At 41.8% G+C, this 72,089-nt stretch overlaps 1 long non-coding RNA gene across 1 annotated transcript; it reads right to left on the bottom strand.

Moving 5' to 3' along the window:
• Positions 1-45,974: 45,974 nt before the first annotated feature.
• Positions 45,975-64,360, bottom strand: LOC131396671 (uncharacterized). The gene is made up of 3 exons (XR_009216609.1): positions 63,979-64,360; positions 46,976-47,042; positions 45,975-46,088 (listed from the first exon to the last, which is right to left on the bottom strand). It is a non-coding gene; the product is annotated as an uncharacterized LOC131396671 (long non-coding RNA).
• Between the last annotated feature and the right edge of the window lie 7,729 nt (positions 64,361-72,089).

The raw sequence follows: 72,089 nt of genomic DNA, 5'->3' as shown, positions 1-72,089 counted from the left end.
TTCAAGGCTAAGATCGTCTGTAATAAAATGATCTGGGGCATCATAGGATTTCTTTATCTAAACTCTTCAAATAGCTCAGCTGAAAATAGCTGCAAAATTCGATGACATAGAAAGCCCTGTTTTCTCCCTTCACTTAAAGTTAAATGGAATCCACCTCTCTAAGCTGGTTACAAATTTTGTTTTCTTTCGTCTTCTACATTTTTTTTTTGTCCCAAGAGAAACATTCGCTCGCTTTTTTAGCTACCTTGTAGAGTCACGCTGGAAAGTGAGATGAATCATCAAGTTTCCACTGCAGCTATAGGGAACCTGAGCCGGGCAACTGGACGCTTGTGTATAGAGGACTGTAACACCCATTTCACCGAGATGGCGCTCACTTATTTTCCATAGCATTTTAAAACTGGGCCTGGCACCACTATTCACCCTATTTATAGTTTAACATGCAACATAATATTTACTCCAGGCTCCAATAGGAATGCTTCTTATAAATGTCAGTGGATTATTTACTATGGTAAACTAATTAGTTCCATAAATGCTTCCCTTTTCAGGGTGGGTGAGGAAGAGACTGTTAATGCTTCCTAGATTAACCTAGTATTGTTGTCGCTTGATGTTCTTTTACATTTAAGATAGTTATTACAAGAGTACCCAGATTTGCCTGTATAGTACATCTGTGGCTTAAGTGATGTGAAACTTTTTCATTCTAACTCACATGGTGAAATACAACCACAGAAAGTGAATGCCGTATATCCTGAATTGAGAGAGAATCATTGCACCTTGAACATGAAAAAAAAAGTCAACATTCCGTGATCATGTTTTTGATTGGCAGTTTTAATTTACACTGCTTTGATGACAATTGCAGCAAATATGCAAAATGGTTATAAATGAAAGAAGCATTGAAGGTCAATGATTCCTAAGGAATTATCACAGTGGTTGAAGGCAGTTTTCTTCTTGGACTTCTCTGGAATTCAGATCAATGGTGAGAGTAAATAGCAAATGAGATCTACGTTAGGAGAATTGTCATGTTCGGGCATGTTTCATCTTGGGGAGAGGGAGGACGTGTTTTTCCCAGTCCTGATCACAAAGAGATTATCAATACAAAAAAATTTAATGGAGCTTAAAATATAGTGAGAGAGAAATATTTCTCAAAAAAGAAAACAGCAATGCGTGAGTTTTTAATACTTTTCATCTCTGTGTCTTTTTTTTCCATAAAAAGGAGATTTTAAGGGAGGAATGCATTCCTGACCAAGGACGTAGCATAAAATTAAATCCTGTATATGAACAAGACACTATCACAGATCAGAAATAGTCATACTCAATGTCTGTGTTTATTTAAAAATTATACCAGTGACTATTGGATTTTCTCTCTACCAGGCATAACTCTAAGTGTGTCCCATGAATTGTCATTTGATCCTCACAGCAACTCCGGGAGATAAGTACTGTTATTTCTCCATTGTAAAGATCAAGAAATTTAGGCACAGAAAAGTTAAATGACTCACCCACAGTGAAGCTGGAATATGGTAAGAAAAATGTTCTCAAACTGTGCTTCGGGGACGCCTGGAGGTACCTCTGATCCTTTGAGGGGGGGTCCATGAGGTCAAAACTATTTTGTAATAATGCTAAACTATTATTTGCCTTTTTTACTCTCATTCTCTCACAGGTATACAACGAAGTTTTCCAGACACCACATGACGTGGGACATTGCAACAGATTGGATGCAGAAGCAGATATGAGAATCCAGCTGGCTTCTATTAAGCCAGACATCCAAGAGATATGCAGAAATGCAACAATGCCTCTCTTCTCAGTTAAGTTTTGTTTTTGTTTTGAAAAATACACTTATTTTCACAACTGAACAACAAAAAAACTAAACAACCCAATCAAAATATGGGCAGAGGATATGAACAGATACTTTCCCAGGGAAGATATACAGATGGCCAATAGGCACATGAAAAGATGTTCAACATCGCTAATCATCTGGGAAATGCAAATCAAAACTACACTAAGATATCACCTTACACCTGTTAGAATGGCTATAATCACCAAGACAAAAAACAACAAATGTTGGAGAGGTTGTGGAGAAACGGGAACCCTCATTCACTGCTGGTGGGAATGCAAACTGGGGAAGCCTCTATGGAAAACAGTATGGAGATTCCTCAAAAAATTAAAAATAGAAGTACCTTATGATCCAGCTGTCCCACTTCTGGGTATTTATCCAAAGAACTTGAAATCAACAATCCAAAGAGGCTTATGCACCTCTATGTTCATTGCAGCATTATTCACTACAGCCAAGAAGTGGAAGCAACCTAAGTGTCCCTGAACTGATGATTGGATCAAGAAGATGCAGTATATATACACAATGGAATACTACTCAGCCATAAAAAAAGACAAAATTGTCCCATTTGCAACAACATGGATGGACCTGGAGGCTATTATGTTAAGCAAAATAAGCCAGAGAGAAAAAGACAAACACCGTGTGATTTCACTCATATGTGGAACATAAACCAACACACGGACAGAAAGAACTATTTGGTGGTTACCAAGGGCAAGGGGGTTGTGGGGGGGCACAAGGGGTGAAGGGAGGCATTTATATTGTGACAGACAAATAATAATGTACAACTAAAATTTCACAATGTTATAAACTATTAAGACATCAATAAAAATACACTTTTCATAAAATTATGTTGCTTATGTTAATATATAATGAGTTTATTCTTATTTTTAAATGAATTAATAAATATGTTTAAATTTTCTCAGATTTAATTCATAATGTAGTAAATACCTATAGATGTAACCCATATGAGCAAAAGCTCTTTGATGTCCTCATAATTTTTGAGTGTGAAAGAGTCCTGAGATCAAAAAGCTTGAGAATGACGGGAGTATGGTCTTTCACATCCCATAAAATGAACATCAACAAATCACGTATATTGATGACAAAAGAGCTTGTGATAACATAGAAGGACCTATATGTTGTCAAAAATCTTGATGAAAAAAATAAGCAAACAAAAATCGGTTTAAGGCCCAAAAGTTTTCAACACCTGAATATTTTGATACCTGACTCTGTAGCTGAGATTTAAAATTTTAATCTAAATGCATCCTTTGGCTTTTAAAAGAACCACTGCTTAGTGTTCCCTTTGCCTAGAATGTCCCCAGATGGCCACCGGCCTCACTAGTTCACTTCATTCATGTCTCTGCTTAGATGACCTGGCCATCCTATTTAATCAGCAACCTTCCCCACCCCCACCACCACTCTCCACCCCTTGACGTGCCTTATTTTTCTTTACAACAGTTGCCACATCTAACACATACGTGTTTTTATTTCTGTGCCCTCCACTACCACATGAATTGTAAGCTGGATAAAGGCAGGAATGTTTATCGTTTTTTCACTATTGCGTCCCCAGCACTCAGAACAATGCCAAACATATGGCAAGTACTGGATGAATAAGTATTTGAATAAAGGAATGAATGTTTTATGTAAAAAACTAATATAATGGAAGAGCAAGAACAAAAATAAAATAGGTATTTTAAGCATAAATTATCCAAACAAATCACCAATACTGAGCAAATGCTTGAGTGCAGAGTCGCTGCAGAGACAATGCTGTACGTTCACTGCATTATTTCCTCTTCCTGGGCACACATTTCTAGCTTCCCTTGCAGTTGGGGCCATGCGAATGAGTTCTGGCCAGTGCTTCTCAAACTCAAATGTCCATATAAGTCACCTGGCAATCTTGTTAAAATATACATATTAACTTAGTAGGTCTGGAGCCTATGATTTTATATATATATATATATATTTGTGTGTGTGTGTGAGGAAGATCGGCCCTGAGCTAACATCTGCCAATCCTCCTCTTTTTGCTGAGGAAGATTGGCCCTGGGCTAACATCCATGCCTCTCTTCCTCCACTTTATGTGAGACGCCGTCACAGCATGGCCTGACAAGCGGTGTGTTGGTGCACGCCCGGGGTCTGAACTGGCGAACCCCAGGCCGCCGCAGCAGAGCGTGCGCACTTAACCACTTGCGCCACCCGGCCAGCACCGTGATTTCATATTTCTAACAAGCTCTCAAGTGCAGATGATGCTTCTAGTCCGTGGACCATACTTTGAAGCTATTTCCAAACCAAACCCTTAAAAAACAGGCCATGTAGAAGCAATAACACCCCAGTAGCAACAAGCATACCTAACACCGAAATCTTGGTTTCTCCAGTAGAAGGAATCAAGGCTCCTTGGAGAAATGGTTGATTCTAGGACTGCAGGAGAAAATATGAGCCTGGAGGAGCTTCTTGTGCCAAAAACAAGGAAGTACTTACTTACGTCAAAGGGATACAGGCACCAACTTAAACAGTCGCAATGGCCAAAGCAGGAACAATTTGAGCCACAAAATAAATAAAGAAGTATTGGATTATAACCCAAAGTATATACTTATATAAATAAATTATTGAATAAATTAATAAATGGTAGAGAAGAGACAAGCCTCCTGTGCAGAATTCCATATAATTTAGGTAGCTATTCTGCCCTCAAGGAGGAAGAACATAACTCCCCAATCCTTAGGTGAGGGCTGCACACAGTGGCTCTTTCCAAAGAGTATAGCATGAAAAGGGAGAAAAAGAGTAACTTTATAGGGGAGACACCTGACAAACACTACATCAACTAAGGGATCAAGGTCAACACCAACAGTGATAAATCATGTTGATATGATGTGATAAAAATAGCACCTTACCTCTGTGGTCTTCCTCCCAAAAAACACATAAGTGCGTCTAACCATAAGAAAAACACCAGACAAATTCCAATAGAGGCTCATTCTACAAAATACCTGACCAGTACTCCTGGAAACCATCAAGGTCATCAAAAAGAAAGTCTAAGAAATTGTTACAGCCAAGAAGAGCCTAAGGATACAAGACAACTAAACGTAATGCGGTATCCTGGATGGGATCTCGGATTTAAAAAAGGACACTAGGTAAAAACCAAGGAAATCTGAATAAAGTATAGACTTCAGTTAATGATAATGTATCAATATTGGTTCATTAACTGTAATAAACATACCGTACTAACGTAAGATGCTGCTAACAGGGGAAACTCGGTGCAGGGTTTATGATAACTCTCTCCACTATCTTCTCAATCTTTCTAGTAAATCTAAAACTGTTCTAAAAATAAAGTCTTTTAATAAAAAATCTCATGTGATCCCCCAGTTCTCCCTTTCCCTTCAGAAACAGACCTGTATGAACCTAAGAGTAAAGGCATCCTTAAATTTTGTGCCCTAGGGACCTTGCTTGCCTCACCCTAGAGCCAGCCTTATTCTGAGGGAATCTTTGAGGATGTCTGATGAAGATCTAATAGCTGTAAAACAGAGGAGGGCCGCTTGACCTGGGTAAGTGTGAAATGAATATTAAGCGTATTAAGCCACTGAGATTTTTAAGTTTTAAAGTTGTTACTATAGCATAGCCCAACCTACCCCAGCTAATATAATAATCTGCATCAGGGGTGGGTAAACCATGACCCACTGGTCAAATTCATTTAGCAGACTATTTTTGTACAGCCTTAGAGCTAAGAATGATTTGTACATTTTTTACTTATTTATTTTTTTGTGAGGAAGATTAGCCCTGAGCTAACGTCTGTTGCCAATTCTCCTCTTTTTGCTGAGGAATATTGGCCCTGGGCTAACATCTATGCCCATCTTCCTCTACTTTATATGTGGGCATCGCCACAGCATGGCTTGACAAGCAGTGCGCAGGTCTGTGCCTGGGATCCGAACCTGTGAACCCTGGGCCGCCAAAGCAGAGCGCACGGACTTAACCACTGCCTCATCAGGTTGGCTCTGATTTGTACACTTTTAATAGAAAGAAGAAGGAGGAGGAGAGGGATAGGGACAGAGATGGGGGGAGGAGGAGGAGAGGGAGGAGCAGGAGGAGGAACAGACACCACAGGCAGCCTGAAAAGCCTGAAATATTTACTATCTAGCCCTTTATTGAAAAACTTTGCCAACCCCCAATCTACATCATATAGACTATTTGGAAAAACAAAGGTTATTTCTACACAAATGAGCTTTTAAAGAAGTTCTAGTTATCACACAGACCCTGCCAAAAGAGCCCCTAAATTCACTGCTGAAGTGGCTCCTTTTGTTTCTGAAATCTATTCAGAAATTAGCTAGACTTTAAAAGGTTTCCAGTGATTACAAATTTGGATGAGCTATACCTCTGTAGGAGAGCAAAATTTGCCACCCCAAAATGTGTTTGACATAAGGATTACTTTAGGCCAATTATTTTCAAGAAACAGAAGCCCCAGGAAGTTTTTCTTTTTACCTCCCTCCCAACCGCCTAAAAGAATTTAGATGAAGGATCTCTTCCAGAAAGGGAGCTATCACCATAGATATCTACAAAGAATATGAACTAAGTGTGATAGGGAGGAACCTAGCAAAGTCTCTTTGTTCGAAGTCCTCTCTGTGTCCCATTGTCTCTGCATAGCATGGCAAACATGTTTTCACCAAACATTTGTTTTTCTCATCTTCCTATAAATTGTTTTCCTCTCATTTGAAGTCCCAGATCCCTACTCCCTTCTCCTTAGCTCTGGATGGCATATGAGCCTCAATTGCCTGACTGACTGTGGGTCCCATTTTTCTTATGGGGCCCCTGTACATACAAAATTAAATTTGATTTTCTCCTGTTAACCTGTCTCACATCCGTTTAATTCTTAGACCGGCTAGAAGAACTTAGAAGGGTAAAGGAAAAGTTTTCCTCCCCTACACCTCCATAGAAGAAATGTCTTGAAAAATGAAACACGTTATTCAACATCCAAAAACACATTTATTAATTGAACTACATATGTTCGATTCTATTCACATTGTAGTCAGAAGATATTTCATTTCCCTTTACTGTAGAAATGGGCCCTTTAAAAAATGATACACCATACTAATTTCAAAAGATGAAATTTCAATCCCTGTAAGTTCAAGAAAAGAGACATTTCATACGTGAATGTGGTTAGTTGTCTGACAAATTTTCCAGTTAAAGGTTATGAAATTGAAGAGAAATGCAACAATTTGACCATGTTTTTATAATTCTTCACTGTGGGATAGTTTTTTTCTGTGAAATAAACTCCCAACAAGTTAAAATCAAACTAAGCATAGAAGAAACTCCTAATCAATGAGGAAAATAAAAGAAGCTACATTAAGAATCTGAGGGAATCTGAGAATTCGTGTTTACATTTTGATTCAGTAAATTATTACAAAGTTACTGGTTGAGGTCTTAGTATGCACCTTACACTCTGCTAAGAGGCTCTCCCTTTAGAAATGTGCACTTGAGTTAAGAGATATACCTACAGGGCCGTGGTGTAGCAGTCAAGTTCGTGCACTCAGCTGCAGCGGCCCGGGGTTCGCTGGTTTGGATCCTGGGCGCGGACCTATGCACTGCTCATCAAGCCACGCTGAGGCAGCATCCCACATACAGCAACTAGAAGGATGTACAACTATGACACACGACTATTTACTGGGGCTTTGGGAAGAACAAAAGGAAAACAAGGAGGAAGATTGGCAACAGATGTTAGCTCAGGGCCAATTTTCCTCAAAAAAAAAGAGAGAGAGAGACACACACAAAGTAAAAAGCAAAGCTTGATGAGTTTACATATGGAAATGTGTGTGTGTGTGTGTGTGTGTGTGTGTGTGTATGAGTGTGTGGGTGCAAGCATACAGTTGTGAACAAAGAGCCCACATTTCAAAGCCGAGTTTGCAAGTGATTTGAGGGAGGTTTAGAGCACCTTTACTCATAAAAAACAATATTGAAAATATGGGTAGATTCTCAGCTGGTCCACAAAAGACAAATTTTATGCTGTTGGCAGAATCTCAGGTGTTGTGGTAGAAATTCTTAATCAATCAGCGGCACAATTTCCTCCAAGAAAGGCCCTGGCAATGCTGAGCCAGGGGCGCTGCTGTGTATTCCAGTTGTTTGTGCTTCTGCCTGGACCAGCCAGAGAGCTCTCTCTCGTCCTGGGCAGCCTTTCAGAACGCCTACATGTGACACACACGAGGCAGATCCAGATTTGTGGGGCATGCACTTAGAAACCCTGGAAGGATCCTCTTTATGAAAAATAGTATAAAATTACTAATATAATCTTAGGTATGAAAACTAAACAAATTGCAAAATTTTAGAAAGCTGATAAATACCACAAACATCAGATGCCTGATCCATTTCTATATTTTTTCCCAAAGTTTTTGGCTACATACACTTCTGTGACTCATATTTTCTATACAAAAAAACAAAATAGAAAGATAATTCATTATTTTCTCTAACGTGGTTGGTCCAATTTTTTTCTTATTATTGATAGTTTAGAAAAGTTGTTTTCATTTCATTTTTTAGGATTGGTTAAATTTAAGAAAAGCTTTATCAAGTTTCTTTCCTATTTGAACTGTGAAATTTCAGGGCATTTCAATTTTCTTATGCAGGAGTTATTCTTATATCATCTTTGATAACACTCATTGACCACTATATGGGACACTTTTTTTGTGTGTGTGAGGAAGATTGACCCTGTCTTAACATCTGTTGCCAATCTTCTTCTTTCTCTTTTTTCTCCCCAAAGCCCCAGTACACAGTTGTGTATCATAGTTGTAGAGTTGTAGCTCTTCTATGTGGGCTGCCGCCTCAGCATGGCTTAATGAGCAGTGAGTAGGTCCACGTCCAGGATCTGAACCAGCGAACCCCAGGCCACCGAAGGGGAACACCGGCACTTAACCACTACGCCACTGGGCCAGCCCCAGTATGTGGGACACTTCTGAAACCAGTAAACAGTTAGCATTACTGATTAGGTAGCTAGTAACTAAAGTGGTTTTTTTTGCAATTACTAATTATAACATTTAATTGTTCACCCACCCATTGTTAACTCTGCTGCTTAGGCAATATATTATCTGCCTCCCACTAGGTTTCTACACATAACATCTCCCTGGCACCTGGGTCACCATGGTAATAGATGTGTTGATCTGTTTTTCAGGAATTAGGATCCCCTTGTCCTGTTCAGGCCTGTTGAGACCACCAACCCATCAACAGGGCCTGGGCAGGTGCCCGATATTTGACCTTTTGAAGTCAAGAGGCTAAAAATTCCACCCTCAGATCATGGGAATGCCGCCATTTTGTGAACACGGCACCCTATGAGAGCCATGCAGCTGGACTACACTTGTGCAGATCGTCAATTACCTCACTTCTCCTCACCTCCAATCATCTGTCTCCACACTTCAGACCACCTTGCCCCCTACCCCATAAATACTCCTGAGTCTCCATTTTCTGGGAGGCGAATCTGAGATTGATTCTCCCACCTCCTCGCTTGGCTGCCTCCTGGTTAAATCCTTTCTCTTTGCAAACTCGTCTTCTCAGTGATTGGCATAATCGGTGCATCAGGCAGAACGAGCCTGGCTCCATAACGCTTCTCGGACTTCACTTCACACGGTGTCAGTCCATGTTTTCTTCCAGCTGCTGCTGTGAGTAACCTGAGCACAGCCATTGTGTATCACTTGCTTTCTGACAGGGGCTTCTCTGCTTCAATGGGGTCTCCTGCAGGAACTTGGTCAACCATCTGCCTCACACCACACCCTGAAATGTTTAAGTAAGTTACAGCCCCCTGGGCAACCCTTGACCAATGGGGATGGGGCTGGGGGCTGGTAGATAAGTCCTCTCCACTCGCATGTCTCAGGCAAACAATTCTCCTTTAAACATATGTCTTCATACATAAACTCCTCAATTTACACGCTACAAGCGTAGGAATTCTGATAAATGATATTTTGAACAATTTCTCCAAAAAGAAGAAGGTATATGGTGCATTTATAATTTTATAGTTGTATTATTAAGTATACGTCTACCAGAATAGAATTTTCGTTTTTGACTAAGCATCTATGAAAACTGAATCTTCTCCTTCTAATTATATGCATCTGATGATGGGAAGAATTTCCCAGAGACTAGCTTCTGGCTCCATATTGAGCTCCAGCTCCACTTCAGGGTTATTTTCCTCTACATCCCACATGCTTCCTGTGTCAGGCTCCATAGTGCACATTCCTAGGTGGGCAGAACCTGTGGCCCTGCAGTTTAAAACCAGGACACCGTGTCAGTTTCACAACACCAGGTAAGTCAGCAGAACAGCTGTAAACAACAGAAATATATCCCACTAAACTATGTGAATCCCAACTCAACTTCCCCTAAGCCAGATCCCCCAAAATGCCCACAGCCCCTCCAGAGCCACTGGACGTGAGGGGAAGTGAGATCCAGAAGTCAGAGTGAAAAAGACAGCAGTCGTAACAAATTGCGGTTAAAATAGCTTAGTTTAGCAAATTTTACAACATATGACCATATAAGTACTCTTAAGGGCTTAAGGGCTCTCCTAGGGCCTGGGAAGGGGCCAGTGCAAAGGAGGGTCCCTGAAACTTAAGCTTGAATAGCTTCATGGCAAATCTACCTCTGGGCATAGATTGCTTCCAAAATCAAACTTTGGAGAGTACAGCATTGGTGCTGGAGCCAAACTGCCCAGGGGTAGAATTCTAGCTCCACAGCTTAGCAGCCACGAGATCTTGGGCAAAGTTCTTAACCTTTGCATTCACTTTGCTCACCTGTGAGATGAAAATCATAAGAGTATCTACCTCATAGTTATGAGGATTCAACGATTGGCGCATTAAGTATTCAATAAATATCAGCTGTTGTCTCTCTTAATGGTCTGGGTGCAAAGGGCAGCAACCTGTCTTTCGTTGTGAAGGAGACACATTGCTGTGTCCCTGCCTGCTGTTTAGTATGGTAAACCATGCTCAGTTTGCATTGGGACAGGGCCTCTTCAACCCCCTCATCTTGCCATTAAAATCAAAGACCCCATTTCAATGACAATATCTCCATAGCAATCCTGGCCTTCAGAGAACAGTCACTTAAGGGCTTTTCAAAGATCCAAAGTTCCCCTCACCAGTGTATTTCTCAAGGTATTGCAAAGGGAGGGTCCTCTCTGCCCTCCTGGGGAGGCTTAATTAGATGGTGGTTGGCAGATTACACATGATAAGATCACTCCAGGATTCCTAGCTCTTTGAATTATTTCTTCTACCGGCTTACAAAGGATTTTTAGCACATCAATTTCATTTGATGTGGGCTGCTATTGAAGCCAGCTTTTTTTTTGTCAACTAATGGAGCTAAAATTTGGAATGATTCACAGCTGCTGAAAGCACTGATTCTAGAATCTCTGGTAAGCCCGGCTTTATCAGTAAATTCATTCTCATTTAAAATTAAGTTTCTTCAGCCTTGGTTGGGAAGCATCCCATCAGAATTCGTTTCCACATATATTCTCCAGGATTTTGGTGATAGAAATTAACAAAGTTCTATAATTCTTTGTTATGGAAGCCTCCCCTTACTGGCTTAACTTTACTATCAGCCTCCCGGGGCATGCTGAGATCTGACTCTGGTTACAGATTTAGAGACAAGGATAGATGGGGTTGAGGGGTTAGAGGGTGGTAAATGGCTAAGACCTAAGAACAATTGGCTTCACATCGCAAGAGAGTTGCAGAGTCTTCAAGTAAAGGTATGTCCCCTTCCCCCACGACCCAGGAAACTGGGCTGCTTTGACTGACAAGGAAGGCTCACTGGGTGTCTGAGAGTCCAGCTACCTCTCTGAGTCCTTCATATCCTCCCACACTTCCTCATTCCAATTCTTCCTGTAACACCGTGTTTTTCAATTTGGTTGTTCACAAGCAGAATTTTTTAAATAGAATAGAATAAAAATATCAGGACACTTTGCTTATGATAAAAGTAAATATTGTATCATGATGCATGTGTTTCAGTTGTATCAAGGAGTATGCGTGTGTGTGCTGGATCATGATATGAAATATATTTCTTATAAGGGTTGTGGTCAAAACTGTTTGAAAGCCATTTGTGTAAGAGACTTGACAAAGCTGTAGTTTTGACTAATGTAATTCAGCCACTTACACAAACTTTGAATTTGGTTTGGGGCTTCCTCAACCATTCAGCTTCAGGTGGTAAGAGAAGTTTTTAGTAAGGTCATAAAAAGTCAAGGGATTGCAATCTCTGCTGAGGATTTACATGTTTGAGCTTATTGTTCTCTTTCTTTAGGTTTTCTAGTGTGGTTAGAAGAAACCATTCCACCCACCACTCTTGAGTTCTCCTCCCTTCATCCTGCTCTGTGTCTGCAGTAATGTGGTCCCCCAAATCTTGCCTTCAATGAGTGCTTTATTACAGGTGACATTGGACAGTTTAACTAGTATTTGCCACTTCTTAATAAGAGTTATCAGAACTCCACGACTAATACTAAAGGAACTTTCACTGTCCTCCCAATTTTAGTTTTTCCCGTCTCTGAGGATCTGTTGCCTCTATCACACTCTTCACTATTAATTTCTGTATCAAAGTTCTTGATTTCAAGCAAAACAAAACAAAACAACTCTGGATAACTTAAGGAGAAAATAAGTATATATTGGAAGATATTGAGTAGTTCCTGGAAGCCTAGAAAACACTGGTAAATGGGCTGAGACCATCAGCTTAAAAATATTTCTCAATAGTCCCTGTATCGTTTTCTCTTTCCATTATGATTCAAATCCTAGGGAAGACATTATATTGGCTGAGCATAGTCACATGACTGCATCTTTACTGGCGGGAACATGAAAGAATTCCTATAGTTTATATTAGGTGAAGGAAGGCACCGCCTAACATGAAGATGCAACCTTTGGCAGATCCTCAAGAATAGAAAGGAGGTCTGGATGTTGGGTATTCAAAAAAAAAAAAAAAAAGGCAAACGTCTGCCAAAACTTTTGCCCCATTCTTTTGCAACTATATGGGTATTGTCCCTCTTTCTCACTAAGCTGGGAGCTACTCCAACAGTTATCTTGCTTTTCCTTCTATGCCCCATACCATGTGGCACAGCCCTGGATTAAAGTAGGTGATCAAGAAAAGTGTTGGGTTGTTATCTGTTTTGTTTTGTTTTGTTTTGAATAAAAGAACTTGTAGAGCTCTTGAGAACCACAGAGCAGAGAGTCAAGCTGAGGGACAAAATCAAGGATAGTTCGATCTCCCTGGAGCCAGCAGCAGGGTCACCCGGAATCCACAAGGGACAAAAAAACACGTAGCTAAGACTAACATCTGCCCCAGGCTGGCTGCACAAAGGAAAAGCGTCCAAGAAGAGGACCCAGAAATTGTGCCAACCAAGCAAATCTATGGTTAAGTCAGTATCAAAATCTAGAAGCTATAAATTCAACGATTTTTTTAAAATTGTAACCTCTTTATTATTTTCTAAATAAAAATTCTTTCTGAATTATTGCATTTTCTCAACTGCACCAAAAGGGATCTAGGCTAGTGTAGCTACCAGGATGAGGCTTCCTGAGAGACAGGGCAAAGCTGAGTTGCTCCATGGAGATCCCATGAAGGGCCAGGAGAACTAGGACAACTGAGAGATCAATGAGGGTTGCTAGAGAAGCCCAGGACAAGTAACCAAGGGACTCCTTTTTCCTTGGGATCACTCACCTAGGTGGGGGAGGAGGAAGAAGAGCCAGAGAGAGAGGCAAAGAAAGTGAAGTCAGTGAGGGGATAGAAAGAGAGGTGGTCAGAGGCGTAATTGGAGGGAGAGATACTAGCACAGCCATCTGCAGGAGAAAGAAATGTGCATTCAGTTGAAGGCCATGTTCTAAATCGTACTGAGAGAAACAGACAAAAAATGTGCAGCCCAGTGAAACAGTAGGGCTAGACAATTCACAACGGGAATGCTTGTCTCCTGAAGGACAGATGTCTGCAAATTCCCTTCATGTGGTTAAACATTTACAGTCCCTTTTAAATATGTCAGAATTAGGCTCACTAATAATTAGAACATTTCCTTTGTTCAACTCCTCTCGGTTCTTGATGTTCCTATGAGGCAGATAATATCAGTATAATTATTTCAGAGAGAGTGATTTAGGATACTAAGACGGCATCCTAGCCAGAGTCACACTGCAAACCCGGAGGGCTTCCAAGTTTAGAACTCAGGCTGCGGCTGCTGCTTCCTGGTTTGTTGATTAAGATACATGAATGATAGCTTTTTATAGATTTTATGATTCCTTCGTAAGCACCAGTCATTTTAAATTCAAAGAACCTTTCTAATTTCGGTAATCAACTGGACGCCTTGGACATTCTTGCTGGAGAATTAGTACCTCTTGGTGGATGGCCTTCATACCAGACTGTTACATCTATTAATAGTCATTCGTGGATCTTTTTCTGGCCAGAAGCAAGTAAATGCTCCAGGTTTTATTTTCAGTATGCAAGAATGGGTGCCTGTTCAGCTGGACACTAAAACATTTTCAATATTTTATGTCTCAGACTTTTACCCAAATAAGACAATTTTGAATATCTCCAGTGACCCACTATTTCTTATCCTTTAGGTTTCATTGCAAACAATTTTATTGAGTCCTAGAAAAGAGGCCCTTAATAATCTAGATTGCTAAAGATATCAGAGTATGGGTTAACATCAAAGATATTTTGACTTGTGGTTTAATTTGCTATTTATTGAGTTCTTCAGAGAAGGTTAAAATTTTCTGGGAATTGGGTCACATCTTGAAGAGGAGTGGCTTAAATCAACGTTTATAGTGTTTCTTTGTGTGTGTGAATTTAATCCTCTGAACCACCAATATTTTGTAGCTAGGTTCCCCTTATGATTATGATACATGTTCAGTGTTATTTTATACCATTGATATTTCCCATGCCTATTTCAACCTAAAATATGCCTCCTCTCCCAATGAGATCACAAACTCCTTAGGGCAGATCCTATAACTTAAACTTCTTTTTATTTCCCTAAAATATCTGGTCCAGTACCTTGCATCAAGCAGGTGATCCACAAATATCTGATCATTGACTAAACCAGCAGAATCTGGAAGTGTGGAGATGACCAAGTAATGGGAGAGGTGAGCAGAGGTCCAGCGCATTGGTCACAAATCATCAGTCACACCAGATAGGGTGACCCTAGCTCCCCACTTGAAGAGAATGACTTGGTCCTCACTGTTTAGGACTTGTCTCCCATCCCATCTAATTCCATCTGAGAGATCTGATTGGCCATTATATTACTTGTGCTACTCACCCCCACCTCCTGCCTCTTCGGTCCCACTCCTAGACTAATAGGGCAGCAAAATTACTTGAAGGAAATACACAAACACAGCTGTCATATATGCAGTAGTCATCACTCTCAGAAAGGGCATGCCGAATCCAAAGGGGCACCCACCATAGAGCCCAGACTGATCCCCAAGTCATGGATGCTCCTCTCTGAATTGCAGCTTGAAAAAGAAAAACCTGAGGGAAACTGGATAGCCATATGCAAAAAAATGAAAGTAGACCCTTACCTTACACCATACACAAAAGTTAACTCCAAATGGATTAAAGACTTGAATGTAAGACCTGAAACTGTGAAACTTCTAGAAGAAAACATAGGCAGCACGCTCTTCGACATCGGTCTTAGCAACATCTTTTCAAACACCACATCTGACCGGGCAAGAGAAACAATAGAAAAAATAAACAAATGGGACTACATCAAACTAAAAAGCTTCTGCACAGCAAAGGAAACCATCAACAAAATGAAAAGACACCCTAACAATTGGGAGAAGATATTTGCAAACCATACTTCTGATAAGGGCTTAATCTCCAAAATATATAAAGAACTCATGCATCTCAACAACAAAAAAACTACCAACCCAATTAAAAAATGGGCAAAAGACCTGAACAGACATTTCTCCAAAGAAGATATACAGATGGCCAACAGACACATGAAAAGATGTTCAAAATCACTATCAGGGAAATGCAAATCAAAACTACAATGAGATATCACCTCACGCCCGTCAGAATGGCTATAATTAACAAGGCAGGAAACAACATGTGTTGGAGAGGATGTGGAGAGAAGGGAACTCTCATACACTGCTGGTGGGAGTGCAAACTGGTGCAGCCACTATGGAAAACAGTATGGAGATTCCTCAAAAAATCAAGGATAGAACTACCATATGATCCAGCTATTCCACTGTTGGGTATTTATCCAAAGAACTTGAAAACACCAATTTGCAAAGGTACATGCACCCCTGTGTTCATTGCAGCATTATTCACAATAGCCAAGACTTGGAAGCAACCTAAGTGCCCATCAAGGGATGAATGGATAAAGAAGCTGTGGTATATATACACAATGGAATACTACTCAGCCATAAGAAACGATGAAATCCAGGCATTTGTGACAACATGGATGGACATTGAGGGTATAATGCAAAGTGAAATAAGTCAGAGGGAGAAGGTCAAATACCGTATGATTTCCTTCATTAAGTAGTAGATAATAACAACAATAAACAAACACATAGGGACAGAGATTGGATTGGTGGTTACCAGAGGGGAAGGGGGGAGGGAGGAGGGTGAAAGGGATAATTCAGCACGTGTGTTTGGTGATGGGTTGTAATTAGTATTTTGGTGGTGAACATGATGTAATCTATACAGAAATAGAAGTACAATGATGTACACCTGAAATTTTTACAATGTCATAAACCAATGTTACTGCAATAAACAAAAAAAAAATAAAGATAAATTTTGATTTCTAAAAAAATAAAATAAAAAAAAATAAAAAAACCTGAGGGAGTCCAGTCTTTTCAAGGATGTCTGTGATATTGTGATTCCCGATAAGAAATATACAGACATGCATCGCCTGCCTAACAAGGAGAATACATTCTGAGAAATGCGTTGCTGGGCGATTTTGTCACTGTGCGAACATCATAGAGTATACTTACGCAACCCTAGATGGTATAACCTACTACACGCTAGACGATATGGTAGTAATCTTATGGGACCACCATCATATATGCAATCTGTCATTGACCAACACTTCATTATGTGGGGAATGACTATATTTGGTCTTCCTCCCTGTTTCTGGCACAGAACTCCTAAAACCCTTGGAATTTGTCTTGTGTTATGTTAATGATCTGACTTTTGGAAAGCCCCTAAGCTTGCAGGCTGGTTGACATTGGAGCCTACCATGTAATTAGAGGGTTGTAACTTTCAATTCCACCCCACTGACCTCCAAGGAGGGGAAAGGGCCTGGAGATTGAGTTTAATCACCAATGGGCAATGATTTAATCAATCATGCCTCTGTAATGAAGTTTCCATAAAACCCCAAGCGGACAGGGTTTGGAGAGCTTCTGGGTTGTTGAACATGTGGAGATCTGGGGGGAGTAACAGGCTCGGGGAGGGCACGGAAGCTCCACGCCCTTTCCCCATACTTTCCCCATACATCTCTTCCATCTGGCTGTTCCTGAGTTATATCCTTTCATAATAAACTAGCAATTTAATAAGTAAAATGTTTCTCTGAGTTCTGTGAGCTGCTCTAGCAAATTAATCAAACCCAAGGATGGGGTTGTAGGAACCTTCTATCTATAGCAGTGGGTCAGAAGCACCTGGACTTGTGATTGTTGTCTGAAGGGGGTGGGGGGAGGATGTAATCTTTTTTGGGACTGAGCCCTTAACCTGTGGGATCCAACACTTTCTCCAAGTAGATAGTGTCAGAATTGAGTTGAATTGTAGGACACCCAGCTGGTGTCAGAGAATTGCTTGGTGTGGGGAACCCCCCACACATTGGAACTGGGTGCAGAATCATTAATGTCCTAAAAGCTAAAGGTTGGTCCTATATTTGGCCTAATTTATAAAAGATTGAAGAATAAATTATGTTCAAGACCAACCGTAGATTTAATTCCAATGCAGAGCTGGACCACTGAACCTAGTTTGGTCTACTATTCCCAGCTGAACCCAGAATAATTAATCAATTTAAAATATTTATTCAGGAGCTACACTGTCCAAGACATGAAGGAGGCAGGTACAAAAATGACAGACACAAGTGTATAGACTCACTCAGTATACTGTCTAGTGGAGGAGATAAAAACACATTCCTTATAAATTATAAGACAACATAAAATGTGGTAAATGCCATAGAAGAGGGGTACAAGGAAAGTGCTGTGCGAATTCAGAGAAGCGGAATTTTCTTTTACCTGGCAACAATTAGGGAAAGTTTCAAGTCAGCATTGCATAGAAATAGCTGGGTCTGGGCCAGAGCTAAACATATGTGGCGGGACATAGTGGGAGATGAGGTTGAAAAGGGATCTAACGGGACTTTAAATTCTTCAAGGGGCCTTAGGGGACCTTACATTCTTGATCAGGAGTTTGGGTTTCCTCCAGTGGATGGAAGGAGCCACTCTAGGTTTACGAGCAGAGGAGTATCAGGAACTCTTCCTGAGGGAGGAGATTAATCTAGCAGCAAGAAACAGAAAGGATCGGGGTGAGGAAAAAGTGAGTGGAGACAAAACAAAAGCTAAGATGCTGCTGGTGGGGGGAAGAGGAGAGAGAGTGTGGGAAGGAAAGCCCCAGGTCTGGCTCTGGTTGAATACGGGGAGGAGCAAACAAATGACCCTGGGGCTCCGAGCTAGGATGGCAGGTGTCCAGGTAGCGACCTTGACTTCCTGATGGAACACAAGTGGACAAACAAAACAGAGGAGAGAGGAATAGATACTGGGACGAGCAGAAAAGTTTCTTCAAAGGAGTGTAGTGAACAGTGTCAGTGTGGGCTTTTTCTAAAACATTTTTAAGACACTCATTACCAGGGAAGGATATAGAAAACATGTGTTTTTTTAAATAAAATATTTTTTCTTAATCCAAATCTGATCTTCCAAATAAGCTTCTAATTTACTTTTTTTTTTTTTTAAAGATTTTATTTACTTATTTTTCCCCCCAAAGCCCCAGTAGATAGTTGTATGTCATAGCTGCACATCCTTCTAGTTGCTGCATGTGGGACGCGGCCTCAGCATGGCCAGAGAAGCGGTGCGTCGGTGCGCGCCCGGGATCCGAACCCGGGCCACCAGCAGCAGAGCGCGCGTACTTAACCACTAAGCCACGGGGCTGGCCCTTCTAATTTACTTTTTACCATTACTTTTTGATATTATGGCCAAGTTAAAGGAACTTTAAATTTGAAATTAATCTTCAAATCTACCTATCTTCAAATTTTCCTACCATCCTGTTCACCCATACCCATGAACAACTCCAATGTTTTTTCAAGACCACTCAAAACCAGTATTTCTTTCTTATTTCATTTATTCCTGTTTAAACTTTATTTTTAAAATATCTGCCATTTTTCCCAGTATTTCTAGAGAAAATGTAATTGTGAAGGAAGTTTTTATCCTGTCTCTGAGCGTCACCATTCTTCATCTTGGATTTCCAATCTACTCTAAATTTACATTTTTTTCACTCCCCTCACCAAGTGGGTTAGCTCCTTCTTACTCTTCATTGGCCTCATATTATTCCCTCCAAATTCCTCAGATAGTATGTGACAATATTTACAAGAGTCTTCACCTGTTCTTTTTTTCATGCAAATCAATCCTGTTTTTTCATGAGTTGGATCACTGTGGGCCAAAATAAACTCCAGGCTAAGAACTTCAGTGGCAGGTATCCCTACAGCAATTGAGAGGACATCTTTACAAAGCTATGAATTCTGAATTTGTTGTTTTGTTTTGGTTGTTAAAGTTTACTAAGCCAAATGCACAAAGCCAGGTGAAAAAGAGATTGTTGATTTCCTACCATAAGAAACTAAGTCTCACTGAAAAGTTGCCAATAGTTTCATCTAGGAGCAGTGGCTATAACTACAGAAAATGTTTTAGATGTTGAATGAATTAAATATTGTCACCCCATTACTCCATTGCCCATTGGGCTATTTGTCTGTGATAAATCTCTAGGACTTCTCCTTTCAGAAACTCTCCTTACCTATCTCATCCTCTCCCCTCTTCTCCTGCTAAATTGTAAGCACAGTATAGGGGAGGAAAAATTTTCCTTCTACCATTCTAGGTTTTTGGGCTGGTCTAATAATCAAATTGACAAAAGACAGATTAACAAGAGAAAAACAAATTTAATTTCGTATGTAAGGGAGCCCCAAAAATATGAGACCCAAGGCAAGTTGGGCAGTTGCAGCTTATAGGCCAGCCTGGGCTAAGGAATGGGCTATTCCTTCAGAGGGGAGGAGGGTAATTCACAGGATGATAAAAAGAGCAGATGTTTGGTAATTAGATGTTTGCCTTCCCATACGGGTAAGTCATTCAGATAAAAGTTATCTCTAGTAATGGCTCTCTCTCTGAGCCAGGCGCCCTATTTAAACTCTTTAAGGTAGTTAAGGGAGAGGTAAAAGTTTTTCTTGAGTCTGCTGTGTCTTGATTGCCTTCAGCTCAAAATAATCCACATGCCAATGTGGCATATTTTGGGATTGATGGGGTTCAGGGCAGGCTGCCCCAAAATGTGCCACTCTGGTATGCAGATTATTTCAAGCTGAAGACAATAAAGGCTCAGAAGACTCAGAAAGAAACTTTGACCTCCTGCCCCACCAACTGCCTAAAAGAATTTAAGATAGAAGGCCTGTCCTGGTCCATCACCATCGATAACTCTGGGTATGGATAGACTGGGAGGGTCCTTGCTGAGCCCTTTCTTATGAAAGCTCTGAAAACAGCTTTTACATTTACATTTATAAGGGAGATCTCCATTTGTAAAAGTATGTCCCTCTCTGTACCAGGAAGAAGGGAGGATGACCTTATCTCTAGAAACTCTTATCAGTGCGGAAGGCAAGGACTTAACTCTGCATATTAACCTTACTCTTGTTTACTGTGCTTTTCTGGTAATCTTCCGTAGCTGACTTCCCCCATACCAATGGACAACTTTGTCTTTAGCTGAAGATAGTATTTAAGATGAGAACCTCCACCATTTTGTCGAGTTACCCAGCTTTTCCTGGGCCTCTCCCATGTATACGTGTTACAAAGCTTTTCTCCTGCTGTTCTGTCTCATGTCAGTTTAATTTGTAGCCCAGCCAGAAAGGACTCAGAGGGGCTAGAGGATAGTCTTTCTCCCCTACAGGGTCATGTATTCTCCCCCTCAATACACATATGGATATATACATAAATACTGTTCTCTTCATTTGTGAAGGTAACTCCACTGTCAATCACCACTACCTGTAGATGTGACCCCCTTAACTTCACTCTACGTTTTAGAAACTCCTGTTCTCTGCCAAGTTCCTCCTCCCTGTGAATATTTCTGGGTCTTAGAGTTATCAAGAGCAACTCCTCACAGCCATTTTCCCCTCCCTGGCTCAGGTGGCATTTGTGCCCTCTGCTTTTGAGGTGGGAATGTCCCACTCAACGATGAGAAGCCCCTCTGTGTGTGCTGGCTGGCCTGGCATTGATGCTGGTAGGATACGCCTGAAGGATAGCAGACTATGCCACCCTAAAATATGACTGTATGAGTTCAGCACATGGCACTCCAAAATATACCACTTTGGTATATTGATTATTTTGAGCTAAGGCACTTGAAAACCAGCAAAAGCGGGGAAAGGCTTTCTCTGAATTCCCCTTATCTGCCTAAAGACAGAACCTCCAAAAGGAACTTGATTATCATAAATGCTCTCCCCTCAGAGTTTCATCAATCAGGGAAGATGGACTCTTATCACAGGAGAGGAGACTAGAAATCACACCACACCCAGACAAACTTGGTCACAAACTCTCATACCTCCCATCTATTCTGAGGGCCCATTCATCTTTCCCAAAAACCATTTTCTTTCCCCTCTGAGTCCTACATCCCTCATCCGCTTCCACTATTAAGATGGTATTTATACTGTGGTAATCATTTCACAATGTATGTATGTCAAGTCATTATGCTGTACATCTTAAACTTCTACAGTGTTGTATGTCAATTATATCTCAATAAAATGCGAAGAAAAAATAAAAATTACATTAAATTTTTTAAAAAGGTGGTATTTAATCCTGAATTCTAAGCCACCTTGCAGTTATTCGTTTTTCACTGGTTATCTCCCATGTATACATGAGGTATACATGTTAATAAACTTCTGTTTGTTTTTCTCTTGTTAATCTCTCTTTTATTACAGGGGTCTCAGCTAAGAACTCAGAAGAATAGAGGGAAAATTAGCTTTCCTCCCCTACATACCAAAGCCACTGTGTTCTGCCAGAACTCCAACATAGCTGACTCTGGATGCTACTTCTGCCCCATCCTGAGGGGAAGGGCACAGGTGTCTGTGCCACAGGTGCCATTTCCCATTGCTTCCAAAGCTTTTGATGCCCCTCCTTACCACTGGCTTCTCCTCCTCTCCCTTCTCCTCCTGCTGCTATGGAAGAGATCAATTGTGCTGGGGGCCACCAGAACTGGAGGCACTGGTACTGAACCAGGTTCATTTTTGCCCATCACCCAGAAAGCCAAACACGGAGATGATGAGATTGCAGCAGAGAGAGGGTTTAATCACAAGGCAGCCAAGGGAGGAAAACGGGAGAACAAGTCTCAAATCTGCCTCCCTGATAATGAGGACTCAGGGATACTTATGGGGTGGGCGCAAAGTGGTCTGAAGTATGGAGATAGACGATTGGAGGTGAGGAGAGGTGAGGTAATTGATGATCTGTGCAAGCACAGTCAGACTTCATGCCTCTTCATAGGATGCATGTTCACAAAATGGCGGCATTAGCATGACCTGAGGGTGGGGTTTTTAGCCTCTTGATGTCGAAAGGTTGCTTATAGGACATCTGCGTGGGCCCAGTTGATGGGTTGGTGGTCTCAACCAGCCTAAAATGGACAAGGGCTTCTAATTCCTGAAAAACAGCTCAAACACCTCTTACCAGGGTGACCCAAGCTCCAGGGAGATGTTACCTATAGGAACCTAGTGGGAGTCATAGCGTATTGCCTAAACAGCACAGTTAACAATGGGTGGGTAAACAGCTAAAAACTATAACCAGTAATTGCAAAAAGGAAAAAAAACTTAGTTCCTAGTTACTTAATCTTCAATGGCTAACTGTTTGCCAGTCTCAGCACCACTGATGTGCAGGAGCCGCCCACATGCCAAAGCTCTGGACGCTCCAGTCCCTCTGCACTCTGTGCCCAGGTGTGGACGCCTCTCCCCCTTTGTTATTCTGTTGCAGGGCTCTCCAGACAATGCTGCCTTGTCCTCCCAATGTCTCAAAGAGAGTTTGTGTTGAAACAGCCCTTCCTTACTTTGTTATTCAAATAGCTCTTCCCACCCCCACTCCCCCCCACCCAGGAATGAAGACACAAGTCCTTTGGGGGCTGGGTGAGGGGACACTGAAGGACAGAAACCCAGCTATACTTGAAATCTTCCCTTCTCTTCGGTGCCTGAGGCTTAGCTACTTGACCAGCAGCCCCAGGCCTGCTTGAATCTCTCCTCCCTTAGATAATTTATTTCCTACAAGGTTCAGTTCCTCAGCTGGACAGACACTTTCCCATTTGCCCCGACATTTCTGAATCCCAAGGAAAGATCCTCCTCATCTCAAGCTGCTCTCCCTGCTTCCTGATCCCTCTTCCATCCCAAGGCAGGGGAAGGGGAGCCAGGGAGATCGCTTGTAACGTTCTGCAAGAAGGGGAAAGTGATTTTTCATTCTCGGCGGGGGCTTAGCTGGGCTGAAAAATTAGCAGAACCCTCTAATGCTTCCTTCAGAGCAAAACAGCATGATACATTTGGGAAAGAGCATCACATGAGGCCCTTAGCATTTGGAAACATACCCAAACTTAGAGAGCAAAGCCTGCTTTTCACCTGGAGATTTCTGAAGATGCGAGATTTGGGGGTGTTATCTGCAACAACAGGATGAGATGGAGTGTGGGGAAGTTAGTGAACCCGGAAAGAACGTGGGGGCAGCTCTCCACCACATGCCAGATTCCTGTAGCCTTCAAAGGGTGTGGAAGAGAATCTCAGCAGCTCCTGTGGCCCCACAGGAAGGAGTGCAAAGGACAGAAAGGGAGCACAAGCCAAGGATGTGCCCAGAAGGACATGGATGAAGTTAAAACCGGCAAAGAGTTAGCCCTTGATGATTAAGTAGCTAGTAACTAAAGTTTTTTTTCCTTTTTGCAATTATTGATTGTAGCTTTTAGTTGTTCCCCCGCCCATTGTTAACTGTGCTGTTTAGGCAATATGCTTTCTGACTCCCACTAGGTTCCTATAGATAACATCTCCCTGGAGCCTGGGTCACCGTGGTAATGGACATTTGAGCTGTTTTTCAGGAGTTAGAGCCCCTTGTCCACTTCAGACCGATTGAGACGACCAACCCATCAACTGGGACCTCACGGATATCCACTAAGTGACCATTTGACGTCAAGAGGCTAAAAACCCCACCCTCAGGTCATGCTAATGCCGCCATTTTGTGAACATGCATCCTATGAAGAGGCATGAAGTCTGATTGTGCTTGCACAGATCATCCATTACCTCACCTCTCCTCACCTCCAATCATCCATCTCCACATTTCAGACCACCTTGCCCCCTACCCCGTAAATATCCCTGAGTCCCTATTTTCGAGGAAGTGGGTTTGAGATTCATTATCCTGTTTCCTCACTTGGCTGCTTTGCGATTAAACCCTCTCTTTGCTGCAATCTCATTGTCTTGGTGTTTGGCACTCTGGGCGGTGGGCAAAAACTAACCTGGTGCGGTAACAAAGTGATGTCCCACCTGGAAAGATGCTTAAGAGTGTAGACCACTGTCAAGGACCCAAGAGAGGCACAGCTGGGGCTTCAGCATTGGGGAGTTGGAATGGAACTGAACTTTGCAGAGACCGCCCCAGTGACTGAAGCCACCAGCAGCACAAGAAGCCAAATGAGCCCAAGTAAGACCAGGGGCAGCCTCCCTCCTCAAACAGGCTCCTGCTGTGGAAGGCAAACCCAGCCATCACTGCACTCTTCCTCTGCAATAAGTGCGAATAGCTAGAGCCTAGAGCAGAGCAGGGGGAGGCTGGTCCTGGAACCAGACCAGCAGTGGCACACATGCATAGACACACACACACAACTCCAAGGTACAGGACTTGGAAGAAGAATGAAAAGGTAGACCTACTCCTTCTGCTTCTCCAAGTCCCCTGAACTAAAGCCGGGCTGGGGTGATCAGAGATTCAAATTGACTCTAAGATGGAGTTTTAAACTAGATTAGGCTGCCCTGAGTTTAAATAACCGAAAATACCTGGGAAGTTATCAAATCTGCCCAAGATGTTTCTGTGGGTTCCGTATCAGGAAGAAGCAGAGATCCACCCTTGCACAGCTGGGGGCAGTGACCGGAGAAAAAGAAAACTGTACCCACCAAGTTCATACTGATCAATAAACAAGTCACATTTGCGATACTCTCTCTTAAACACACCTCAAATCTAACGCCTTTCTTCAAATCTCCTTTCCAGGGCTTAAAGTTGATATGCAAGACTGAGACTAGAAAGAAATACAGTCAAATTTCATGGAATTTCCTTAAAAATCCCAAAATGAGTTGGCCACCTTTTATACCCCCAAATTACCCCAGGATGATATTTTTGCCTTTTCCCTCATAAGTAGCACAAATTATTCTTGTTCCTTCTCCCTCCCACTTTAACCACTGCTCCTGCCTCTGCCTAAAAAATACACTTGGAACATCCAGTCAGCAGTGAACAGACCTTTGTTCACTGAAATATTCTCCTGTAGCAAGTATGATCTGCTTTACCAACTTAAGATACAAATCAAATCACATCTCGTTTATTACTCTAATTAATTCCTCAAAGCCCCATCTATCTTTTTTTTCCCCCCAGGAACTCTCAGATCTCCCTCTTAGGATTCTCTTAGATTCTTGGGAATCTCAGAGATTTACTTAGTCCCAAGGAAGTGAGTCTAGAGAGAACGTGAGAAATGCAGTCTGCACTAGTACCATGCTTCTGCCCGCCACATGGTGTCACTGTTGAACGCTGGTCCTGCACAGCCCAGTGCCCACAATGGTCTACTGGGGCAGTGATGCTCGCACTGAGCCAGCTCCTTACAGCCTTGCTTTATAACCAGCTCTCTTGCTTCGGACTCACATGCTAAGGCACTGTTCTCCAGAGCCAGAATCCAGCCAGTGGACTTCCAGCCTCAGCCACAGGTTGTGCCCCAACCTCCTCCCAAATCTCTTTGGGCCTTTGGGTCATAAGTTCAGTGCACCCAACGCAAAGTAGCCCGCTGGACTCCAAGAGCTCTACAGAGTTGCCTTGTTAAGCCAAACAAAAGATTCTGTTACATCCTTTTAACAGGCCTTGCATTAAGCATACTAGAGTTTCACTCAAATAATTCTTTTCTGAATGAAGATCTACTCCAAAATTGCTTGCTGTATCTATCCACATAGTGAATTACTGAGAATGTCTCTTGCTAGAAATAATTTTATTAGGCACTCTGTTGCACATTTCAATTCTTAGTTAATAAATCTGGTACCCCTGAGGAGCTTTTGGAGTGACACGGAGCTTTAAGTCTAAAATGACAAACATATTCTTCCTTGACTGAATAAAACGGTAATTTGGTGCCATATTATTGAACTGCAACCTGATATGCCCAATGCCCTCTAGATCCACTCTCCCCCTTCTTTGTGCCTGGGAATCTTTTTCCTCAGTTTACAGTTGGGTTTGGCCAGTAAGAGGCACCTGTGAGAGATGAGAGGCGAGAGGTAACTACCACAGACTCCGTCTCCAGTTAGATGGCCCTATCCGTATAGCTACCCCTGCCAGCTCCCAGTGGCCATGCCTCCCTGCTCTTGCTACCCCCAACACACTGCACTGTTACCCGCTGGGGTTTCTCTAATCCTGCCCATGCCTTGAAAAATGTCCCTTTACTAGATTATCTTCACATTTCCAAGTTTGTAGGTTCCATCTGTTTCCTGCTAGAACCATAACTGATATATCAGGAGTAAGAGGAAGATGTAGTCTCTGTTATTTAAGCAAACCACACAGCTGATTACTCTAACTTCGTATACAAATGACTCTCACATGGCCAGATTCAAGAGGAGTGTCAACCATAGCTATATTCCCATGCAGAACTTAAAAGTGGCCCCTCTCCTAGTACCAAGGTTGTTACTGTGGAACCTTAGGGTGAATTATTTCTGCTGAGCAATACTTGGCAGCTCTGGGCCAATGGCAAATTGATTTTCAATAAATTGGCCTTTCAGCATATTGGTCATTTGGCAAAATGATTTTGGCAAATTCATTTTTGGTAAAGTGACCTGCTTCTACACTCAATACTCTCCTACCTCCTGTGCATTTCCTTGCTGTTTTGATTTTGAACCTAATGTCTTTCCCACTGCGTTAGAGGATCCTTTGAGAGGGAGAACCGTGTGCCACTCATCTTTGTGTTTTCCCCAGCCCTCTCCCAGGGCCCGATAGGGTGTTTTGCACAAATAGCTACTCAGTAAATGTTTGTGAAAGAAAGCAGTAAACAAAAGATACAGTAAAAGACTGAAGCAAAGACAGAATCCATCAAAAATATACAAACTATGACACATGGAAGAGAGGGTTTCTATCTCAGTGTGGAACAGTAACTGAGAGAGAAAGGAAGGAGGGAAGGAAAGAAAGGGATAGAAAGAAGGTTTCAGAAGAGGAAGGAAGGAAAAGAATAAGGGAAAGGAAAATTAAGAAGAAAAGGAAGAGAAAGAGGAAAATATCCTTTTATAAATCTATCTTAGGTAAAAAAAAATTATGTATCTATATAATCATTGACTTGCATAGGAAAGTACACAGCTGAAAGGATTTTGTCACTAAAATATCTTGATTGTCTCTAATAAAACCTTTTTTTAAAATTGCTAATAACTACGTAAATAATGCCTCACACATTAATCTGCCTTAACGGTATTTTCAAATCTTGATTCTGAAACTCTGCATAGTTTTAACTCCCCAGAAAAATCTCTCTTGAAATTTAAAACTCAAACCAGAAGGCTGACCAGAATCCAAACATGAATATGGTGGATCTGTCTCTGATTTCTAAAATAGGAACAGAGAAATTACTTTCCCGGCAGTATTTTTAGCAGTGTGAGGGGAAGGCGCTCCCTGTGCTGTTTCTTGGCAGGCTCGCAGTCTGCCACTCCTGATCCCGTCCCCCGAATTCTCCCGTCACTCCCGTCTTCTGCACCAGTCAGCATCCACACTCCTGCCTCGGAGGCACCCTAAGCGGTCCACACAGCTTACCAGAGTTCCTTCGCCTGAAGTGAGGCATTTAAGACAACAAGAGCTCATCCCCCAGACATCTATACTGAGAAAAAGAATCTAATTATCCCTCAGTTACAAAGTTCCAGCAACAGCCCAATTTAAAGAGAAGCTAATTCATGTTTATTTGGAGTAGGTACTCTATATATTTAATCAATCCTTTGGAGAAGTAGATACAATTCTCCTCTTTCCACAGATAAGGAAAAAGGAGGCTGACAGAGGTGAAATAACTTGTCCAATGTTCCTCAGCTAGTTAATAGTAAAAGCAGTACTTAATAACCCACACTTGTATGATGCTATACTGTTTATCATGCCCTTCTGGTCATTGATCCTCACAATAATCTCAAAAGATAGATTGAATTGGTATTATCATTATTCCCATGCCACAGAATGGAAAACTGAAGATCCGAGATGAAAAGTCAATTCTCTAAGTTTGCATATCAAGAAAGGAGAAAAGCCAAGGGTTGAGCCCGTGACTTCCGACTTCCCTGAGCCAGGGCAGCATGCTGCCCATTGGCTCTCCTCCTTAGGCAGCACGCTTGGGGTGATGGGTCCTCCTCTGCTCGTATGTCAAAGAAGTAAAAGCCAGGACAGCCTGGCGAGGATGTCAGAGTAGTAAAACAGTGAACAGGATAGCTACATCTAGATGATCCCTGGATAACTGTGTGGCTCATCTGAAAAAAAAAAAAAAAGGAGAGGCAGAGTGGGTAATAACTGACAACACATGGCATTCGGCTTATAGAAACCTCTTCCTTGCAAAGCATGACTCAGGAAAGCTGGGTGACCATACGTCCCATTTCTCTGGGACAGTTGCAGTCTAGGCTGTTGTCCTTGTGGAACTAGGCAGAGTGCCCTCTTTTATTCTCAAAAGCATCCTGGCTCACACAATAAATCATATAGTCACCCTACACACAGGGTGTAGGGTGTATTCCCTAATGTTCTAAAGCCAAACGCTTCTCCTACCTTCTTTGACACTCCAAAACATAACCGCAACACCAATTTTGACCAAACAGGTGCATCACTACACGCTAACATCAGGAACCCACAAGGCCAGGGGCCAGACTGAACAGACTTGTGTGGAACTTGCACTTTCTCAACATTATCAAGTTGGTGAACAAAACGGTAAATCATGTTTTTCAAGACTTCCTAGAAACTTCCCCAAGGCAAGTGTCATTGCGAAGAGACAGCAAGAAAATATCTTACTGCTGGAGCTCTTTGTTGCTGTAACAATGAGACTATATTTGGAGTAAAAAAAACAACTTCACTTTTTAAAAATCACACGTACACAAAATATAACCCGACAGTATTTTACATTTTTAAATTCTAAAAAAAAAATACAAAGTGTCATTTTCTCTAGCACTACAACTACATAAGGAAGGAGCTAATCAGAGGTGTGGAATTAGATTTTGTCTACTTTCAGACATGGCAGCTCATCCTTGGACATTTTAAAATCTGCTCGTGAGTTTATAGTTGCCTAAGCAGTGCTTCTGTCTTCTAATTGCATTTAAAAGGAGCAACAGTAAAAGCTAGAAGTCTTTCCAAGCCCCAGGACAGCCCATCACACACTTTCCTGCATCAGCGGATCAGGGTACACGTGCCTGAGGGAGCCGTGCCTGCCCTTAGTTCTTCAAGGATCCCTTACTGTGTTTTCCAGGCACCTACGGGACTCCGCCCTCTAATTTCTCACTTACTGGCTTCCAAGGCCATTCTCAATGTCATCAAGATTAAACCAGATCTCAGGGAGGCAACGTAATGTCACAGTTAAGAGCTTGAGCCTCAGACTCCAAGCCCAGGGTCCAAATCCCAGCTCTGCCATTTACAAGCCATGTGCGTATAGTCAAGTCTTTGACCTCCTCATCTGTAAAATGGGGGTAATGATGGTGCATAACTCACAGGGTTTGTGTGGGGACTCAACGAAATCATTCAGTAAACCACAAAGCACGACACCTGGCACATAGTATGTGCTCCAAAAAATATCCATTAGCCATTCTTAGAAATTGAACATGGCCCCAAATTTCATTTATTTAAAATCCTCATGGTGAGGGAAAGGGTGGTCGTCATAGAAAGAAGGCCGAATTTGGAATCAGAAAACCTGAACTCCAGTCCTGTTTCCTCACTCACTGGCTCATATGGTTTCGGATTGTTCGATTTCTTTGAACCTCAATTCTTTTCCTTCACCTTGTAAAATGAAGATAAATACATCCTAGAGTCATTGAGAGGATCCAATAAAATAACATAAGAAAAAATGTTTTGTAAACTCAACAAATATTTATCATTATTATTATTATTATTAATCAAAATAAGACTAAGACCATATCATCTGCACAAACATAAGGGGTAACATGTAACTAAAATGCCCCGGTCTCTTAGCTGGAGAGCTCTACATACCAGGGTCTCGGGACCAGGCTGCGTGGCTGTGGAGGGCCCCCTCACATGCCCTGGACCACACCTGCCTGGCTGCTCCCTGCTGCTCCATTTCCTATTCTGGTAGCTTTTGTGCCATGAGCAAGGAGACTGCGACACAGGAGTTCTCATCTCACGATGTGATATTCCGCCAACGCCCTTCCCAGGAAAACAACAAGTAGAAGTGAGGACTGGTGTGATGTGCAGTTCTTCTTTCTTTTTTTTTTTGTGAGGAAGATCAGCCCTGAGCTAACATCCATGCTAATCCTCCTCTTTTTGCTGAGGAAGACCAGCTCTGAGCTAACATCTATTGTCAATCCTCCTCCTTTTTTTCCCCAAAGCCCCCGTAGATAGTTGTATGTCATAGCTGCACATCCTTCTAGTTGTTGTACGTGGGACGCGGCCTCAGCACGGCCGGAGAAGCAGCGTGTCAGTGTGCACCCAGGATCCCAACCCCGGCCGCCAGTAGCGGAGCCCACGCACTTAACCGCTAAGTCACGGGGTCGGCCCGTGATGTGCATTTCTATGCTCACAAACCCAAACAAGAAGCAATAGATGGGATGGTAGACCATCTCCCTCTAAGAAACACTCCTGGTTGGGTAAAGGAATAGGGACCCACATACTTCACCGGGGAATTGCTAATCACAACTTTGTCATATATCTTTTGGATGGTGAGGACATTATTTGCAGCAAAGATGTGGAGGAAGAGATCAATTGCTAGTCTCCTTCTCTGAAGCCTAAAAGGAGGACCTAAGTAAGAAGTCACATCTATAGCCATAAGATATGACACTCAAAACGAAACAATTACCCCAAAGAAATGTTTAAAGCCAAATGTTTTGAATTAAGTGTTTAGAATTTACAAAGTCTTTTCACACGCTACCTTATGGAAGCCTTGTGTTAAAATATTTCCCTTCTTCCAAGCAACATCAGACACTTGTCGATACTTGCTTTTATCTCTTTTTGGAAAAGAAAAAAAAAAAAACAAAGCAGCACTTCAGGAACCTGAAGCACAGCGAGTTAGGCTAGGACAGTACTCTCTTCGTTCAGGAGCGCTCGCCACCATAGTTCTAAGCCCTTCTCTGCGTAATCAACAAAATAGCATACAGACCTGCTATATTTTGTAAAGAACTGCGTCAATTTCAGTTTGCCTGTATTCTCCAGACAATCAGTTTTGTGGAATATGTCAGTTCTCACCACCAGCTCCTCTGTAGCACCCCTGGGAATAGCTAAAATATCTACAGACAACCTCACTAGAGAGTTTTTGGAAAATAAATGTAATAAAAATTTAGAAATAAAAACTACAAAACTTAGCCAGTATTTTCACAAGTAACCCAAAATTCCCCAGGTAACCAATCTATGTCTGTCCTCTGCCTCATGCACAAAGCAGAAGAATTCGGGTCTCTTCTTGGAGCATCTCCCTCAGGATCTAAGCTGGACCATCAACTCTAGTCCAGTTAGGACCCACAGGAACTTCTTTTTTTTTAATGGCTTGTCCTTGTCAACCTGCAAAAACAGAAACCAATTTAAGAGGCAAAGCATTTATTTGGGATCAAAGCATTGCAATTCAGGGAGCACAGATTCAAGTAGAAACCCAAATGGTGTCCCGCTAGGGAGTAAAAGTCAGGGCTTTTAAAGGCACAGAAGGGAGGTTGTATTACAAAGATTTTTATTTGGTTGGAGGCGGAGAGCTAGTCTTGGCTAAACATTGATTGACTATTGATTCTATCTTCAGAAAGTCCACAATCCTCATCAGTCTTTGTGATCAGGATGTTTGTTCTCCTGCTGATTTCTCAAACAGTTGTTTGTAAAACAATTGACTTTTTGGCCCAGTCCAAGGTTCAAGACAGCAAGGCAGTTTCTCTGGAAAGGCGGCTCCAACTCCACTTTAAAACGGCTCCACCATAGTCAATTGTGACATCCTCCACTGAATATTAGGTACATGGTCTTATTTTAAAATCTTCCACACATACCTCTACAGTTTCCAACGCCTGGAAAGGAGAGAAAAGATGCAATATTATTTTCGTCCTGCAAAGCAATAGTTTTGGACCATTGTACCTTCCCATCTATTAACATAACTTTTTACGTAATACTCAGAGCATCACTCCTGGACCTCCATGGGGAGGACATCAAAAGGCCTCTCTGCCCTGTCAGCCCTCCAATGTTTGTGGCTCTGTTGTGTATTCTTGTGTTATAGCCTCATTATATCTGCAATCATGTCCCTACTATTTGATTATGTGTATTACCATAGATACAAAACTTGACCAGGGGTTAGCAAAGATCACCACTGTTTCCCACACCTCCTTTTGTGCCCACTGAGAAAAACTTCAATTACTCTAACACTGCTGGCTGCTCACCCTGCTCCTCATCCCTTCCCATACCCTGGAGAGGAAGTGAATTATGTGACTGGTGAGTTTGGAAAAACGAACTGGACGTGATCCACCCACCCCCGTCTGGGTTCTCATTCAAAGCCAGCCGGCTGCAGACAGGGGTCTGTAGGGCTGCCCTCCTGGGAGCATGGTAAGGCTGAGGCCAGCTATTGCCCAGCTGTTACAGTGAGTTGCTGAAAATGCCTGTCTAATGCAAGGGCAGCTCTTGGAATCTGCCTTTCTCTCACTTCCACCCTTTTTTGGTGTTTTTGTTTTTTTTTGAGGAAGATTGGTCCTGAGCTAACATCAGTTGCCAATCTTCCTCTTTTTGCTTGAGGAAGACTGTCGCTGAGGTAACATCTGTGCCCATCTTCCTCTTTTTTTTCCTTTTTCTCTCCAAAGCCCCAGTAGATAGTTATATGTCATAGTTGTACATCTTTCTAGCTGCTCTATGTGGGACACTGCCTCAGCATGGCTTGATGAGCAGTGCGTAGGTTCACACCCAGGATCCAAACCAGTGAACCCCGGGCTGCCGAAGCAGAGCGTGCGAACTTAACCACTGCGCCACTGGGCCAGCCCCTCTTGCTTCCATCCTTCACTCAATTTGGAACTGGAGCAGGAGGAAAAAAGGTATTAAATTATAATCCCTTAAAATAACAATACCTGGAATTTTATTAACCCCCTCATCCAATCTCGTAGTTTTCTCCATTTGAGCCAATAAGGATAGAGCTTGTCTCAATTAGAAGTTGTCATTTGTCTGACATGGCTGTCTTGGCTCACACTGTATCCTTATAATTTCAGCCTCTCCCTTTTTTTTTTTTTTTTTAAAAGATTTTATTTATTTATTTTTTCCCCCCAAAGCCCCAGTAGATAGTTGTACGTCACAGCTGCACATCCTTCTAGCTGCTGCATGTGGGACTCGGCCTCAGCATGGCCGGAGAAGCGGTGCGTCGGTGCACACCCGGGATCCCAACCCGGGCCGCCAGCAGCGGAGTGCGCACACTCAACCGCTAAGCCACGGGGCCGGCCCGAGCCTCTCCCTTTTGAGTAGAAGGAACTGAGCTAAAGGGTTCTCATTTGACTGCTCAATTTGGGAATTAGGGGATCTATACAAAGATCAAGTTGACCCTACCTATTCTCATTGAGCATACTATTTGAGGGGGCTTTGCAATAACTGGAATGGAGATGTACTGAACCACCCTCACCCCCTCATTACGGCTCTCGTGGTAAGCAGACAGCCAGTCTTAACAGTGCAATGGAAGGCTGTGGAAAAGAGTGACTAACATACAGGGGGATTACACCACAAACTTAGTGTCTTGAGCTCAGTGACTATAACAACATGAGCAAATCATTTCAGGCAAAACAGTTAGCAGAAAGGATTGCTGTTACCTAAGAGGTAGGTGTAGTGTGGTGGCGACCCACATTAGCTCCTGGAGCTGGCGACGTGGGTTCAGAGCCCAGCTTCTCCACTTACTGATTGCTTGGCTTTAGGTCTGTTATTTTACCACTCTGACTCAGCTTCATATTTGTGAAATGAGGAGAATAATAGTATCTATCTCACAGGTTTGGTAAAGGATTAAATAAATTAATACTTACAAACATTCAGACAGTGCCAAGTATACAGTAAACATTCCATAAATGTTGGCTATCATTATCTGAGTTTGAACACGATAGTACATCAAATATAAGCACTAGGTGAGATTCCATTTTGTCATCAATGATGGTAACAGAGCAGACATCTGGTTGTCTCATCACTGCCTAACGTGGCTCCATCCATCAGTTCAACGGAGCCCCTTTGGAGGTTAGTTATGTGCTCAGCCTCCTTCGTCTTAATCAAAATAGTTACGTACATTTCCTATACATTTTAGTTGATTAGTGAATTATGTGCTAAATGTTCGTTGAGCTGCCAGCTCCTGGTGTGACAACACCGACTCTCCCAGGCAGCTGAGAAACCATTGAGATTGCAGTTGTCGTCAGTCCCTCAGAGCATTGCTGGCTGCATAATCTGCAAATGCACCTCCACGTCATGCCCGCTCTGCAGGCAGCAGGTCGCCTGAAGCTCCGTTAGCAGCCTCTGTGTGGGATATCACAGAAGCTAGCCAAAAATAAGTGTGGCAAGCAGAACAAAGGGAACTGGGCCAAGAGGGCATCAGGGTCAAAGGCATTGCCTCAAATTCTCTAGAAGGCACAGAAAAGCAGCCAAGGTAAGCAGTGATCACTTTCCACAAGGAGGATCCTTGCAAGAAAATGAACTGAAATCTCGGGTCCGTCAGAAATCGGGTTTCATATTTTCTTTAAGCTTTGCACACAATAGATCCCATCCCCTAATTGCTATGCAGTGCTTCAAATGCGAGAAACACAGTATGTTCTGTTTTTATGGTAATTGATGGTCTTGTTCAGAAAATGTAAAACTCTCCCAGTTGCTGAACCAATTGTTCAATTAAGTTGTCGCTGCCTTTCCCGGGCGGGTGGTTCAGCTGTGTGACAGGCAGCATCCCCCTTGCTCTCACAGTAGGGGCTTATTTTTCTTCCACAACACCTACCTCACGTGCTGTAACTGAAGATTCCATGTCACAGTTGAAAGGAAGAATATGATTTCCAGTTCATTTATTCTCTCCAGTGAATTACAGGTCCCACACTTAACAGAGGTCAGAATGGAAGTTTTTAAGAAATGCCTCTGCATATGTGGTGAAAGCTAAGCATGCCTTCAACTCAGGGCTTAGGGGGAAGCTGAAAGGCATTTGAAAATACAGGGAAATGTGTGCATGGAAAGTGGATTTTGTGGCCATGAGCCCAAGGAGCTGGACCTTGATTGACGTGGCAGCTCCAGCCCACAGATCTCTGCTGGGAATACACTGGGCACAGGTGGATACGTCTCTCCTGATCCCAAGGTATAGCTAAGAGAGAACGCCTCAAATTGGTAAGGTGGCTGAAAGAACTTTGCAAAACTCCCCCTCTGACTCCAAACCATCTAAAAAGAGTTGTGTCCCATCAGTCTTACATTCTGCCCTCCCTGGTCCAAACTCGCAAGATCAATTCCCAGACTTAGTCTTTCTATTCTTGCAGTACGTGTAAGCCCTGTCCTACAGCTCTTGATGAATAATCCTTTGTTTCTTATAACAGAGAAAGTCTCCCCTACTTGAGCCATGCTGGAAGGTAGTCCTAGTTCTTGGTCTAGAAGCAATGAGGAGAAATGGATCCTGAGAAGGATGAGCATCATCTTGTGGAATATCCATCTCAGACAAGTCCTTTACATGGTCTCCAGAGGTTGCAGATTGAATTGTGTCCCCTCAAAAATATGTTGAAGCCCTAACTCGCAGTACCTGTGCATGTGACCTTAGTTGGAACTAGGGTCTTTGCGGGTGTAATCAAGTTAAGACGAGTTCATCCTAGGTTAGGATGGGCCCTAATCCAATATGACCGGTGTCCTTATAAGAAGAGGAGAAGATACACAGACGCACAGGAAGAATGCCACGTGAGGATGGAAAAAAAGAATGGAGTGATGCTTTTAAAGCCAAGGAACGTCAAGGATGGCCAGCAACCACCAGAAGCTAGGAGAGACACATGGAACATCTTCGTCCTCAGAGCCCCAGAGAAGGAACCAAGCCTTGATTTTGGACTCTGGCCTCCAGAACTACGAGAAAATAAATTTCTGTTATTTTAAGCTACAAGTTTGTGGCAATTTGTTACAGCAGCCCTAGGAAACTAATTCACCAGTCAATAGGAGACTGTTCTTCACTTCTGCCAGCCCAGAGCAATCAAGGGCATCTCAGGGTTTATACCCAAATATCCTCATCCCAGATCTCAGGGTCCCACCTCCTCCCTACCAGGGCCCTAATTTTAGCACAGGAGACTTTCTAGAGTTGTAATGCTATTACACTTACAACCAAATCTTGTGCCTGGATTTCAGCGCAGTCCACCATCCAGCTTTGGAAGATAAGGGACTTTTTAAGTGCTGCCTTAAAGGTCTTCTAGCTTTCACATTGTGCCCTGAGTTAATGGTTGGCTGGTCTGAGTGTGTAATTTTCTTCCTTCAGGGTTTCTATGGTCATTAACACCAGCCAATTAATCACCATTACTCCACATCTTTCAAGCACCAGGAATATTGCATAAGCCGATCCATGTCCTTCTTCCTGCACCCCAGCCTGATCCCCCCCGGTGAGAGTTTTAGTAAGTGTGTTGCTGCAGGACACCAGGGGTTATCATCACCACATGAACCCCAGCAATGGGGCTCTTGTTGCCTTCTGGCCAGAGAATGATCCAACTTCAGGATCTCATCCTAAGGATCTGCTCCCTAGGACCACTCCCGATACCAACTGCTTTAGATTGGAATCTCCTAGAAGGAGAGCCTGAGACAAGGATTGAGTACAAGGAGTTTGTTTGGGAAATGATCCCAGGAAGCACCATAAGGGAATGGAAAAATAAGACAGAGAAGGCAAGGAAGCTAAGACAGGTGTGTTAAGGTGCTGGTTTCCACTGCAGGCAAGTGGAACTCAGTTCCACTGGGGAACTCGGAAACTTTTTTTTTTAATTGAGGTAACATTGGTTTATACATTATATAAATTTCAGGTGTATTTTTTTATTTTTTTTTATTTTTATTGTGTATAGATTATATCATGTTCACCACCCAAAGACTAATTACAATCCATCACCACACACACATGCCTAATCACCCCTTTCACTCTCCTCCCTCCCCCTTTCCCCTCTGGTAACCACCAATCCAATCTTTGTATCTAAGTGTTTGTTTGTTGTTGTTTTTACCTTCTATTTATGAGTGAGATCATATGGTATCTGACTTTCTCCCTCTGATTTATTTTGCTTACATAATACCCTCAAGGTCCATCCATATTGTCACAAATGGCAAGATTTCATCTTTTTTATGGCTGAGTAGTATTTCATTGTGTATATATACCACATCTTCTTTTTCCATTCGTCCCTTGATGGGCACTTAGATTGTTTCCAAGTCTTAGCTATTGTGAATAATGCTTCAATGAATACAGGGGTGCATATATCTTTATGCGTTTGTGTTTTTGTGTTCTTTGGATAAACACCCAGCAGTGCAATAGCTGGATCATATGGTAGTTCTATTCTTGATTTTTTGAGAAATATCCCTACCAGTTTACATTCCCCCCAGCGGTGTATGAGAGTTCCCTTTTCTCCACATCCTCTCCAACACTTATTTCTTGTCTTGTTCATTATAGCCGTTCTGACGGGCTTGAGGTGCCTAGTTTTGATTTGCTGTTCTTCTATATCACCCTAATAGTGATGTTCAACATCTGTTCAAGTGCCTGTTGGCCATCTGTATATCTTCTTTGGAAAAGTGTCTGTTCAGATCTTTTGCCCATTTTTTAATTGGATTGTTAGTTTTTTGCGGTTGAGGTGTATGAGTTCTTTATATATTTTGGAGATTAACCCTTTATGAGATATATGGTTTGCAAATATCTTCTCCCAATTGTTAGGTTGTCTTTTCATTTTGTTGATGGTTTCCTTTGCTGTGCAGAAGCTTTTTAGTTTGATGTAATCCCATTTGTTTATTTTTTCTATTGTTTCCCTTGCCTCGTCAGACATGGTACTTGAAAATATGCTACTAAGACTGATGTCAAAGAGCATACTGCCTATGTTTTCTTCTAGAAGTTTTATGGCTTCAGGTCTTACATTTAAGTCTTTAATCCATTTTGAGTTAATTTTTGTGTATGGTGTAAGACAATGGTCTACTTTCATTCTCTTGCATTGCATGTGGCTGTCCAGTTTTCCCGACACCATTCATTCAAGAGACTTTCTTTTCTCCATTGTATGTTCTTGGGTCCCTTGTCAAAAATTAGCTGTCCATAGATGTATGGGTTTATTTCTGGGCTCTTGATTCTGTTCCATTGATCTCTGTGTCTGTTTTTGTGCCAGTACCTTGCTGTTTTGATTACTATAGCTTTGTAGTATATTTTGAAATCAGGGAGTGTGATACCTCCAGCTCTGTTCTTTTTTCTCAGGATTCCTTTGGCTATTCGGTCTTTTGTTGTTCCATATGAATTTTAGGATTCTTTGTTCTATATCTGTGAAAAATGTCGTTGGAACTTTGATAGAGATTGCATTGAATCTACAGATGGCTTTAGGAAGTATGGACATTTTAACTATGTTATTCTGCCAATCCAAGAGCACAGAATATCTTTCCATTTCTTTGTGTCTTCTCCAATTTCTTTTATTTAATAGTTTTCAGTGTACAGGTCTTTCACCTCTTTGGTTAAATTTATTTCTAGGTATTTTATTCTTTTTGTTGCAATTGAAAATGGGATTGTAGTCTTAATTTCTCTTTCTGCTACTTCGTTGTTAGTGTATAGAAATGCAACTGATTTTTGTATGTTGATTTTGTGTCCTGCAACTTTACCATATTCCTTTATTACTTCTAAAAGTTTTTTGGTGGATTCTTTAGGGTTTTCTATATATAAAATCATGTCAACTGCAAATAGTGACAGTTTCACTTCTTCCTTTCCAATTCGGATACTTTTTATTTCTTTTTCTTGCCTGATTGCTCTGGCTTGGATTTCCAATACTATGTTAAATAAGAGTGGTAGAAGTGGGCATCCTTGTCTGGTTCCTGTTCTTAAAGGGATAGCTTTCAGTTTTTCTCCATTGAGTATGATATTAGCTGTGGGTTTGTCATGTATGGCCTTTATTATGTTGAGGTACTTTCCTTCTATACCCATTTTATTCAGAGTTTTTGTCATAAATGGATGCTGTATCTTGTCAAATGCTTTCTCTGCATCTATTGAGATGATCATGTGATTTTTTTTTATGAAGAGGATCAGCCCTGTGCTAACGTCTGCCAATCCTCCTCTTTTTTTTTTGCTGAGGAAGACTGGCCCTAGGCTAACATCCGTGCCCATCTTCCTCCACTTTATATGGGATGCCGCCACAGCGTGGCTTTCCAAGTGGTGCATCGGTGCACACCCAGGATCCGAACCAGAGAACCCGGGACTGCCACAGCAGAGCATGTGCACCCAACCACTTGTGCCACCAGGCCAGCCCCGATGATCATGTGATTTTTATTTTTCATTTTGTTACTGTGGCATATCATGTTGATTGACTTGCAGATGTTGAACCATCTCTGTATCCCTGAAATAAATCCCACTTGATCATGGTGTATGATCTTTTTAATGTATTGTTGTATTCAATTTGCTAACAATTTGTTGACAATTTTTGCATTGTGTTCATCAGTGATATTGGCCTGTAATTTTCTGTTTTGTGTGTTGTCCTTGTCTGGTTTTGGTATATTGGCCTCATAGAATGAGTTAGGAAGCTTCCTCACCTCTTCAATTTTTTTGGAAGAGTTCGAGAAGGATATGTATTAAGTCTTCTTTGAATGTTTGGTAGAATTCACCAGGGAAACCATCTGGTTCTGGACTCTTATTTTGGGGGAGGTTTTTGATTACCATTTCAATCCCCTTACTGGTGATTGTCTATTCAAATTCTCTATCTCTTCTTCAGTTTTGGAAGGTTGTATGATTCTAAGAATTTATCCATTTCTTCTAGATTATCCAATTTGTTGGTATATAGCTTTTCATAGTATTCTCTTATGATCTTGTATTTCTGAGGTGTCCGTTGTAATTTCTCCTCTTTCATTTCTGATTTTATTTATATGAGTGAGTCTAGCTAAAGCTTTTTTTGTGAGTCTAGCTAAAGCTTTGTCAATTTTGTTTATCTTTTCAAAGGACCAGCTCTTAGTTCTATTGATGTTTTCTATTGTTTTTTTAGATTCTATTTCATTTAGTTCTGCTCTGATTTTTATTATTTCCTTCTTTCTTCTGATTTTGGGTTTTATTTTGTTTGTTTCCTTTTCCGGTTCCTTTAGGTGCACTGTTAGATTGTTTATTTGAGATTTTCTGCATTTGTTGTAGTAGGATAATCTTCCCTCTTAGAACTGCTTTTGCTGTATTCCATAAATTTTGGCATGCCATATTTTCATTTTCATCTGTCTCCAGGTATTTTTTGATTTCTCCTTTCATTTCTTTGTTGACCCAATAGTTGTTCAGTAGCATTTTGTTTAATCTCCACATATTTGTGGCTTTTCCAATTTTCTTCCTGTAATTGATTTCTAGTTTCATACTGTTGTGGTCAAAAAAGATGCTTGGTATTGTTTCAATCATCTTAAATTTATTGAGACTTGTTTTTGGCCTAATATGTGATCTATCCTAGAGAATGTTCCATGTGCATTCAAAATGAATGTGTATTCTGTGGTTTTGGGGTGGAATGTTCTGTATATATCTACTAAGTCCATCTGGTCTAATGTGTCATTTAAGGTCAATGTTTCCTTATTGATCTTCTGTTTGGATAATCTATCCATTGGTGTAAGTGGAGTGTTCAAGTCCCCTGCTATTATTGTGTCACTATCTATTTCTCCTTTTACGTCTTTTAATAATTGCTATATATATGTTTAGGTGCTCCTATGTTGAGCGCATAGACATTTACAAGTGTTATATCCTCTTGTTAGATTGTTCCCTTTATCATTATGTAGTGCCCTTCTTTGTCTCTTGTTTCAGTTTTTATTTTAAAGTCTATTTTGTCTGATGCAAGTATTGGTACCCCAGCTTTCCTTTCATTGCCATTTGCAGGGAGTATCTTTTTCCATCCTTTTACTTTTAGTTTGTGAGTGTCTTTAGTTCTGAAGTGTCTCTCTTCCCTTGTGGTTTGAAGATTTTCTTTGGTACTATGTTTAGGTTCCTTTCTCTTAATTTTTTGTGTATTTATTATAGGTTTCTGGTTTGTGATTACCATGAGGTTCATATATAATAACCTATATATGTAGCAATCTATATTAAGTTGACGGTCTCTTAAGTTTGACCTCTTGCTAAAAGCTCTACTCTTTTACTCCCCTCCTTTCACATTTTAGGTGTTGAGTTGTTTTGTTTTTTTTTTGCTGAGGAAGATTCGCCTTGAGCTAACATCCATTGCCAATCTTCCTCGTTTTTTTTTTGCTTGAGGAAGATTAGCCCTGAGCAAACATCTGTGCCAGTCTTTCTCTATTTTGTATGTGGGACGCCTCCACAGCATGGCTGATGAGTGGAGTAGCTCCACACCTAGGATCTAAACCCACAAACCTGGGTGGCTGAAGCTGAGCACACAGAAATTTAGCAACTCGGCCACAGGGTTGGCCCCCATTTTATGTTTTTTATATCATATTTAACCTCTTTTTTAGTGCATGTGTATCTGTTACCCTCTTATCATAGAAATAGATAATTTTAGTACTTTTGTCTTTTGACTTTCCTATTAGCTTCACAGATGGTGGATCTGCTACATTTACTGTATATTTGCCTTTACCAGTGATTTTTTTTTTTTTTGGTAATTTTCTTATTCCTATTTGTAGTCTTTTCTTTTCCACTTAAATAAGTCCCTTTAGCATTTCTTGTAAGGCTGGTTTATTGGTGGTAAACTCCTTTAGTTTTTGCTTGTCTGAAAAATCCTTTATCTCTCCTTCCATTCTGAATGATAATCCTGCTGAGTAGACTATTCTCAGCTGTAGGTTTTTTCCTTTCAGCATTTTAAATATATGGTGCCACTCCCTTCTAGCCTGTAAGGTCTCTGCTGAGAAGTCAGCTAATAGCCTTATGGGGTTTCCTCCATATGTAACTTGTTGCCTTTCTCTTGTAGCTTTTAGGATTCTCTGCTTATCTTTAATTCTTGACGTTTTAATTATAATGTGTTTTGGTATGGGCCTCTTTGGGTTTATCTTGTTTGGTGCTCTCTGTACTTCCTATACCTGAATGTCTGTTTCCTTCCTTAGGTTAGGAAAGTTTTCAGCTATTAGTTCTTCAAATAGATTCCCTGCCCCTTTTCTCTCTCTTCTCCTTCTGGGACACCTAAAATACAGATGTTAGTGTGCTTGATGTTGTCCCAGAGGTCCCTTAGACTGTCCTCATTCTTCTTAATTCTTTTTTCTTTTATCTCTTCAGCTTGAGTGATTTCCTCTAGTCTTTCGTCCAGCTCACTGATCCATTCTTCTCTGTCATCTACTGTGCTATTGAGTCCCTCCAGTGAATTTTTCATTTCCATTATTGTATTCTTCGTTTCTTCTTGGGTTTTTTTTATATTTTCCAATTCTTTGCTGAAGTTCTCACTGAATTCATCTATTCTTCTTTCAAGATCAGTGAGCATCCTTATGACTTTTTATTTGAATTCTTTGTCAAGTAGATTGTTTATCGCTGTTTCATTTAGTTATTTTTCTGAGGATTTGTCCTATTCCCTTATTTGGAAGATATTCCTTTCTCTCCTCATTTTGCCTCTTTCTCTGTGCTTATGTCTACATATTAGTATATCAGCTGTGTCTCCTGATCCTGAAGAGGTTGCATTATGTAAGAGATGCCTTAGGAGGCCCAGCAGTGTGCTTCCTTCTTGTCATCAGTTCCAAATGTTTCAGGAGTGTCCCCTGTGTGGGCTATGTGTATTCCTCTGTTGTGGCAGGATTGGTCTTGCTGCAGGTGCACAGGGAGGCTAGGCTGTCCCCCTGACCAGCTGGCCGTAATGCTCAGCTGTGTGTGGCTGTTATGGTTCTTTCAGTCACTTTATCACACGTGGGGAGCCCCAGCACAGTGGGCTGCAAGGTCTAATAGCACATTCCTGGTGCAGTTTTTCTGTTAAGTGAGTAGGCCCCCAGCGTGGCTGGTTGCTAGGCTCAGGGGCTCACAATTGCTGTAGGCATCCAGCCTGCAAGGCTGTTGTCAGCTCTCTCAGTAGTGCAGCTGGGTGGAGCCAGCCCCAGGCATGGCAGCACACAATTGTTTCAGGCGTTGGAAGATGGGGCCAATCTTCTATGTGGCTGTTTGAGAAGCACAAGTCTGCTGTTGTTGACAAGCCCCACCACTCGCAGGCCCACACACCCCATCAACACAGTCCTGCCCGTGAACATACCCTGATCCACTGAAGCAGACCTACTTGCCCCACTGCAGAGGCCCCACACACTCTGCCACTGCAGGCCCACCCCTCGTGCATACCCTGCCCTACAGAGGCAGACCCCCTCCCCCCTCTGCAGAGGTCCCACATACCCCACCTATGCGGGCCCACAAGTTGCCCAAGGGCTTGCTGTTGGGTGGGGCCAGTCCCTAGGGCAGGCTGCCTGCCCTCGCTGAGCTGGATTAAATCAGTGCTCTGATGGGTGGGGCAGACCTCTGCGCTAATAGGCCAGGGGAAGATCTCCAATGGCATCTGCCAGTGTATGTGTCAGCACACCTGTACTTGGTCACAATGAATGTCTGTTGCCAAAGTCTTAGTCCCTGGGGAGGTGATCCCAGCCTGGGGAGGTCTCATCTCTCACCAAGATGTGCCCAGAGCCTATCAAATGAATACCTTTTCACGAAAAGACTGTGCACCTTTCTTTCTGGTGATTTTAGGTTGCTTTCCAAAATGGGTGATTTTGCATGTGGGCCCTTTCAGAGCAGGCTTTTTTTGTTGTTGTTGTTGTTGCCTATGTTCGATAGCTTTTCTGGAGGTATTCCTCATTGTTAATAGCCAGCAAAGCCAGATATTATGACACTTGTCTCAGTTGTGCCAAGTCCAATAGCTGCTTATTGTGGCAGAGCTCTCTTGCTCAGACCCCCCACTCCTCCAGGGAACTCTTTGTACTTAAGATTGCTCCCAGCTGAAGTGCCACAGCTAGAATGTGGCTTTTTCCTCTCCAGAAAGGAATTTCTGCCTCTTCCATCTCAGTAAGCACCATCCCTTGTTGTGGGGGTTCTTTGCATCCAGCTTTCAGTTCTCTCTCAGGGGTAATGGTTCCAAGGGTAGTTGTAAATTTGTTGTGTGCATGGAAAGAGGTGAGTTCAGAGTCTTCCTATGCCACCATCTTCCCAGCAATCCCCAGAATTCAGAAACTTCACAGAACTCACCTCAGGGTATTCCCACCTGAGTGGCAAGGAAGCTGGGGTATCTATCCACTGACTCCCATCTGTAACTGACCAAGGGCTGTTCCTGGGAATGTTAACTTTCCAGCACTTCTGATCTGCCCTGTGTATGGACCACGCCTGCTCCTATAGCCAGAGAAAGCCCCGCACACAGAGTTGCAGGTCTTGCAGTAAGAAGCAGCAGTTGTCTCTTCAGGAACAGTGATGCTGAGGGGTTATAGGTGGAGCACAAACCATGGCGGCTACACCCACAATATAACAAACTCAGGGACAATGGGACAGCACACCCCAGTTCTTGTGGACTTGAGTTGGAGCAGAGGCAAGGCAAACTCTGAAATGGGAGTATAGGTAGAAAGTTGATGCCACATTTCCTTAGTCACGGTCCCCAACAAACAGACCTTTCTTCTTTTCTTAAGTGCTCAGGGCCAAGAAAGTTAAGAGGCCATTTGTTCAAAGTACAGAATTAACTGTATTGATTCAATTAAAGTTATCCTAGTCTTTTCTAGCTGCTGAACAGAATACACAACCTCTGCTGGAACACAAGGAGGTTCTCTTTTCTTGTGTAAGTTCAGTGGTGACTCTGGAATTATTTGCTGTCGTGGCTCAAGATTGTCCTCTTGCTGCTGCTGCCACAATGCTGAAAGAATTTTCCTTGGATGTGAACTGGAGGAAGACAACTTCTAGATAGAACGCTAGCAAAAAAACAAACAAACAGAAGGCATCACATGGAAGTCACTGACTGTATTGTTATGTCTTGGGTCACACCGTGAAAAGTCTGCCTGTCACCCCCATGCTCGAATGCAGCATCCTAACATTTGTTATGTAACTATTTCTAGTGAGGCTCACATTCTAATTTAGGGAATGCTGCCACATGGGAACAAGTGATTTACATGCTTTCTATGAAATATGTTACAGTTGGTCTTGAAAGAAATTTTTTAAAATGTAAACTACGGTGTTAATATAGTTGCTTAGCACTAAAAAACATATAATTTTTGCCCTGCCCTCTGCTTCATGCCAAATAGAGCAAGGCACGGGATTTCTAAAAAGGGACTACCACCCCAGTCCTCCTGATGAGTACCGAGGCGAGACAGAGAGGGCAATGACCACCAGCCACCATCAGAAGGAGCCTCTTGTGTTCAGCTGGAAGAGCAGAGAGTGTTTTCCACAATGAATAAACTCTTCATAGAGTAGGTTGGACCATACAAAATTGCTGGTCTTCTATGATTTTTTACTACAAGAATTGCAAATTTCATACAGTTTAAGTAATAACACCCCAACTGAGTTACAGGAGTGTTTTGTGCCAGTCTCAGCCTGTCGATAGAGTTGCCATGGGCTAGAAATGCCTGGGGGCACTCACCTGGGCCCAAGGGAAGCCCCCAAAGACATTTCTCCTTTCGCAGCCAATGTTGTGGCTGGACTGGCCCTTGTGGTTCTTCGTGATTGCAAGATGCCCTCAGCAACAACGATCATCAGGGAACTTTGAAAAAACAAGGTTTATTACTTGCAGGTCCTGGAGGACACACAGCATACTCAAGGCCACAGTGAGGTCTTGGTGGGGAGAGAGGGGAGGTGGAGAGAGGACCTGAGGTTCTGCTTTTATTGGGGTCAAGGGTTGGGTGCCTAGGATTTTGTAGGTTCACTGCTGATTGGTGAATTTAAAACATGAGTGCGAATTAAAGTATGGGAACAGAAAAGCAAGAGGTGAGTCAAATGGTCAGTGTATCAAAGGCAACCAGAGCTTTCTAACAAAAAGGGAACTTCATGGGTGGGGTGGCCTGGCTCTTTATCTAGTTGCATAGTTCGCAATGTGTTTATTCAAGATGGATCTCTTTGAAGCGATGCCACAGCAATCAAAACTTCAATGTCAGGCACTTACATTACAATCAAAAAGGCTAATTGTCAGGCACTTGTACTATACTGAGCTTTCCTGGACTCAGCGTGGGTTTAAAAGTAATGAGTGGCAACTGTTATATTAATATGTTAATATAACAGTTGGAGGAAACTTCTAGTTTTAAAATGATACAAGAAAGCTGGCACTGCCCCCTTCTTCTCTTGGAAATTACCCCAAAACAGAGACAATAGGAAATACAAATCAAACCACATCTTAGATAAAACTAGAAGACATACATGGCCCCAAGATATAAAATATGAAGAGGAACTGCCACATGCAGGGATCATCAAACGGAGGTGTAGGAAGATGCCGCAAGAGAATGCCTGTGACTGCAAATCTCCACAGATCCTATAAAGTAGGTGACACAGACAGATGGGCAAAACCAGTAATTCCTGATTTAGAACAAGCTCCGCAGATCAGGAATGGCACCAAGGGAAAGCAGAGGATGGAGAGCTAAATCAGAAATCGATTACCATGCCATGTTTGTAGGAAGCAATCTGTCTGTGAGGCAGGGTAGATGCAGCTGCTCATTCCGGTTGGCTAAAAGGAAGTAAAGGCTACGTTAGCCTACATGCTACCACCACACCTCATGAAAAATGTTACTATGAAACAGGAAGAATTCTTGCTAGCCTGAATACTGCCTGACTCCCACACTCCCTTCCCAACACTCACACACAGGCACACCTCCTGCAACTAGCCAGTTGAAGAAGATCTCACCTCATTCAAAGAAGATTAATCAAAATGGATCCAGCCCTAAAACAAGATAATTTTCAAAGGTATTCACTTCAACACTGTTTGTATTGGCAAAAGATTGGAAACACACTAAATGTCCATCAATAGACTACTAAGTAAATTAATAATAAGTAAATTATAATACCCTCAAACAATAGATTTCTGTGCATCTGTAAGAAAGATTGAAATAGCTCTGTACATACTAATGAATTACTCCATATCATCCAGGAAAGCATAGGTTACCCCGCAGTAACAAACATATACCCAATACTTTCGTAGCTTAACACAACAAAATTTTAATATTCAATCATACAACAGGTATTTTTGGAGCAGGGTGGGGGTGCTTTGCTCCAAATTGTCTTTACTCAGGGACCTGGGTTCATCATCTAGAACATCACAATCATAGTTGCAGGGGGAAGAGGCAAAAAGAGAATTATGCACCTGCTCTTAAATCCCTCCATCCAGAAGTGACATATGTCACTTCCGATTATGTTTCATTGGTTAAAGCAAGTCATATGATCATCTAACTGCAAAGGGTCAAAGGTGCATTCCTATCGCATTAGCCAAAAAGAGAAGTGGAAATATTGGTGAGCAGCAATATTTACCGCCAGCTCCAAGAGATATTATTAAGTGAAAGGGAAAAGCAAGCTTTAGTCTTCAAATTAAAAGCATACTATATATACTTTATATTCTTGATCTACATTGAATATTTCTGGAAGTCTTTATTGATAATAAGGAGATATCTCTAGGTAAGCATGAAAAAACTGGGTGGATTAATTTTCTAGAAGGCTTAAATTTCACTATATGTGATTTTGTAACTTGGGCATTTCATACTATATGCATATATTATCTACTAAAAAGATGTATTTAAAAATAAACAAAAATAAAAGGCAGATTCTCTTTGACCCTAAAACATAAAGGGCAATATAAGGGAATCTATCTCAATTTGCCTCCCCTTGAATAAAGTCTTGTGACGGCTTCCTAGAAGGAATGTGTAAGCCCAGAAGAGATTTTTTTAATTATTTAAATTTATAAAGATTTCATAATCATGGCTTATAAATAAAATTTCCAAATGGGAGACTTTTTTGTGTGTGTGAGGAAGATCAGTCCTGAGCTAACATCTGCCAATCCTCCTCTTTTTGCTGAGGAAGACTGGCCCTGGGCTAACATCCGTGCCCATCTTCCTCCACTTCTTATATGGGACGCCACCACAGCATGGCTTGACAAGCGGTGCATCGGTGCACGCCCAGGATCCAAACCTGGGCCACCGCAGTGGAGCACACGCACTTAACCGCTATGCCACCGGGCCGGCCCCTGGGGGACATTTAAACTCAGAAACAAAGTCAATAGATGTTGATCTGAAAAGAACTGATAGTGATCATCTATGAAAAAGACGACCAGACCACCGTACAATGCAGCAATCCATTTTCAACGAGAACAATTGAGTCATAAGTGCATTAGCTTGGGGGAAGTGTATTCCCTAATGAGCGCACATTATGAAAAATATTAGATAGCAATCAATTAGGGATAGAGTCCAGTTCTTAATTACAGCATTATGGGTAGGGCATGAACCAGTCATCTGTCCATCCAAGAAAGCCCAACTACTTTCTAAAAGCAGCAGGAGCCTATATCAGGGGAAGAAGGATGTTCTTTCCTTATATAATCTGCATGTCTAGTACATTTCCCCGGGCCAGGATCATTTTTAATGTAAACGTCATCTTGTTACGGAACTCCTTGTGCTTTCAAAGTTCCTTAAATCACTAATTAGTTATACCACATTAATAGCAACTTCTCAGTTCTGTATCTTTCCATCCTGATGGTTCTGTTGGAAAAAAAAAAAAAAAGAACTGCTGAAAGTCAGGGAAGACATTTTTTTCTGGCACTTGCATACCTCTCTCTACCCTACAGGATGGCCTCATGCCACACCTCCATTCCAGAAACACAAGAGCTCACAGTTGAAATAAACCACTCGCAGTGCCTCAGTCTGGGACTCTGACGGCTGGGAAGAGTGAGGCAGCGTCTTGAAAGCGATTACTGGTAAGATCCACTTTAATCTAGCTCTGTGTCCTGAGGCTGGGGCAAGAGAGCTTCTGAATATTAATAGAGCTCATCACTGCTCCTTTCCAGCTATTCTGCCTCAAAAGGCTGCCCAGGTTACATGCGCCACAGCAAACCTAGGTAAAAGTAGATCTTGAAATAGCCTGCACATAAAAGACGAGTTCGAGGACAGAAGGGATGAAAGGTGAAGTAAGAGGGAGAGAAATGTTTTCTTCTTATGGAATCGGCCTACAATAAAATGGTACAACATAAATGTGGGTTCTTGGAAAGACACATGAGAAGTCAGCATCTCTACTGCCTCCGGACCAGGACAGACTTCAGTCCTTAAAGGAATAGGGTGTTAATGACGAAGGCACCCAATTCTCATCAACTCACAGAAAACCAAGGTCCCAGGGGAACCCCAATTTGGCCCAAAGAAAGGGACTCGATAAACTGAATACATAAAGCGGTTTGGGGAACTTGTCCTATTCCATGTCTTTTTGTTGCTTTCAATGTAGCCAACAGAATAAATTAATTTTTAATGAGATTCTATGTAAATAATCCACTAACAAGAAAAAATGCTTTGCTAAACCATATGTCCTGATTTTCTACTTAGGAAATATTACCATTGTATCTTGATTTACATAAAAAGCATTTATTGAGCACCTACAACATGCCAGGCACTATGCTAGACACTAGGAATACAATGTTAAGAAGCCACTGTCCCAGACCCCCCAAATTTACTAGGAGACAGTAACCAATAACTCAGTATGATAGCTGCATTGATCAGATCGCTTGGCATCTGATGGCAACTCAGTAAGTATTTTTTTAAAAAGTAAATTTTAAATAAATGAATGATAGAGATTTGTAAAAAAGTCCAAACTGGTTCAGGGAGACATCACAGAGGAGGAGATATATGAACTAAGAGTTCATGGATAAATAAAAATTCTCCAGGAAGATGGGCGAGGGTGGAGGCCAGCCTTCCAGATGAAGGCAATCACGCACAGAAAGGCACTGAGCTGTAGGAGACCATGGCGCATTTGTGGAACTGCGGAAAGACCAGCACTGCAGCCAGGACTCATCTGGGGAGGCGGTAAAAGATGAGGCTTGGAGTATAGGTCGAAGCCAGATCACAAAAGGCAGTCTGAGGGGTTTAATGCGTCTGTTGGAAGCAATAGGAGGTAGTTGTAGTTTCAAAAAAAATCTCCTTAGCCACCACCTGGAAAATGAAATGGAGTTCATCAACAGTGGACACAGGGATAAGAGTCAAAATAAGATGTGGAAGAGAGGAGTGTTTCTGAAACTCTTCAGGGGAAGATGGAATGGGCTGGAATGTCTTGATGACTAACGGAATCTGAGAAGAAAAGGAGAAAAAGGAAGGCAAGAAGCAAAGCTCTAAAGATTCCAGTCTGGGTGACTGAAATACATGGAGAGTCTGATTTGAGAGGTGGTGAGTGTAGAAAGCCCGGGGTTGGGAAGGAGACACAGATCGTAAGTTCTACCGGGGGACACTGACCTTCAGGGTAGCTGCAATCAGATGGGAAAACCCAGTAGGCGATGGGAACAGGTTGTGAGGCCAGAAGAAATGGCTGATGAGATTAAGACCTGAGGGTCACAGAGTCATTGACACCGGGAGCTTCTGGATAATCTGAAGGTAATGACCAGTGTCATAATTACTGTGAAAGCAAATAACATTTATTATTAGTGCTAACAATGTGCCTCACACTTAGCGCCTTACATGGATTACCTCATTTAATTCTCATAACAACTCCTCAAAGTAGATATGATTATTATTCCCATTTTTCAGATAAGACATACAGAGATTATGGAACTTGTCCCAGGTCTTACAACTACAAAGAATCGAGGCTGAGATACTACCTTCTCTCTAGAGCAGAGAGGTTCTAAACAGAAGGACAAGTCCAGGGTCTACCCCGAAATGTGTTTTGGTTTACCAGCACGGACTTTTATAAACTAAATTTGGATGACTTTGGCCACAGCCTGCACCCCACCCCTCCAAGTTCACCACTCTCTCCAGCACACCATGTCGTCTTATACCCACTCACATAACGTGATGGACACTGAGATGAACTGGCCAGCTCCCCTTTCGTGGAAGGACTTGTCCCAACCCACTGTCAGCTCCTTCAGGGTTTGCCTCAGCTGCAGAGAGCTGTTTCCCCCAAGGTCACATCCCTTTCGGGGCAGCCCACATCCAAAGACTGATTAAGGGTGAGAAGGGGATAAAGGCCAAGCCATCTCGGCCCAACACAGGAGGACTCCGACAGGCCATTCCAACTTCACAGCCCTGGAGAGGCTGGGTGAGGCTATCAGCTTGCACTGCAACTCAGCCTCTCCTTCTGTCCAGTCTTGCTTCCTCTCCCGCCCTCCACGGGTGACATTCTCCAGGGCACTCCCCAGTCAACATTTTGCTTATGAAACGCCATCCCAGAGTCTGCTCCCTGGAGAACCCAGCCTACGACGCATAACCTGCCTGTTCCTTGAACACCTTGAATTTTGACATCTACAAAAGAGTCAAGCCTCACCCTACGAGTTCCTGAACCTTTAAGACTTAGAGCATATTAATACATGAACAAAAGCAACTTCAGAGGACCTCAGCTGCCAGTAAACAAAAGTTGACTCGGATTCCTGTCCAGGCAAAAGAACGTACTGGGAGCTCAGGCTGGGGTTGCTCCAACCTTGGCTCCCATCTGCCTTCCCGATGTCTTTTTTTTTTTTTTTGAGGAAGATTGGCCCTGAGCTAACATCTGTTGCCAATCTTCCTCTTTTTTTCTCTCCCCAAAGCCCCCAGTACATAGTTGTATATCCTGGTCGTAGGTCCTTCTAGTTCTTCTATGTGGGATGCCACCTCAGCATGGCTTGATGAGCAGTGAGTAGGTCCGCGCCCAGGATCTGAACCAGCAAACCCAGGGCCGCTGAAGCAGAACTCGCGAACCTAACTACTGCAGCACCGGGCCAGCCCCTCAATGTCTTTATGTTTAATGCCTTCTGTCAAAGTCTCCAAGCCTACAACCCAAGCTGCCTAAGCCCCAGCCTCAGGCCAGTTCAAAGTCTCAGGCTGTCCACCAGGCTCACTCCTGCCCTACTCAGGACAGAGTTGATGTAAGCAGAGGGGAAAACACAAATCTCACGGCACACATTCATTTCTTTGGCTGAGAAATTTGCCTGTCTCCCCAAGTATCCTCTGTTGAAAAACGAATAAACTCAGTGTGTATATATATATGTGTATGTATATATATATTTATATGCGTATGTCTTTAATATTTAAGTATTGATAAAAAGATGAGAGAGACTCATTCCAAAACAGAAATAATGGTTTTCTCTAGGTTGTAGAATTACTGATATTTATTTTCTTTCTTTTTCTACATACATTTTTCCTAAAATGAGCCTGAGGTGTTTTTATAATAAGAAAGAAAATATTAAAATGATTTTTCAAAGACAAAAGGATTGTACCTTCCTCCTTTACAAATAACCTTGGGAAAGGAAGCCCATTAAGCTAGGAGCATGAGAGGATGGTATTAATACCTTGTTGTTAATTAATCTAGAAAGCCAGCCAGCTGATAGCCGAGTACCGAGGAAATGGGGTGTTTGATGCGCTCAGACAGGGTGGAATAGTCCTACATTAGGTGAAACTGGCACTGGGAGACATTACACTAACCTCATCCCTCGCCCTCCTGTCATCATTCCTCTCTGCCAGCTCCTAAGGCATGCAGGAGAAGGGGGCCTAAGGCTAGATGTGCTTTCACTCTTTTTTGGCTGGGTAGAGCTTCTGCCCAGAACCCTGCCTGCCCCCTTTCCTCCTCTGATGACAGCTGAAGTTCCCTTGTCTCTCACCCTTGAATTTAGAGTCCAGAACTAGGCCAAAGCTCCCATTTCCTTGCCTCCCTCCTCCAAGCCCTACCCTGGCCCCTCTCATGGTCCAGAGCAGAAAGGAGCCCTCCACACAGAAGCCCAAACAGAGAGACAAGCACAGGAAGAACAAAGGACTGACCCCCCAACTTGTAGCCCCCACCCCTCACTGGGTCCACGCTGTGTGCTGGGGTCTGCTCACTCCCAACCCAGAGCAGTCCACCCACGTGTGGAATGTCCAGACACCTTTCCTGCTCTGTGGAAGACAAAGGCTGAACCCCAGACCTGTCTCTGCCCAATGACCCCTCTCACCACTCCTGACTGTGCTGGACTCCCCCATGTTGACATATACCCCCTGCCCGTGTGTTTCTCTCATATCCAGATGTTACTAGAGCCACCCCTCTGCCAGCGAAGCTTGGCCCAGGGAGTGGGGAGACAGGGAGAAAATTAAGGAGCCCTAGCATCTTTCTTTCTCTTCCCTGCAGTGGACAAGGTCGGCGCTTTGCCCAGGTCCCCTTGGGTCCCTTTCTATTATTTTATGCACTCCCTGGCTTTCACCTTCAACAGCCAGTACCTAAGGATCTTTTCTGAAAGAGCAACCAGAGCCCGCTTTTCCTGCATACCTGGTAACTGGAAGCGTCTGAGAATTTATGTCCCCAGTGCCCAACCCCCTTCCCCTCATGGTCCTTAACCAACAGCTCATGGGGGCAGGAAGGTGACAGCCTCAGCAACCTTGCTGTGGGGTGGGACAACCTGGAGCACATCCTGTATCCCAGAGTTTCCCTGGGGACCCAGGATGAAGCTCCCTCAGGCTGTCCTTCCATGTGCTGGGGCTCCCTGGCTGCTGTCTTTAATTCATCACTTGTGGGCTGGCCTGGTGGCGCAAGCAGTTAAGTGCACGCGCTCCGCTGCGGCGGCCCTGGGTTTGCAGGTTCGGATTCCAGGCACGCACTGACACACCACTTGTTAAGCCATGCTGTGGCGGCGTCCCATATAAAGTAGAGGAAGATGGCTACGGATGTTAGCTCAAGGCCAATCTTCCTCAAGAAAAAAGGGGAGGATTGGCATCAGATGTTAGCTCAGGGCTAGTCCTCCTTACAAAAAAAAAAAAAAAAAGGAAAATTTTGGGCTGGCCCCGTGGCTTAGCGGTTAGGTGCGCGTGCTCCACTACTGGCGGCCCGGGTTCAGATCCCAGGCGCGCACCGACACACCGCTTCTCCGGCCATGCTGAGGCCGCCACCCACATACAGCAACTAGAAGGATGTGCAACTATGACATAAAACTATCTACTGGGGCTTTGCGGGAACAAAAAGGAGGAGGATTGGCAATAGATGTTAGCTCAGAGCCGGTCTTCCTCAGCAAAAAGAGGAGGATTAGCATGATGTTAGCTCAGGGCTGATCTTCCTCACAGAAAAAAAAAAAATTCATCACTTGCACGTGAACCTTCCCTCAGGGTCTGCTTCTGGGGAACATGAGTTAAGTCACTCTCCCTCTCTTCTTTCTTCTTCTTGGAAGGGGTGAGTTTGGACCCCTTCTGTGTTCTACATTCCTTCTACCAGAGTTCAGCAAACCTCACTTATTATGGTGGAGAGACCACTGACCACTGACATTTTTAAATGTTTTTCTAAAGAAATACCAAGAGTGATTCAGCACAATCTTCTTTTAACAAGACAGATACACTCCAGAAAAATGAAAATCCAGGTACCCTCTTGGACTTGGCAATAATAGACAGCTGACAAGAGCCTTGGGCCAAATCAATTTATCTCAGAATTTTAAACTTAGAATATCTCTGACCCCTTTATTGAATTTCATGTTAAACTTGTTCAATTATTTTCCACCAAATTGCAAATTATCCTCCAGATGCTGAATTTGACCTGCTTTTTAAAAATGAGTTAAAGACATTCAGTGTGCTCCCTCTGACATTGTTCCATAATTAACATTAACTTATAAATCCGAGCCAGCCCTCTTTGAAACAAACTGCCAATAAAACGTGGTCTGCAGAGAGCTGACTGGGTTTGCTTCCGATTGGTTCTGAAAGTTTAATCTGATACAATTAGCCCCCAGTATTGGGCTAATTCCTTCTTCAAATCAATGCTGCTTATGTGGTGCATAAGGAAGAACCATTAAGCCTGTGCTTGGTATAACAAGATCAAATCTGAAGTTAAACCATTTACCATAAATTAAGATATAACCTGTAATGTCAGAAATTTACAGTCCCAATCTCGTGGTGGGGAAGGTTTGATGCTTATCTTTCCACCAACATTCTAGATTGACTTCAGGTATATCATTTTATATTCTCTAAGTGAAGCTGTTCCAAAGAATCCCAGCAGGATTTGCTCTGCATTAAAAAGTAGAATGACCACCTTCCCAGCCTCCTCCCCCGCACCCCCTACAGGCTTCTTTTCCAATGACACCCACCCAGACACAATCTAGGGTGTCATACTTGTCTGCCTTTGCAGAATTCTCTTAGACTTTCTCCTCACTCACCTGGGAAATGCCTACTTGTCTTTTAGGACAGTTACTATATTATCTATAGTATATATAGATAGATAGATAGATAGATAGATAGATAGATAGATAGATAGATAGATAGAGATAGTATAAATAGATAAATATATAGATATAGTATAGATATAGATATATATAGAGAAAACATGGTTAATACAGTATAGACTATATATATATATATATATATATACACACACACACGTATATATACCATAATTTTGATGGCTTCTCCAATGCCCTGAATAATTCCATTTGGTTCAGCAAATGAGGATTGGCTATCTACAATGGACCAGGTGCTGTGCCAAGGATTCGAAGGTAGACGTAAGTGATCCCTTGTTCATTTCTCCCACATCTAAGCCCCTAATACAGAGCCTCGTAAATCTCAGTGTGTATCAGACTCACTCGGGGCGCTTTAAACAATACTTTTGCCTGGGCTACACCCTGTAAAGATTCTGATTTACTATGTTTCATCAAACCTAAGATATCAGTGGCTATCTGAAGTGCATTTTATGAACAACTAAGAAAGAAAAATTCTTCAAATTAAATTATGGCACAATTCCTTTCCTATCACATAGATTATAAGAAGCATCTATAAGAAGCATTGATTTCTGAGATGTTGAAATGTGGGGGGAAACTGTGTCTTAGAATCAACTAAGAATGGTAGTTGGCCTAGTTTGGGGACCTAGGTGTCAATGTGTTTTAAATGAGACTCAGGTGATTCTAATAAGAACCACTGCCCTAATACCTTTGCCATACATCTTATTATTCAGCCATTCTTTCATTCATTCAAGAAGCATCCTTTGAACATTTAAAGAGATGCAGATGCTACATAATGTATATATATATAGAGAGAGAGAGAGACAGTAGACATTAATATGGCACGGTCCCCACCCTCAAGGAGTTTATACTCTAGTATAGAAGAGATAGGTAAATTGGTGATTACAACTGTCTCCCTCACTAGATCACGGATGCAATAACTTTTCCTTAAATAAAATGGCTTTACATATAATAGAATGGGGAGAGAATATGCCAGACCTCTATCTAATGGCTGAAGGGCCTCATCTTTTTTATGCTGTAGTGACTCGTTTCTCCATACACCAGATCTTCAGACATCAGAAAACCATGGCGATACTGCTGTTTCCAGCTAAGAAGCAAATGGACCTTTAGCAGAAATAAAAACAAGGAAAGAGAGGCGTACTTGGATTGAAATATCTGAAAAGGCTCAGCCCAGGGAAGAGTCAGGGAAAAGAAAGAGAGATCTCAAAGTTAAAATACAAAGTGGAACACAGAAGGAAAGGAATGGCCAGCTGCAGAAGCAGCAGATAGAAGATACCGCATTAGAGATTAGAAGCAGCCAAGACCACAAAAATTACCAGCAGCAAAAGGTGACAGTGGACAAGAGATCTTGTAATAAAGAGACAGGGGGAAAAAATACTGGAACAGCTAGCAGCTTAAGAGCAAATAGAATCTCAGTAGCTCTTGCTGGTACCACATGAGGAATTTGGAAAAGGAATGAGTCAAATCCTACTCCAAAAGTCAGTCTATTACAAAGTAGAAGAGTAATTAATGTTAATAATCATTAAAATTAATGACTATTTTCTATTATTAAAATTGCTATCCAACCCCATTTAAAAGCTTTGGGGCTTACAAGGTTAGTTAAGATTGAGTCATACAGAAGATTCCCCTTTGAGGAACTGCTGATGAGACCAGGTAGATCAGGCTCTACTGTACTTGTGTCAGTGTGACAGCTTTGTTTCTAGAGACATGTAATCTCTCCTGGATGTTACTCATCACTAGAAAATAGAACTCTCCACCAAGACTTTATCTGGAAACCTTTTACTGAGATTGCCTCACAGATTTACATTTAACATGTTTACACCTTACCTCCACCCAAAGTATGGAGTTTAAAATATATTAATGGATAATCCAAAAGAAAGTTCAGAGTATGTTTCCGTCTCTAAATCAGGTTCTAATTCACGTTTCTCTCTTATTCCTTTGAATAACCTATGATGTGGTTGATCTAGTATAGGATCAATCCAAGGCGTCTCCACACCATACCCAGAGCGTATCAACAAACTACTACCTGAAATATTCAGAGATCTACCCAGAAAAGAACCAGATGATATGCAAACTCAGTTCCTGTTCCAAAAACCTAGTCAATAATGCATTTAATAAGGGTAAAGACATGGATGGATCTTCAGGCTATTTTTCTAAAAATTAGTAAATATTCCAGATTCCTTGCCTTGAGCACTGACAAACGATCCATCAAATGATGAGTATGCTTTGAATGCCTCTGTTGGGCCTGATACTGTGCTTCATCTGGGAGAGATTTGAAGTTATGAGACGCAGTCCCTTCACATACAGTTTATATGTCATCATTACCTCATTCATACATTCATCCATCATTTACTGAGTTCCTACTTCGTACCAGGCATTAAGAGACAAAATCTCATAGTCCAGTGGAGGAAAGAAACACATAAACATATAATTGGTAACATGAGGCATTTAGCATAGCACCTGGTAATTCCGGATGCCAAATCCATGTTTCCTGACCTGAATGAGCACAAGTGTTCATATGACCACTAGGAGCTCAATTTGGCTGGAGTAAAGGACTTGTTGTCAGGAAATACAGAACACGAAGCTGGAAAGCTAGGCAGGGAGCTGGATTATTAATGACTTTGCAAGCTACATCAAGAAGTCTAAATTTTTTTCTGGCAGTGGGAATGACTGAAGGTTTTTAAGTAGAGAGGTGGCATAATCTATGCTCTGTGGGCAACAGTAACGATGATGGATTGAAAGAAGCAAATCTGGAGCCAGGGAGATCTGTTGGAAGACCAATGCGATAGTCCGAGTGAAGGAAGACAAAGGCTTGAACTAAGACAGGGATGGAGAAGAGGATCCCAAAACATGTTTAGGAAGAGAGTCAACAGAACTTGGGGACTGGATGATGAGTTTCCGAAAGAAAGGGCAGAATCAAGAGTGGCTTGGGTAACTGCATAGGAGCTTATTGATAGAAACTGATTACGGGAACAGGAGTGACGTAGAGCAGGAGGGAGCAGCAGGTAAGAAGTACCACTTCATAATACCCTCAATGTCCATCCATGTTGTCACAAATGGCCGAAATAAGTCAGAGGGAGAAGGTCAAATACCGTATGATTTCCTTCATTAAGTAGTAGATAATAACAACAATAAACAAACACATAAAGACAGAGATTGGATTGGTGGTTACCAGAGGGGAAGGGGGGAGGGAGGAGGAAGGAGGGCGAAAGGGATAATTCAGCACATGTGTGTGGTGATGGGTTGTAATTAGTATCTGGGTGGTGAACATGAGAACATGATGTAATCCATGCAGAAATAGAAGTATAATGATGTACACCTGAAATTTATACAATGTTATAAACCAATGTTACTGCAATAAACAAAAAATTTAAAAAAAATTAAAAATAAAGTCAAAAAAAAAAAAAAGAAGTACCACTTCAGACATGCTAAAGCCAAGATGTCTCTGAGACATCCAAGTTCAGATCTCCAGTAGCCACTTGGTGCTAAGAGAAATATCTGAGCCAGAGACACTTGTTATATCTCCAAGAGATGCAACTAAGGAGACAAAACAGGATGTACACATGGAAAGAATTAATGAACAAAGAAATGTGGAATGTTTTTATACACTAAATTGCCTTAAATGGGGTAATCACAGGTTCAGAGTTCAGAGAACAGGGAGAACTATGTCAGCTGGCAGAGTAGGGAAAAGGGAGTTTGGCCTTGAAGGATGAATAGAATTTGGACAAGCAGAGGAAGGATATTTCAGTGGTCAGAATACGCATAAGCCAAGTCAGAAGGTGGGAGCAGAAGCTTAGAGAGAAGCTTAGGTAAATAGTATGGGCATTACAACTAAAAAGTTAGCGGGGAGCAGATCACTAGGGGTCCTAAAAATCAAGAAGAGGAATGAAGTCTTGTCACAGTATAGAACACGAAGCTGTTACATGTTTTTTGAAAAGAACGTCATGATGGAAATGTTTAACCGCTCCATCCGAATGTAGTTTATAAGACTCATCCCATGCGTATTTATGTCTGTGCCCAATACAAAGTCCTCATCTCTTCAGTAAAGCCATCTACATTTACATAGAGGATTCTTAAAAAGGAAACTTTATAAAAGATATACCAAGATGAAGAAGCAGAATAACAGTGAAGTTTCACAACGCCAAACATCATTACAATAAGTTACTCTGCCTAACAAACATTTCCACGTTCTGCGCATGGTCCATAATAACAGTGTTTTGTTGAGCAGCTTATAGTACGTCTTTTGTAATGAGAGATCCTATTTAACACACGCTTTCCTTTATCCTGACCACCTAGGTCACTTTCTACAGTGGCTCTGAAATATTTATGAGCTATTCAAAATCTTGTGTTAAGGTTGAATGACAGGAACAGAAGTCCTTTTTTTAAAAAAAACTAACAGTTGGGTCAAAAACCTAACAAAGGATTTTCATGCTCCTTCTGGGTAGAAGAGTTAGCTTAGGAGTCATAATTTGAATAATAGGGACCCAATCTCTTCCACTCTCAGATCACGTGAGTTGAGTGGACTGACACAATACTTCTCCCTAACACCATGGCCACCACCTCCACGGTCCACAGGTGGGTCATTGTGACTGATTCAGGAATGGATAGATAACCTGAGTTAATCCAGTGAGACATTGGCAGATACCGTGGGGTGCTTACACAGCCCACCCCTTCTTCCTTGATAATTGAACTCTGATTTTGTTCAGTTGTTGAGTGACCAGAGAAACGTCTAGGGGCTTCTACCTAGCTCCAAGGGATAAATGTTAATAAAACTAAAACTATCAAGGTAATTGTATTTCCTTTGAAAAGGACTAGTAAAGCATGAGCATGTAACTGTCCCATGAGACATAAGGAGAGGTCTGTTCAGTGGCTTCTGGAGAGTTTTTCTGCATTCTTAACAGAAGATATAGGGTCCGGCCCCGTGGCATAGTGGTCAAGTGCCCGTGCTCCGCTGCTGGCAGCCCGGGTTCGGATCCCGGCAGCGCACCGACACACCGCTTGTCAGGCCATGCTGTGGCGGCGTCCCACATAAAGTGGAGGAAGATGGGCACGGATGTTAGCCCAGGGCCAGTCTTCCTCAGCAAAAAGAAGAGGATTGGCGTCGATGTTAGCTCAGGGCTGATCTTGCTCACAAAAAAAAAAAAAAGGAAGAAGAAGATACAAAGTAGGGACTTATTCTTCCCTGTCTTTGGACACTGTCACATGAAGATGTGATGCTGGGATCTGCTTCAACCACTTGAGACTATAAAGAGAAGCCCAAGAGAGCCATAGGGAAGCTGACCAACTGCCCTAACATGATTGATCTCTGAGTTAACTAACTCTGGAACTGCCTCTACCTCTGGGCTTCTTGCTGTGTGAGAAAAGTAAGCCCCTTTTAGCCAGTTCTGTGTTACTTGTAGCCCAAAACATCCTAATTAATTTAGGCTCAAACTTGGAACTTTGGCTGCTGCTCTTGGAAAGTAGTTCTTCTTCCATTGATGTGACTAATCAGGTAGAACGTGACACTGGAGCCCTCACCAGCCTGCATAAGGGAGACAACAATGAGAAAATAAAACCAACTGAGAGGGAAGCATTGCCTAGAGATAGAGGGACAAAAATTCCCAATTGTTTGAGCACCCAGATCCAGTTTTCCATGAAGTTAACCCCCCCATTTTTCAGTTCCACAAACCAAAACATTCCCCTCTTGGCTCTTGTTAGTTTGAGCAGCATCTCTTCCTCGCGCAATTTAAAGAAAGCTACACATACACAGGTAGGGAGGGAGACAGAAAAACTGATTGAGATAACATGCAGAAGACTCCTAGTACAGCATCTGGTACATAAATCAGTAAACAATGGTGGAACCTAAACCTAAGTTTTCTGTACCTCTTTTATCCTTCAATCAAGTCTTCATCACCAAGAATAACATTAAATGAGTGCCAATGCTCTCCACCTCCCTCCACCTTCCCAATCTCAAATGTTCCACAAGCTTGAAATAAAACCTATTCCAGCATCTATACCGGCCCCCAAAGCAAATTAGAAGAAAGAGGAAGGAAGGTGGTTAATGAACATGGCCTTTTCTTCATTCCCTTCCTACTTTAAAGAAAGTTGTTTTTACATATTAGTTCATTTCAATGTAAATTATCCCTAGCTGTTTCATCCTCCACTTCTGCCAAACGCCTGGGACGGATTCCTAGCACTTTATCAATTATAATCACATTCACAGGTCATGTCTGGTTCATTCCTCTGTCATAGTACATTTGGTTTATATGCTAATGTTTGCCTGCTCTATAAGATTTCAAGTCCTTGGAGACTAGGAATAGTCTTCTTCATTGAACACTCAGTACCTAATGCAGTATCTTTCACACTGAAGACACTTACACATATTCAACCTCATAATGTTTGCTGATTGAATAGGTGAATGAATTCAACCTCAAAGTCTCCCTTAATTTCTATGAGACAGTAAGAGTGTTCTTTAAAGAGGAGCCATGTCAGAGTCCAAACACACCAGATTATTTATTTATCAAAAGAAGTTGGTTCTTAGTTGCAAGCAGCAGAAGATAACTCTGGCCGATTAATTAGAAAAGGAGTTTATTTAAAAGATATGGGGTAGTGCATAAATTCCTACCAGAAGCAAGGCTTACCTTCTAAAAACAAAGCCCAATTTCAAACCACAGAACTGGCCAGATGAGGAAACCACCACCACACTGAGCACTGGGGGAAAATGCTGCCATGGCCACCAGGGCCACCAAAAATAGAGGCGCCATTCCATGCACGTCTTCTCACGGTCTTCATGTCTGAATTGCAGACTCACACAGATGCATCCACTTGGCAGAGTCTGGGTCCCATTCTTGCATCTTCACTGCAAAAGAATTTGGAATGTGAATCTACTTCCATATTAGGGAGGTAAAAATTCATTATGAGAGGTTTCCCTAAATATAGAAAGGCCACCCGAAAGATGATGAACAATCAAGAATGTGACATGTGTTCACTACTTTAGGACTTAGAATTTTAGGCACAAAGTTATCTGCATGAGTCCCATGTCACCTGGACAAAAGCCCCAAAAGGAGGCAACAACAGACTCCAGGTCCCTCTGAGCTGGTTCTTCAGAATGTTCTCTTCTGTTCTGCTCTCTGACATTGGCCACCTAGGCTGACCTTAGGTCAGGGAGGAAACTAGCAAGGGATGTGAGAAAGGTGTGTAGGTTTGGTTTAAGAAACCTGACTCAAATGATTGGTCAAAAGCGAATGCTAAGGAATTAACATCCATTATCTCACAACCTTGTGAGGTAGGTAGTATTTTACTTCACTCTACATCAAGGACACTGAACAGCAGAGAAGGTTGTTCAACTGGGATTCAACACCACTACTGCCAACCCAACTTCACGCTGCCCACATTCTCTGGTGTACCCCATTGCACACTGACAACATGTTTATTTTTAAGTCCTCTGGCACATGTGTATTTAAAACGTATCAACTAAAATACAGAGAATTTTTATTTCTGTATCTATCTTTCAATTCCCCAAGTGTTTATTATGGTAGCTTTTGCAAAAATGCTTCTTGAACAAAATAACATAGACTTCACAAAAGCTAAATCATGTACACTCTCTGCCTTTATTGACCTCAAATCCTATGTACCCCAATTGCTGAGAAAGACTTCTTTCTTTCTGTAAAATAACTCAAATAATTAGAGCATGCCACATAATACATATAATAGTCTTTAACCAGTTTAACAACATTTACCCTTACAGACACTCATTCTCTGTAATTACCGCTTATATGAAAATAAACCTTAGGGTGCCAGTCAAGATGGCGGCGTAGGCGACTCTGAACTCACCTCCTCCCGTGGACACAGCCAATTTACAACTACTCGTGGAAAAATTACCCCTGAGACAGAACTGAAAACTGGATGAGAGGAACTCCTGCAACAACGGACAACCCTAACTGAGGCAGAAGAGGCAGAGACTCCCTTCTGGAGAGGAAAAACGCCGCCTTCACAAGCTGCCAGCTTCACGGCCGCCGGGAGCAGCGCACAGGTACGCAGCCTCCCTGGAGGCGCGGGGCCCTGAGCCGGGAGCGCCCCCGCTGTGGGCATTCTGTGGACCCAGCACAATCGACACCAGCGGCATAATATCTGACTTTGCCTGCTACTAAAGCGTTGGGGAGCACCCCCAGAAAACCCGGTTCACAAAGAAACTAAAACTGGCTCTTAAAGGGCCCGCGCACAAACTCACCCGTTCCAGAAAGCATCCTAAAATCACCAGAAAGAAAGGTGCACAGTGCTGTGGTGAAAAGAGACTCACCTAATAGGCCCTGAGTGCATCTCGGTGAGGGGTGAGACCTCTCCAGGGACTGGGACATTGGCGGCGGCCATTGTTGTGGCCCGGTGTGGGCGTGCTGACACAGATGCCATTGGAGTTCTCCCTGAGGCCTGCTAGCCCAGGGTCTGCTCCACCCGCTAGAGCACCGATTTAATCCAGCTCAGCCAGGGCAGGCAACCCACCCTAGAGACTGGCCCCACCAAACAACAAGCCCTCAGGCAACGTGTGGGCCTGCATAGATTGGTGACTGGATTCTCTGCAGCCTGGCAACTGAGCCGACTTGAGTGGGGCAGGGTGTGCACAAGGAGCGGGTGGAGAGTGTGGGGTGGTGGCGGAGTGTGTGGGGCTCCCACCGTGGAGAGACTGGGTCCGCTTGGGGGTCGGGGCGCTCACACGGGGCAGGACTGTGTTGACTGTGTGTGTGGACCTGTGGGCAACAGGGCTTGTCAGCTGCAGAAGACTTGTGCTTCTCAAAGACCCACATAGGAGGTTTGCCCCACCTTCCAAAGCCTGAAACAATTGGGTGCTCCTGTGCCTGAGGCCAGCCCCACCCAGCTGCAATCCTCAGAGAGCTGACAAGAGACCTAATAGGCTAGAGGCTTACAGCAATTGTAAGGCCCTGAGCCTAACAACCTGCCACGCTGGGGGCCTACTCAGTTAAAAGAAATACTGCAACACAAATGTGGTATTAGAACTTACAGCCAACTGTGCTGGGGCTCCCCATACCTGATAAAGAGACTGAAGGGCCCACAACAACTACAAACAGCTGAGCATTACAACAGCTGGCCAGGAGCATAACTCAGCCTCCCTGGGCGCCTATAGGGAGAGCTAACAGGCCACAATAGAAGGACACACGTAGCCCACATAGGGGTCACCCCTGGAACATTGAGAACTGAGGGAAGCACACTGGAAACCTCCTAAGGCATCACTTACATAAGGTCACCTATCCAAGAGCAGGAGACATAGCTGACCTACCTAATACGTAGACACAAGCACAGGGAAAGAGGCAAAATGAGGAGGCAAAAGAATACATTCCAAGTAAGGGAACAGGACAAAACCCCAGAAAAGGAACTAAGTGAAACAGAAATGAGCAACCTACCCGACAGAGAGTTCAAACTAAGAGTGTTAAGGATGCTCACTGATCTGGGAAGAAGAATAGATGAACTCAGTGAGAATGTCAACAAAGAAATGGAAGATATAAAAAAGAACCAATCAGAAATGAAGAATACAATACTGGAAATGAAAAATTCATTAGAGGGACTCAAAAGCAGAGTAGAGGATACAGAAGAACGGATCTGTGAGCTGGAAGAAAGACTAGAAGAAATTATCCAAGGTGAACAGGTAAAAGAGAAAAGAATTAAAAAGAGTGAGGACAGTCTAAGGGACCTCTGGGACAACATCAAGCGCACTACCATCCGTGTTATAGGTGTCCCGGAAGGAGAAGAGCGAGACAAGGTGGCAGAGAATCTATTTCAAGAAATAATAGATGAAAACTTCCCTAACCTAAGGAAGGAAACAGACATCCAGGGACAGGAATCACAGAGAGCCCCAAACAAGATAAACCCAAAGAGGCCCACACCAAGACACATCATAATCAAAATGTCCAGAATTAAAGATAAAGAGAGAATCCTAAAAGCCACAAGAGAATGTCAAGTTACATACAAAGGAAACCCCATAAGGCTATCAGCTGACTTCTCAGCAGAAACCTTACAGGCTAGAAGAGAATGGCACGATATATTTAAAGTGCTAAAAGAAAAAAACTTACAGCCAAGAATACTCTACCCAGCAAGGTTATCATTCAAAATGGAAGGAGAGATCAAAATTTTCCCAGATAAGCAAAAATTAAAGGAGTGTGTCACCAAGAAACCAGTGCTACAAGAAATGTTAAAGGGACTGATTTAAGGGGAAAAGAGAAGACCACAAATAGGAAAAATTATCTATATCCATGATTAGAATGTAATGGATACAAATGCACAAAAAAGAGGTTAGATATGATATCAAAAACATAAAAGGAGGAAGGAGGGGAGTTAAAGAGTACAGCTTTCAGACAGAGGTCAAACTAAAGTGACCATCAATTCTGTATAGAAGAAGTAAGGAACAGAGAAGGACTACTACAACACTGAGGAAAAAAAAAAAAAAGTTAAAAAATGGCAGTAAGTACATACCTATCAATAGCTACTTTAAACGTCAATGGACTAAATGCTCCAATTAAAAGGCATAGGGTGGCTGACTGGATAAAAAAACAAGACCCATATATATGCTGCATACAAGAGACACACTTCAGACCTAAAGACACTCACAAACTGAAAGTGAAGGGATGGAAAAAGATACTCCACGCAAATGGCAATGAAGAGAAAGCTGGGGTAGCAATACTCATATCAGACAAAATAGACTTTAAAACAAAAACTGTCAAAAGAGACAAAGAAGGGCATTACATAATGATCAAGGGAACAATCCAACAAGAGGATATAACACTTGTAAATATCTACGCACCCAATGTAGGTGCACCTAAATATATAAAACAATTATTAACAGACATAAAAACAGAAATAGACAGTAACACAATAATAGTAAGGGACTTTAACACTCCACTTACACCAACGGATAGATCATCCAAACAGAAGATCAATAAGGAAACATTGGCCTTAAACGACACACTAGAACAGATGGACCTAGTAGATATATACAGAGCATTCCATCCAAAAACCGAAGAATACACGTTCTTTTCAAATGCACATGGAACATTCTCCAGGATTGATCACATATTAGGCCACAAAACAAGTCTCCATAAATTTAAGAAGATTGAAATAATACCAATCATCTTTTCTGACCACAACGGTATGAAACTAGAAATCAACTATAGGAAGAAAATCAGAAAAGCCACAAATACATGGAGATTAAACAAAATGCTACTGAACAACGACTGGGTTAACGAAGAAATCAAAGAAGAAATCAAAAAATACCTGGAGACAAATGAAAATGAAAATACGACATGCCAGAATTTATGGGATACAGCAAAAGCGGTTCTAAGAGGGAAGTTTATAGTGATACAGGCCTATCTCAACAAAAAAGAAAAATCTCAAGTAAACAATAACAATGCACCTAAAGGAACTGGAAAAAGAAGAACAAACAAAGCCCAAAATCAGTAGAAGAAGGGAAATAATAAAAATCAGAGCAGAAATTAATGAAATAGAGACCAAAAAAAAATAGAAAAAATTAATAAAACCAAGAGCTGGTTCTTTGAAAAGATCAACAAAATTGACAAACCTTTAGCTAGACTCACCAAGAAAAAAAGAGAGAAGGCACAAATAAGTAAAATCAGAAATGAAAGAGGAGGGCCGGCCCCGTGGCTTAGCGGTTGAGTGCGCGCTCCGCTGCTGGCGGCCCGGGTTCGGATCCCGGGCGCGCACTGACTCACCACTTCTCCGGCCATGCTGAGGCCGCGTCCCACATACAGCAACTAGAGGGATGTGCAGCTATGACATACAACTATCTACTGGGGCTTTGCGGGGGGGGGAATAAATAAATAAAAAAATCTTAAAAAAAAAGAAATGAAAGAGGAGAGGTTACAACAGACACCTCAGAAATACAAAAGATTATAAGACAATACTATGAAAAGCTATATGCCAACCAATTCGACAATCTGGAAGAAATGGATAAATTCTTAGAATCATACAACCTTCCAAAACTGGATCAAGAAGAAGTAGAGAATTTGAATAGACCAATCACCAGTAAGGAGATCGAAACAGTAATCAAAAACCTCCCCAAAAATAAAAGTCCAGGACCAGACGGCTTCCCTGGTGAATTCTACCAAACATTCAAAGAAGACTTAATACCTATCCTTCTCAAACTCTTCCCAAAAAATTGAGGAGGGGGGGAAGCTCCCTAACTCATTCTACGAAGCTGACATTACCCTGATACCAAAACCAGACAAGGACAACACAAAAAAAAAAAAGAAAATTACAGGCCAATATCACTGATGAACATCGATGCGAAAATCCTCAACAAAATACTGGCAAATCGCATACAACAATACGTTAAAAAGATTATACACCATGATCAAGTGGGATTTATTCCAGGGATGCAGGGATGGTTTAACGTTCGCAAATCAATCAACGTAATACACCACATTAATAAAATGAAGAACAAAAATCACATGATCATCTCAATAGATGCAGAGAAAGCATTTGACAAGATACAGCATCCATTTCTGATAAAAACTCTGAATAAAATGGGTATAGAAGGAAAGTACCTCAACATAATAAAGACCATATATGAGAAACCCACAGCTAATATCATCCTCAATGGTGAAAAACTGAAAGCTATCCCTCTAAGAAGAGGAACCAGACAAGGATGCCCACTGTCACTACTCCTATTTAACATAGTATTGAAAGTCCTAGCCAGAGCAATCAGGCAAGAGAAAGAAATAAAAGGGATCCAAATTGGAAAGGAAGAAGTGAAACTGTCACTATTTGCAGATGACATGATTTTATATATAGAAAACCCTAAAGAATCCACCAGAAAACTTTTAGAAGTAATAAACGAATATGGTAAAGTTGCAGGATACAAAATCAACATACAAAAATCAGTTGCATTTCTGTACACTAACAACGAAGTAGAAGAAAGAGAAATTAAGAATACCATCCCATTTACAATTGCAACAAAAAGAATAAAATGCCTAGGAATAAACTTAACCAAAGAGGTGAAAGATCTGTACACCGAAAACTATAAAACATTTCTGAAAGAAATTGAAGAAGACACAAAGAAATGGAAAGATATTCCGTGCTCTTGGATTGGAAGAATTAACATAGTTAAGATGTCCATACTTCCTAAAGCCATCTATAGATTCAATGCAATCCCTATCAAAGTTCCAACAACATTTTTCACAGAAATAGAACAAAGAATCCTAAAATTTATATGGAACAACAAAAGACCCCGAATAGCTAAAGGAATCCTGAGAAAAAAGAACAAAGCTGGAGGTATCACACTCCCTGATTTCAAAATATACTACAAAGCTATAGTAACCAAAACAGCATGGTACTGGCACAAAAACAGACACACAGATCAATGGAATAGAATCGAAAGCCCAGAAATAAACCCACACATCTATGGACAGCTAATCTTTGACAAAAGAGCCAAGAACATACAATGGGGAAAAGAAAGTCTCTTCAACAAATGGTGTTGGGAAAACTGGATAGCCACATGCAAAAAAATGAAAGTAGACCGTTACCTTACACCATACACAAAAATTAACTCCAAATGGATTAAAGACTTGAATCTAAGACCTGAAACTATGAAACTTCTAGAAGAAAACATAGGCAGTACGCTCTTCCACATCGGTCTTAGCAACATCTTTTCAAACACCACATCTGACCGGGCAAGAGAAACAATAGAAAAAATAAACAAATGGGACTACATCAAACTAAAAAGCTTCTGCACAGCAAAGGAAACCATCAACAAAACGAAAAGACAACCTAACAATTGGGAGAAGATATTTGCAAACCATACATCTGATAAGGGGTTAATCTCCAAAATATATAAAGAACTCATGCATCTCAACAACAACAAAACTAACAACCCAATTAAAAAATGGGCAAAAGACCTGAACAGACATGTCTCCAAAGAAGATATACAGATGGCCAACAGACACATGAAAAGATGTTCAAAATCACTAACTATCAGGGAAATGCAAATCAAAACTACAATGAGATATCACCTCACGACTGTCAGAATGGCTATAATTAACAAGACAGGAAACAACATGTGTTGGAGAGGATGTGGAGAGAAGGGAACTCTCATACACTGCTGGTGGGAATGCAAACTGGTGCAGCCACTATGGAAAACAGTATGGAGATTCCTCAAAAAAGCAAGGATAGAACTACCATATGATCCAGCTATTCCACTGTTGGATATTTATCCAAAGAACTTGAAAACACCAATTTGCAAAGGTACATGCACCCCTGTGTTCATTGCAGCGTTATTCACAATAGGCAAGACTTGGAAGCAACCTAAGTGCCCATCAAGGGACGAATGGATAAAGAAGACGTGGTATATATACACAATGGAATACTACTCAGCCATAAGAAACGATGAAATCCAGCCATTTGTGACAACGTGGATGGACATTGAGAGTATAATGCAAAGTGAAATAAGTCAGAGGGAGAAGGTCAAATACCGTATGATTTCCTTCATTAAGTAGTAGATAATAACAACAATAAACAAACACATAGGGACAGAGATTGGATTGGTGGTTACCAGAGGGGAAGGGGGGAGGGAGGAGGGTGAAAGGGATAATTTGGTACATGTGTGTGGTGATGGGTTGTAATTAGTATTTGGGTGGTGAACATGATGTAATCTATGCAGAAATAGAAGTACAACGATGTACACCTGAAACTTTTACAATGTTATAAACCAATGTTACTGCAATAAACAAAAAATTTAAAACAAAAAAAGAACTAATATCTTTAATATAAAACTATTATAAAATAAAGGGGCATAATTTACAGTGTGATATTTCCTAATTGTGATACATACATCATTGATGGTACCTGAACTGATTTTAGATGTTACATTATAATTTTAGTAATTAATTTGTGTATTATAAAAATATAAAGATCACATTAAATATAAAAATCACATTAAACCTGTGATTTCATAGATATTATTGCTTAGGATGAGGCCCAGTTGGTTGATTTCCTTTTAAAATAATGTTTTATTTTTTTTAAAACATAAACGATCACTACAAAAAACGCAAGCAGAAAAGTACAAAGAAGAAATTAACAAAAATCTAATATCCCATCACTGAAAATGACCAGTGCTCATATTTGGTGAAAATTATTTGGAAAAGAGGTGTTAATGACCTAAATAGTGGCTATGCCCAGGTAAGTAAATATAAGTGCAACTGTGGTATTGAAACAGAGGCTGAAGATGACCTGGCCTAACACAACATTGTGCTGAGGAGAGCCATCCACTGATTGAAAATGAATGCAGTTTTTCTTAAATATTAAAATTGCTTATGTTTAAAAAAAAAAAAGAAAAGAAACCTTAGCTGAAAGCTATGAGAAAAATCAATTCAAAATAGAACCTCTAACTTGCCAACACCACGGAGATGTTTACCAATATGTACATGCCATTTATGCTCACTGCCCACTGAAAAAGCGCTAACAGTTCACAGATTGCTCCAAGAATAAATCTTATTGACAGGACAACAAAATAGAATTGAAATATGCTGTCAGCTCCGTGGTTTGTTGACAAATTATCCACGATAATCAGTAATTCCTGACTTCATGATTTCTAACAGAACCCACTCTAGTGAGGGCTAAATGTATTTTGTTCATATCCCACAGTGAGGACATCATTCATTATTGTTACCTTATGTTTTTTAATGGAAGGCAGATGTTGTCATGGCAAGACATGGGTGTGAATCTTGGCTCTGTCTCTTGGTATCTGTTAGACTTTGGGTAAATAATTTTACCTCTCTAAGCCTCCCTTTTCCTATCTTAGAACTGATATATCTCAGGAATTTCATAGAAGGCATTAACAAGCAGGAATTTAATAAATGTTAATATATTTAACATATACTGACAGTATAAATTTCCACTAGAATTCAGTGGTAGGAATACATACTACTTGCCAGATACACTGATGTGCTTCCTTTAAATTGGGATGGCATGCTTTATAACAGACCAGCAGGAGATCAGATCAAGATTGCAGACTAAGGACATGCTAAAACCTTTCTCCCATCTCAAATTCTCATAAATGATAAGAAAAAAATTTTAGTTGAAAACAGCACTAGAACATAAGACGTAGTGCCCTCAATAGATCAGAAATTATAGAAATTCCTAAAAAATTAAAGGCAGATGAGTTTACAATGAAGGAAGAAATAATAGAATAATAGCCACAACAGACAGAAGAGAGAACTTATGAAGAAAGAGAGTGAGAGTATCTGGGGGCCCCAAGCTGAGAGACAATAGATGAGAAGAACAAGAGATGATCAGGGTCAACCAGAAGGGTGATTGGTGGAGGCAGAGGCACCCAGGAAGTTTGAACCCTTTGTCCCTCTCCTTCTGGCTCCATGCAAGTTCAGTAGAGGC

This window comes from Diceros bicornis, chromosome 33 (genome assembly GCF_020826845.1).
Source record: "Diceros bicornis minor isolate mBicDic1 chromosome 33, mDicBic1.mat.cur, whole genome shotgun sequence".
NCBI lineage: Eukaryota > Metazoa > Chordata > Mammalia > Perissodactyla > Rhinocerotidae > Diceros > Diceros bicornis.
Note: the sequence above shows the minus strand (reverse complement) of the source record. Positions and strands in the feature narration are given on the sequence as shown.